The 72089-nt window shown below is 26.6% G+C and overlaps 3 protein-coding genes and 1 non-coding gene across 5 annotated transcripts; 2 read left to right on the plus strand and 2 right to left on the minus strand.

Moving 5' to 3' along the window:
• The first annotated feature begins 1243 nt into the window (after positions 1 to 1243).
• Positions 1244 to 21853, plus strand: LOC112595456 (forkhead box protein D5-C-like). The gene is made up of 5 exons (XM_025340683.1): positions 1244 to 1696; positions 9958 to 10022; positions 12372 to 12680; positions 18306 to 18755; positions 20804 to 21853. Exons 3-5 carry the CDS (start codon positions 12372 to 12374, stop codon positions 21320 to 21322), a joined length of 1278 nt encoding a protein of 425 aa, XP_025196468.1. The 5' UTR covers positions 1244 to 1696; positions 9958 to 10022; the 3' UTR covers positions 21323 to 21853.
• Positions 21854 to 24043: 2190 nt separating this feature from the next.
• On the minus strand, positions 24044 to 27090 carry LOC112595424 (eukaryotic translation initiation factor 3 subunit I-like). Its single transcript, XM_025340625.1, has 6 exons — positions 26742 to 27090; positions 26416 to 26662; positions 26204 to 26353; positions 25424 to 25551; positions 24403 to 24603; positions 24044 to 24340 (listed from the first exon to the last, which is right to left on the minus strand). The coding sequence occupies exons 1-6, from the start codon at positions 26742 to 26744 to the stop codon at positions 24092 to 24094; spliced, it is 978 nt and encodes a 325-aa protein (XP_025196410.1). The 5' UTR covers positions 26745 to 27090; the 3' UTR covers positions 24044 to 24091.
• A 536-nt stretch (positions 27091 to 27626) lies between these two features.
• LOC112595552 lies at positions 27627 to 27748 on the minus strand. The gene has a single exon (XR_003114727.1). It is a non-coding gene; the product is annotated as a U5 spliceosomal RNA (small nuclear RNA).
• Positions 27749 to 36836: 9088 nt separating this feature from the next.
• LOC112595411 (lateral signaling target protein 2 homolog) lies at positions 36837 to 69914 on the plus strand. 2 transcript variants are annotated; one of them, XM_025340607.1, is made up of 9 exons: positions 37052 to 37159; positions 57413 to 57532; positions 58033 to 58135; positions 58198 to 58325; positions 58442 to 58631; positions 61477 to 61672; positions 63499 to 63716; positions 64548 to 64805; positions 68770 to 69914. In XM_025340607.1, exons 1-9 carry the CDS (start codon positions 37052 to 37054, stop codon positions 69720 to 69722), a joined length of 2274 nt encoding a protein of 757 aa, XP_025196392.1. In that variant the 3' UTR covers positions 69723 to 69914. The 2 variants fall into 2 exon arrangements, with proteins under 2 accessions (XP_025196393.1, XP_025196392.1); XM_025340608.1 differs by lacking the exon at positions 64548 to 64805 and having other exon boundaries at positions 36837 to 37159.
• The last annotated feature ends 2175 nt before the right edge of the window (positions 69915 to 72089 follow it).

Genomic DNA, 72089 nt, shown 5'->3' on the forward strand with positions numbered 1-72089 from the left:
ATACACACGCTACATATATACGTGTGTGTTTGTGTGTTTATTACAGCATAAAGTTGGTGTTTGCAAGATCGTGTGTGTGTGTGTGTGTGTGTGTGTGTGTGTGTGTGTGTGTGTGTGTGTGTGTGTGTGTGTGTGTGTGTGTATGTGTGTGCGGGTGTGCGCGCCGCGTGTGTACACTATGTGTACATGTAATGTTTGTTTGTTTATTTTTCGTGTACAGAACCGAGGAATTTCGCGGTGGTGAGCGGTGTCGATCGTCGGGCGTTGGGGGGGGCTCGCTCGGCGGCGCGCCGGTTGGGTGGCCGCGGTCCGGAGGGGGTTGGTTGGCGTGAGGGGGTATGGAGGAGCAGGCGGCGACGGCGGCGGCCGAGCGAGAGGGTACCCCAAACACAACTCATATTTAAATAAACAAACCTTCCACCGCCGCCACCTCGCCGCGGTGCAGACCAATTGTACGCTGGGGCCCCGGCACATGACCCCACCCACCCGCAGTCGCCTTTCCGCCGGCTCTTCCGCCGCCCGCGTTTCGACCGCTCCCCCCCGCCGCCCGTCAACTGTGTCATCAACAATTCCATTTTCAAAGTGTTTACTTTGGACTAATGTTCCTCCGGTAGTGGTGCCTCGCCGCCACCAGTGTTGTGCGTGTGTGTGTGTGTGTATGTGTGTATGTGTGTCTGTGTGCGTGTGCGTGTGTAGAGTAGTGTGTTGTTAATGTCGGTAAGAAGACAGAGCCGGTCGGTCGTGTGTATTGGTGGTGCGCTCACAGTGATAATAATATTATAAATCTTCTCGCGTCTTTCACACTCTCTTACCGTCGCTCGGTACCCGCGGACCTCGATCCGAATTGAGCACGCGAGCACGTATTTTTTATTTTTTTTTTTTTTTTTCATCGACAGTTCTAATATCGTTGTACATAACATTAAGTACAACACATTACAATAGACTGTTATTGTATTATACACGCGCAGACCCAGCCGAGGGTACCCTGCCCGTAGAAAATAATATAATTTTACAAAACTGTTGTAATTTTCTGTTTACACGGTTTTTTTCGACTCGCGTGCTCCAGTCGCAATATTACGTCATCGTGTCATATTAATAATATAATATTATAACACACGATACATAATAGCCTCGTCGCCATACGTTTATAATAAATTATTTTATTGTATCATTATACGAGTTCAACATATTAATAAAAATACATATCGTTTTATACGATAAACATTTTTTTACGCGTATCGCTCTCGTTTTTTTTTTTTTTTTTTCTATTATATTAATCGTTTATATCCGTCTATAAAAATATTCACACACATACGACGGCTGTCCGGCGAATCGAACAACAATTATTATTATTGTTGCGACGCGTACGCTCGCGCATGTGACTCGCACGCTTGCACCGGTTCGCGCGCCGCAATCACAATCGCACCAGTGTACCGGCGCTACCGTACCAACACACGCGACCGCTACCGTGCAATACACTCGCGCGTACCACGGCGGCAGTCGTAGCGTATCGCCTTGCCGTCGCATTACACCGGTGTGTCTGCGAGCCCTCGTGTCAATCGAACCGGCGACGGTTGTTCCGGCGGGTTTTTCGCGAGACCGTATTGATACGATACGCAACGACATACGCCGGTTGTCGGCCGCCGTCGCCACCGCCACCCGGGTTGTGTGCCCGCGCAAAATTTCGAACCTCCCGGTAAGTGCGAATTCAAATAATAATAATATAATAATTATAATAATAACGACAACAACAGGTTTATACCAGAATATTACGTAGTCTTATACGGTGTGTGATGCGCGTGTTGAGCATGCGTGGTTCACGTAATATGTGTAGTTAAATGCGTCGTCTGCTGTCGTGCAATGTCCAAAAAGCCGAATTCGGCTCAATTTTGAAAATTTTCCGACACGTCGTGGTTAGCGAATGATACTAAAATTACAAAGGCCAATCACAATACGATAAATGCCGCACACGACACGACAGTTGACGTATATATATGTATATATATATATAGCTACAGTGAATTCCAGGTTTTACTTTAAATTAATCGTCTTTACGACCACCGCAGTCATGCGGAATATTATACACGTGAGGTATAATTCTAATTTACGCGTGGTATCGACATCAGTAGCTTTTTTCATTTTTGTTCACTTCGACAATTAGTTCTTCGACAGTAAATTATTATTGTACAGATACGATTTTCGTTTTATTTTATTCCCGCGAAAACGTGCTCTTTGACGACACATCTTAAAATAACGCGCCCGTATATGTTTTCCGCGTATAATAATATTTTTTACCCAGCTACATAAATGTAATAATACTCAGTGGTGATGCTGTGCACTTGTTCCTCGTCTTCCACGACTTCGGTGAACGCTATTATTATTATTCGAGGAAATTCCACTAACGAATTTTAATAAATTCGTGACGCCCGTTATTTTAGTTAATAACCGCGGCTTACCTTCTCGTGTAAATGTGTATAAACATTGAAAAATATTTGTCCTAACCCAGGCGAGGGAATAATTGATTATTATTATTAAAAAAACGAAATTAAGCAGTTTCTATTTTTTTGTACGTAGGTTTATATCTATAATATGATAATAAATTACTATACTCTTATATCTTAGGAACATTTTTGTATTTTTGTTATAACCGTTTGTGATAGTTTTTTTTTTTTTTTTTAATGTAATTTGATTTATACGTTTTATTCGATCAAATCAACAAATTGTCTCTAAATCATTTTTTTTATTTTTATTTAGAACATTCGATGATTAATCTATATAATTAAGGTGTAAGTTTATAACCTTGACATTGTGTTAATAAATGTCTGCAAATTAATAAAGACGATGACGAAATATTGCTCACTCAAGTTTTTCTGATAAATATGCATTTTATAGGTGTATTGCATATTTAATAGTACCCATGTATATATACAAATTACCACATTATTTTATTTTAATATAATAATATATACTGCCTACTTAATGAGATAATAAGTTTAAAAAAATGTTTAAAAATTATTTATCAACGTTTTATTGATGACTTACTTTTGTAATTTTACACTTATAAATTTGATTTGAATTATAATATGTATATGTATAATTTATTAATCAAACAGTTATTATCAATTATATCTTAGTACTCTGCATGTACTTAATTAATTGTTTTTGTTTTTAAAGTAAACATATTTGTGTATTAATCTCGGTATTATTATACGTACTTACATAGTTACATACATCTAGGTATATAATAATATTTATAGAAATATATATAGAAATTTTTACTATAATATATGAATTTAGTGTTACTTTCAGTTAATTTCAATATTTTACATATTATAATATTGTAAATAATTAATGAACACGACTTAAAAATTGTCTCAAATAATTAAAAACTGAAAATTAAATAATTGAACCGTGTGATATTTAATGAATTTAATTTAATTCAGTTGTTCAGGATTTAGATTAACCAACGAGCGTATGGACATTTCGGGCAGGTCGTGTGTTTTGTAAACCTCGGTATTCTAAGAAGGTATAGTTTTAGAGGTAAAGATTTAAAATAATATAGTATGGTATAGAACATGGGTACTTTAACATTATTCAGCAAGTCACTTTTAATTGTTATCCATTTTTAAATGGTCCAATAAGATCTATGTGTTTAAACTTGCTCAATATAATGTTATACCCATGTATTTTTTATTTAATATTTAACTTTTGGCTAAGATAAAAGTATAGATCTCATTTATACCATTTTATGTATAATGAACGCCAAATTTTTTATTATAAGTGCATTATTTTTAATAACAAATAAAAATCAATATTCTACCTGATAAATACATTTTTTAGTGACCAATATTTATAAGCTATTAGAGAGTGCAGAATTGTTTTTACTTCTTATTTAGATGATTTGACTAAGTAAAATTATAATCGAATAACTTAAAGATATTTCAGAATAAGTGTACGCAGTATTTTAAATTAATTTATACAATAAAATATAAAAGTATGAAACATATCAGAGGACAGAGGTACTATTAATATTTAATAATACTTAATATTTAATTTTTATTAAAGTGATGATTGACACCTATATACTATACACATTAATAAATTATCTAAATTAAAATTGCATTTTATGAGTAATCGATAAAGATAAGAATGTATAATAAGATGTTATTATTACTGTATGACGTTTTGAATTTAAGGCCTAGGAAATAATTGAGATTTAACTCTATAATACATTTATAATGTATAATTAGGTACCTACTTGCATACATTGTCTTTCGTATCTGATTAATTAAAATTTTGAATTTCACATAATCCTTAAATTGTATCAAGCAATTTTATAATCTAGACTATGCGTAAAATGTGCGCACGTTTTTTCGAGTGTCTTCAATGTCATGTAAACGAATTTGCTCTTGGTGATAAGATAATGAACAAATAATAATATTGAATATTGATAAAGAAATTGAAAGTATTATAACTTATACATACATAGTTACAATATAATTTTAAATTATTATACCTACATTCTATTAAATTTGGATAACATGAAATATATATATATATATATATTGGAATTCATTTAACTTAGACACTTAATGTAATTGTCATAATTACCTAATATCTTTTGATACAAATAATGATTTAAAGTTAAAAATTCCAAAACTATGTACCTATACGTTTTAGAACACCTAAAAATATTGTATGACCGTTTCATAATTTTAAAAACTAAAGGTGTTAAGCCTTCCTATTAGTTATGTTATTTTTATGTTAATTATTATAAGTAAAATTATGTAAGTATGTATGAGTATAAATTTCAAATGATATTTAACAACTAAAAAATAGATAAATGTTTGCAATAAACTACAGTAAAAATACTTGTATAGTTATAATTTTTATATTACGTAAAATTAATCGTTAACTGCAACTGTAATTTTTATAATTTTCATTAAATACAATTTGACAATCCTTATAAGTTATAAGGATTAGTATAATTCGATTATTGTGTACTATATAGGAATATTTTATAATTTATTGTCCAATTATACAAGGTAGTAATAAATAGTATAGTATGCTATAAATGAAATGTGTAAATTATACATTTTTAATAAAAAAATCTGTAATAATATGTGTTTGTTATATAATTAAAAATTATTTTATTAAATGTACATTAAAAAAAAAAAAAAAAAAAAAATTAACAAATAAAATATTTATCGTATACCTATATTATTAGAATTAAAATTTTAATTAGGATATTCATTATATATATTTATATATATATATATGTATATACATGATGTATATGTGATATATTTGTATGGTAAAATGTACACCACTATATACACTCAACACGTTTACATATTTATATAGCGTGAGTGTGCAGTACAAATATGCGTCTCCTTATTTTAGTTTTTATTATTTGATTTGATATTTTATATTTAGTCTGAAAAAACGTGTAAAATATAATATCTAATTGTACGAAACATAGATTATGATATACAATTTAATCGTTTTAATATTAACTTTAATTGTTATCTTAATTTTTTAATTAATTTTCAATACATTTCTTAAAATCTACATTATGACATATTATTATAGATAAGAAGTAACTATATACGTAATCTTCTAGCGAATAATATATAAGTTGTTTCCACGACCTCTAAACCCGCTTACTGAGTACTGATTTAAATTCGGTAATGGGCTTTATCAGCTAAAATTATATATTATTATATTTATTTGTTTGTTTAACAAACACAAAATATTAACACAAATTATAAACTTAAACTAAGAAATAAAACACAAGTTTTAAAGGTGTTAACATTTTTCTTTTTTACAAACATTTTCAACGTAAATTATTTCCTCACATTTAAAAACCTTTTAAAGTTTCATAATAATTTTTGCGTTTAAAATAATATAAATTTATAATTCTTAAAATGGTTAAACATGAAGGTATTATATCTATATATTTTTTCATCAAATAGAAAATATGAAATAATTTATGTTTTATTTTATTAAATTTTTATTTTGGTTTAGATCTAAATACTACTAAATAATTCGTTTAAAGTAGGTAATAGGTATAGGTATGTATCAAAAACAAAATTGTATCTCATCTAGGTTAAACAGTTTTAAAATTACAGTTAATAATTTTCTCCAATGTACATGTACTATAAATTAAAAAAAAAATGATGTATTTAAATGTATTTAGACGTTGTAGAATAAGTTAAAACCAGTAACCTTATAGCTGCAAACATTATACCTATTCGATTAATCGTAAAAAAATTTTTAATTATGTAATTTAATTTTAATATTACCATTAATTTTTTTGCAATCCTTATTCTTTACTATTATTATATAATTTATAATCTTCTTATATATTTTGAAGGTTTTTTAATTTTCCAAATATAAGAACAAGAATAAAATAATTTATACTGTGTTGTGTAGTATCGTGTATACACATAATATATTAGTTAATGTATAATTATTTTTATGTGAGTATATTCAGTTTATTTTCTATTTTTAAATACATAATATAATTTAAGCTTATTTTTATGACGTAAAACAGTTGTGTGTATTATTAGTTATTAATTATTACAGAATTCTCTGATCAAATAAACAGGTAAAAAAAAACTAAGCCAATAAATGCTCAATTAAGCTCTGAGTTATGATTTTTTTAAGTACAATATTTTATTGGATAATTATAAAATAGTATAAGTATGTATTTGTATATCTGTGGTCTAAACTATTGCTTATAATCATTTAACATCTACAATTTCACCCAACATACCTATATATATATATATATATATATATAGGTATTATTTTTTATATAATTAAATATTTAACACATATTATGTATAAATATAGAGTTTATCTATATTTACTCTTAATACTATTTCACATTATCATTTTTTTATATTTAAGTCTTTATTTTCCAAAGTAATTAATTATTCAACTTAAGAATATGTTAAAATTGCATATAAAATATTTTGTTTTAAAGCATATTAACGTCTTATATGTGTTTATATATGGTGCTGGATATATATACCTATTTTTGTTAAAGATTTATTACAGTTTTTCTTATAAAACACTTACTATATCTAAATAAAAATCATTGTTTATAATTTATCATATTTAATTTTTGTGTTAGGTTCCCATTGGCCATTTAAATTTTCAAAAGTATTTATTATAGAAGTTAAAAAAATGTTTTAAAGAAACATGTGCTCTTGACATTATATGAACTTTATAACTTAAATATTATTGTTTATATTATTTTTTGTTTATTTTATCCGGGGTAAAAATAACTTGTATAAAAAATATTTTACTTGTGAACTAGACGTTTATGTGGTATTTGTATATCAAACTCATAATTACAACCATAACACTTTTTTCTAACAACGTCTTTTTTTAGTTATAATAAAAACAAAAATCTAACTTTTATTAATAAAAATAAATATCTTTTGAGCAGATGATATTTAAAAATAATAACATGTTTGATTTAAAACTGTATTGACTAATTTAAATGTCTTAAAATATAAATAGACAAATTAACAATTTATATTAGTATTATACGAACAAAATCACTATAGTTAAAAATGCAATAATAGTAGTATGTACAACATGTATAGTACTAATATGCTATAATAAGCAATCGATATAAACTATCACAAATTGTACTAACTATTATTATAGCACTATTATATTTAACGTCTATTATACGTTTGTACTAAGTTTATATTGTTGATATTATGTTACATTATACTATTTAATACTATTACAAATTTATTTACATTAAGCGCAACAAAAAATATCAACTGAAATTTTTTTAGACAGTGCTCTGTAGACAACCATTCATTTTAAATGTGTTTCGTTGTTATGTTTAATAATTAATTTAATAATAATATATTAAATACAGAGTATGTGCTTTGTGGTTATATGTAAATAATAATTTCAATACAAATCAGTCAATAAATCTATATAACTATATAAGCATTTGAATAAATATATAAAAATTAGATTCTTTCTTGTATTTGTATATACGAGTATAATGTTAAATAGCATTAGAAAAGTTAATGACCTCTGTCGATGAGCTTAAAATTAATAATAGTAATAAAAAATTAAAAAAACATGAAATCAATAATTTAAAAACTTTAAAATAATTCGTTTAAATTGTTATTTTTAATATGACATATAAATTATAATATTTATTATTCCATAAAGAAAAAATATAATCTCAAGTATTTAGGACATTTATGCATATTATGTATATTTATTAACTATTTCAATAAAATACAGATTAATTCATGTTAACATAATCGCTCTGTATAGTGTATTAGTGTATATACAATATTATATATAGCCATAGTACATAGACGTGTTATATGTGTAAGTGTTTGTCAATATGTATTCACATTTGTATATTTTATAGGTATAATATTAATATACAATCTACAATATTTATTTATAATTCGTCATTATACAAGTGTTTCAAGTTTCACTGTCCGACTTTTTTTACGTGTTAAAAATGTAATGATTAATACAATTTTAAATTTACATCATGATCGTAAAAAAAAATCTAATTACCACCTACACGGTTTGCATTGGAGTGATCCAGACTTTTGGTTAAAGTTCGTGCTTATGCTTCATCGAGGTAATACTTAATACTTAATATTTTCAAAAGAACTCAACCCGGAAGGTCTAATATTTTATAATATATAATATTATATTGATAACAATAGTTTGAAAATGTATCAAAATTATTTTATTGTAGTTATCACTCATACACACAAAACACTGTTGTAATATTATTCGAAAAACAATAATTATTTTTGAAAACTTGGATATAATAATAATAATATTAATAAAAATTTATCACCAGTTACCACTTATAAAACTAATAATAATAATTAATAAATAATATACCTACTGCCTAAAGCCCTAAAATGTGCTTATATTCTCTTATCGATTGTATTCATCAGAATATTATGTTGACAATTGTTATTTACATATCGTCATATCGAATAACTATCGGTGTGCACCTATACATATAGCATATATATATATATTATATTATTATATACACACATCACACACCTGTGGGATATACCGGTGGAGAGACCTGGAATCAACGATTCGAGTATACATATTGTATTATTATATCCTATCTAAAAACATATTATTCATTGTTTTTTTTTCCTAATATGTATTATTTTTATGCCAATAGCGTTCGAATTTTTAACCACAAAATTATTAATAAAAACACAACGCACTGCCAATATATATATAGTGATCGTTACTTTTGATTATTGTTTTACAAATAGGTTCGGCGATTTTGGTACGCGATCGAATGTTTTCGAATAAATTGTTTATGAAAAAACATAAATAATTATATTATTTATTATTATTTCATGTGGTCGAGCGTGTGTTATTTTTTATTATTATTATTTTTTTATTCACAAATGCATCAACGGCACATTTGTCAACAGCGTCTGTCTTTTATCGCGTAATGAAAAATATTAAACAATAACAATTATTTCCTCTGAGGGGGAGAGAGGAGGACACAGCACACACGGCTACTGTGTAAATCGTTATCGTGAATAGATTAAATAACAATTTATTACGTTTGTCGTATGTAGTACTAAAAAAAAAAATAATAATAATAATAATAGTAATAATAATAAAATAAAATAAAACACCACGTCTATATAACGACTATAAATTGGATATTGCACTGGTGTTATTATGAATTATTGTTACTATAATAATAATTAATATTGATGAAAAGTCATATATGGTTTTAATAAAAGGCATATAGCATTAATTTCATTTTGTATATTTTCCTTTACAGTTTGTTATTGAAAAATATATAACAAACGAAATATAAAAAACTACAAAACAATACACAAAAACAATGTTACTGTATTACATCAAATACTACAATAGATACCTATTTTAATTTATTTTCAGAATAGCCGGGTCCTACAAGTGCTTGACCAATCGGACGGCATCTTGGAGATTGCAGTTTGATATCGGTAAGTTTCGATGTTATATTTTTTTTAACGGATAGACACAGATATCATAAAATTAAAAGATTTTTAATTAAAAAGAATATATATGATTTTGTTTCTAAAGTCAATATAGGTAGTCTTTTTTTCTCTTACACTCTTTTTAATTTTTATCGTCTCTCTCGCATAAACGTGCATGTTTTCTTATAGTTTAAATAAGACGAGACCGCGTCAACCAACAGCAAATGTGTTTAATCCGTTTTACAGCGATACGTATTTCAACAACCTAAAAATGCTCAATACATTGTTTGTTTCCACTAAATATTAGTATTGGATTAGGTATGCAGCATAAACAATAAATATTAACAGTTTAAAAGAAAACAACTTAACGTAACCATATCTTATCTGTAACAAGGCGGGGTAAACTTGACAACTGATTGATGACAACCCAAACCTTTTTGTTGTGTAATGTTTATAAAATTTTAATGAAATCATACCATTTATTTCGCCACCTAGCACTTAGCTATTACACGCGTAGGTACCTATATGCATTAAATAGTTGAAGAAAAAACAAGTAACCGAGTTTTAACATATTTATTTATTTCAATGTAAGTTGTATCATACTAACCATATAAACTATTATAGCTCAAGTATGTGGTAAACTTTCCGCTTTTAAAATCATTTACCTCGAGAGTAATCTTAATCATTATAATATTAAAAAACACTCAAATATATTTATATAAATATATATATATATATATATATATGTGGAAATTATTTCGATAAATATTGAATTAATGTTATTGTGTGGTAAAATATTAGTTCTTAATCATTATTATACTTGTTATTTTTCAAAATAAAATGTAAGATCATATAACTTTGTTAATATTTTATCGCATTTTAGAATCTGATTGGAACAATAATAGATGTAATGATTTTACAATGTATTTTTCTTTTTACGTCTAAAAGATACTAACATTTTACATATCAGAAACAGTGTTTCAATCTACAATATTTTTCCTAGTAAAAATTGGATCTATGATACGAAAATACAAGTTTAGATATATTCATAAACCGTAATTGATAATCTTTGCAATTAGGTGATAGGTATGTTTTTCAATGTATATTTTTGTTTCGTTATCATTATTCTCTGCTTAAAACTGTCCAATAAAATATCCTTACCATTGAATATTGACCAATGGGAGAATCCATGCAGAACACATTATTATTATATTGGATGTCGATTAATATGTATATTATATAGGTACTCGTTCAGATTTATATTTTATTTACTCATTTTAAGGACAGTTATTCAATTTCCAATACATGAAGTAATAAATACTAATAATAACAATAGTGAATATAAAATAATAATCGATTAATAAGAAAACTTTAACAAGTTAAGTACATGACGGTACAGTAATATACGCGAACAAATAAAATAATAGAAGAAAAACAATGTATGTACATTGTACGTTGTATACCTATAAGTAAAAATATAGTCAATGGAAAATAACCATATTATGGATGAATAATATATATATATATATATTACCGTTAATATTATGCTATATAATATTAACAATACAATTTCAAATTTAAATACAAATAAAAGATGGATAATAGCTCACAATTAAATAGATTATTAACATCAAGATCATTGCCGCGTGACATTGAAATATTGATGAGGAATTATTACACGTGATTTTGATGGGAAATTATGAATATAAAATAGATAATAATTATTGCGACTATTGTGGTCAGTGAATTTATAAAAACTATCAGACTTAATAGAAAAAATTCTTCAATTTCACATTACTCAATAATTTGAAGAGAAAATAATATTGTAGGCAGTGGCGTAGCCAAGGGGGGGCAGTGAGCCATGCTCTCCCCACCATTGGCTGTATCAACGTATTTACATATTTATGTAGTTTATTTTATACGTTTGAAAAATACATAACATAGATAAGTTGATATAATTTTATATTTGTTTTTTTTTTTAATTTTTGAGTTATGTTTTGTTTTTTTTTTTTTGAGAGTAGTTCAAAGTATTTTTGCTTATCTTATATTTTGACTTTGGCCCTTCCCCATTTTAAAATGTTGACTACTCCACTGATTTTAGGCACTTTTTCTACGCGATTTTAAAAAGATTTTTATTTTATAAAGAATCCATTTCAATGATGTAATTATGCGTAACGTTACGGTTTTGAACCGTCATTTTTTGCGCTGCAGTAGTCGTCGTACACGGTGATATATATTGTAATTTTTGTTGATCAAAACAGCAGTCGGTCGTTCACGTCCGACGACTGCGCAATAACGCCGATAAACCCGAACGACGCACGATAATACTGACATCGCCGTTTATGATTGTTGCAGATGAACCGCGGGGGCCAGCCCCATTCGCCGGAACAGCTAAGCCGTACCGCAGCCGCAGTGGACAGTATGAAGAACGAAGAGCCGACCATGCCGAGTCATCACCAGCAGCGGAACATGTTGGCCGAGGCGATAGCGTCGTTGCCGCCCGTGCCGCAGAACCTGTCAGCAATCGCCCTGTTCCACCAGCTGCCCATACTGTACCAGCAGCACTACCAGCACATGTTGCACTCTCGTATCCTGCCTTTCCTGCAGGAATCGCTGAGGTTGCAGAGTTCCGTAAACTTTGCGGACAAGCCACAGATGCCGGCGGTAATAGTCTATAACAATATTATAACGTGTTATTGTTAGCCGACCCACGCACGGTACTAACTTCAGTTTTACGTGATATTATTTTAAAGTTTAAAAACGGTGTGGCACCAAACCATCCATCTCGTACCCGCACCGTCCTGCCAGCTTTTCCACCAGTCTATCGTATTTCGCCATCGCAATAGGTTTCGTTATAAAAACTCCAACACCGACCGAATCATCGAAAATCTCTCTCCGTCGTCTCGATTAACGGCCGTCTCAAAAGTAGCTGATACCTACTCAATTAGTACCTACTGCATAGTACTGGTATGCGACTGATAAACAAACGAATTCTGTCCTGAAGGATACTATCAATACGGATCACTTCCCTCGTAATGTGTTCTTCTAGTATCTCATGTATTGCGTATGTAGTTATCCTATTTACTATATAAATGTGTTTAAAATACAGATTCTAACTTCTTTTAAGTAAAACAATTTTTAAAAATGAAACGTTTTTCCTATCGATTTCTGTGATTTTGATAATAATGCACGTATTAGAATAAATATAAATACATAATAATTATAGTAGTATATTTATGGAAAAGTTTTCATACTAATGATTTTTTAGACTTTATTAATTAACAATTTTCAAAAATAAAACAAAATTGTTTTTTTTATTGATACATATAGTCAAGTAGCGGTGGAATTAAATTTTTTAAGAAGGATAATGATTTTAATTTATATTCACACGAGAAAATCGTTGTATTTTCCGAAATTATTCAGACCGATTTTATAGTTAGAGATAAAATACTTTTTATTTTTATACAGAATTTATTGATGTAAACATTATAAACTTATGTTCATTAATCCTCACCTATAATTAAGATGTATTAATTAATGATAGAACTTTTAAGACTTTATTGATGCATATATAACAATTAGAGTGGGTCCACGTCCACTTGATCATAACGTGTTGAGCCCATCATACGTATTTATTGATATTTAAGATAATTATTATAAATGATATTTTTTTTTAGTAAGATAACTAATCCTATAGGTAGTAATTAGTAATAAATCCTTTTAATATTACACTATAAAAAACTTAATAGTTAATAATATCTATCATGTTGTAATATTACAATAACAATTTTGTTTTTTTAATTGAATATATATTTTGTTTACAATATTTAAAGTATAAATAACTAAACTAAAAGCAGCATAAAACAGATAGGCAAGCGGGTACCGCTGTGCTGTACATTAAGACGTGTCAAGTGGATCGTTATTATTATGGGTGTATTAATTTTAAATTCAATGTATTATTGTATACGAAAAACGATTTTGAGCGAAAGCGACCTGTCAGCCTACGTCAAGTATATTTCGTGATACGTTTTTTTGATATAGCTATTAAAATCATTTAATTTACTTTTAGTATTATAGTAGGTTGATAAAATTTTTTACAAATATATTGCATTTATTATATTATATAAGTATTTAATTATTATAATAATATATATTTATACCATGTTGTATTATCAACATATAAAACTCAAAAATTCTGTAAATAATTTAACACAGTAAAAATAGATGCATAGTATAAATAGATAATAATATCTTAGATAAAAAAATCAAATATGTCACATAGCATATAATAAAATTTCAAATAAGATAATAAACGTAAGAATTTTAAGTACTCATGAATAATATTTTCAAATTATAACAAAATAATTAACATAGTTATTTATCTTTAAATAAGTAATTTTATCCAAATTTTATCCTGTAATTTAAATGAAAATTTAAACATTTGGTGAAAATTTTAAGTACCCGTAGTTATTGAATTACACCAAAAAAAAACAAAATCAATTTTATAAAAAGTTTAATTTACGTATAAGTACCCGTTTTCCTTTATTATGATAATTATTTTTTTTTTTTTTAACTTCTCTAAAATATAAACTAGTCTAGTATATAACGAGAAATCACCCCTATTTTTTAATATCAAAGAATTTTATTCACTACTTTTTGTGTACACATAGACACAAAGAAAAAACACACTCATCATTATAAAATCAATACATTCATCACTCTACTCAGAATCTAAAGTACGGAGTTAATTGAACACATTGTACAATATAATTATATTGGTGGAGATAAAATCGTTTCATAAATAATTCATATTCTACATATAATTATAACTATTTATTTCAAACGTTTTATTTATGAGTTATTGGTCCTACTCAATACGTAGATTTTAGAATATGCTGACAATTTATATGTTTTCAACGATTTGGAACCTTTTACTTTTATTTAATAAATTATATTAGACTCTCCGCGGTATACGATGTATTATGTATTGGCTTTACAATTATGTATATATTTATTTATTTTTATAGCCTTCGTAAGCAGTACAAATTCTTATACATTCAATTTTATAGGTGGTTTTTGGTAGAAAATTGAATTTTTACTTTGGAAAAAATAACAAAACCTAGATCTTGAAAAAATCAAATTTGTTTTTTGTTCTAATTCAAAAATGAAAAACTGTAGAGTTTTGAAACATTTAACAATAAAAAAGAATTACTTTCATTTATATACTTTTATACTTATTTTTTATTAATATCCAGCAACGACAGATAATTCAGCTAGTTTTCAATATATTTATAGGCTAAATTAAAGCTATTTTTAAGTAGGTATTAGAAATCTTAAAATGTTTAAATTTTTTCCTTTAATTATTAAAAGTTTATTTAAATCTTAAAAAATTAAAAATGTAATACATTTTACATAAGTTTTTAATATAGCAGCGTTTTATTATGTTTTAAATTAATCGTCATAATTTATTTTTAAATGTAATTAAAGTTTGAATTATGAAAAATTGTCAAATTTACGAAAATTTGCAAATTATTTTGTAGCTAAAAATTCATTTCATTTTCAAGTTTAATAGTTAAAAATTTTAAATGTTTAATAAATGTTTCTCATAAATTCATAACCTATAGATTGTTTCTTTAAAAACATAGTTTGTTTTTGTAGACATTTCCATTTCACGTTTTGATGAAATTTTAAAATTTAAACAAAATATAATGATTTTAGATGTTTATTTTTGAATTTAAAAAAATATTATTTGTAAGCTTGAAACATTTTACTACTACGTAGGTATATTGTTATTTACTATAGGTACACAATAAAATTTCCAAAAAAAATTAGATTTATTTTATATGCTATTTTTATACCGCATTAACCTATTTACATCGTTTTACTGTACATCTGTATTGATTTAAGTTAATAACAGCTATTAATATTATATAAAATAATATTTTTATAACTACTACCTATGTAGAACATGCTGTGATTTTTCGTTAAAAAGCAGTTCAATCTACCATATTACTAAAAGAAAAATAAATTATTAATAGCAATATAAAAAATACGTAATAAAATATCCTTTTAGGACTAACTGACAATGATTTATCATTGAATTAAAATTTAATACATTTATTACAATTAGTATTCAATAGCACACTGATATCTACTATACAGCTAAGCAATTTCCAGTGGCGAATTTGATAGGGACGATGGTAACGATTGCCACTCTCCTATGGCCCAAGTCGTTGATTTGCAAACACAACAAAATTACAAAAATTGAAAAAAAAATGGTTATCAATATATTATTAGTATAATTATCAAACTAGATAAAAATTATACATTTATCGATTGTTTCCACGATTTACAATATAAACCTTAAATCGTGATTGTGACGATTTGTGAGGTTGCACTATCATTAGTCGTGCTAATATTATTTAATTAATAGAAGATATTACTGTAATATTATCACAGGTTAACAAGTAAATAAATTAACGATATACCGTATACAGTGATAGTGTGATGTATTTACAGTTGGTACTGAGGACCAACTATATTTAGATTTTTCAGTTATTGCAATTTTAAAAATATTTTTACTGAGCTTTACAACAAATAGCTATAAAAATTTTGAATAAATTATCAAAGTTTATTTAAAAGTAACTTATTTATTATTATACAAAAATCATAAATTAAATTTTCTTAAAATTTTTTCTTGTTCATACTAATTAAATATTTTCATCTGTTTTTAAAAAGGTTTAGATAATATAGTTGACATGACATATAACTTATATATACTCGAATTTTTCATTTATTTTATGTATGTAAATTTAAAAAAAAATAACTTAAATCTAAAATGGGGCAAAAAAGACTAAGTAGCATGGTTTCATGAGCATAGATCACTAAATATAAATATTGATCGAATAACCGATAAATTTTCACAAATAAAAAAAAGTAATTTTGATTTCAAAATGTATTAAATATTATTTTACTGTTGTTTGAGTAATATTATTTTACTTGCTTTTCCTAAGAGTTTAAAAGATATAAGTATAAAAAGAATCAATACGTATGTAGTTAAGAGCATAAGCATATTTATTAAAAAAAAAATTTCTTATAAAGTGTATAATACTCGTAAATTTAGTATTCCCTTCCCCTATAGAAATAAAAAAAATACGCTACTGGTAACTTCCCAGATTTTTAAAGATTTATTACATTAAAACCGAATTATCTAAAAATCGATTTCGAACTTTTTCGTACTACAAATCCCATATATTATGTTAAACGTTTATAAGATGCTTAGAACACAAAAGTTCTGTGGCATTGTTGCAGTACAAAACTAAAAACTGTCTTGTTCATTCGCATAATTTTACTGCAGGCCTAGTATCTCACATTTATAACAAAAACATATTATAGTTTATTATCAACAATTAATTTTCAACGTCATTCCTTAAATGTTGACGACCAAAAGACGTAAGCACATTTTCTTTTACTAATGATAATGGCTGCAGAGCTCGACGTCTGTGCCCTTTACGCGATATGAGACAACTACAGAGTACTCTTGAAAATCTCTAATTCACGACACTATATTTAATAACAACGATACTCGCGTTATAAAAATCTCGCATCTCGCATCGAAAACCGCGATATGTATACCTACATTTTAAATAGGCGCACCACGCACGTGATAGGAAAAGATATGACTTTTCAGGGTTTCGACCGTTTTGACCGTTCTAAATAAACTATTTCGGTATAGCAACAAAATAGAGAGTAGGAAAACTACGTGCGTACATTTCGCGCGGTTAAAATTATATATTTATATGGTTTTTATTAATAGAGAATATCTGAATATGATTTCATATCTGTCCGATTCATTTATTCCATCGCAGTTTTACAAATGAATTAGAACAGTTCGAATATCATTCCGCGTGGCTGTATGCACACTATATACTATCTTGTTAATTATTGTATACTTAACAAACATATTTATGTTAAAAAAAAAAAAAAAACCATCGCTATAATTGTATGCTGTACGCGATAAATTATATTATATAACATTTAAACGCATGTTTGATGATCCGATCTGTTCTAATTAATCGCTATTGATGCGTATATTTATAATTACACGCGTATTATATTATAATATACAATTTGATCCTGAAATCGTAATTTTTTTTTTTTAATCGCTACCGCCTTCTGCCGACCAACAACACATAAATCGTCGACACGCGCGTACATCAGTGCCTAAAAAACGCAATCGTTACGTAACGAGTACCTAAAACAATGACGATAACGACGATTTGTTCGCAGGTGCCGGCCATCAGCCTGTTCGCGGATCAACCCTCCGAGCAGAACGCGGCGGCCGCGGCCGCGGTTGCGGCCGCTGACATGGCGGCCGTCGGGTGCAACGAGAAGCCGCCGTACTCGTACATAGCGCTCATCGCCATGGCCATCACGTCCACTCCCAACCAGCGGATGACGCTCAGCGAGATTTACAACTACATTACGGACAAGTTCCCGTACTACCGGCGCAACAGACAGGGCTGGCAGAACTCGATCAGGCACAACCTGAGCCTGAACGACTGTTTCATCAAGATCCCGAGAGGCCGGACCGGCATGGACGACAACATAGGCGGCGGCAAGGGCAGCTACTGGACGCTGGACCCGGTGGCCGCGGCCGACATGTTCGAGCGGGGCAACTACAGGCGGAGGCGGATGCGCCGGCACAGGCCGTACCAGCAGCAAAACCACCACCAGACGGTAAGCCCCGTCTTCGATAGTTGTTCTGACGGTCACGAGAAAAATGTTACCAGTTAAAATTAAGTCCATCAAAATGAAACATGTCTAATAAATCGAAACATAATAAAAATTTTATTTTAATGCGCTGCTAAGTAAATCTCAGCACCACAACTTTTTGATTGCCTATTTTTAATTTATCTCAGTGGGTTTACTTAAACCTGTCTCGTTTAGATATAGACAAGTAGTACAATCAAAATTCATAAATATCACTATCTGATCATTATTAACATTTCCCATTTTATTATAAATATAAAACAACGTTGCACCAGAAACTAAAATTTCTGTAGTACGACACACTGCGTGTACGTAGAGTACGAAATGCTAAGTGTTTAATACGAAATTAATAAGTGTATAAAATGGCCTAACTATTTTATACAGGTATCGTGGACAGTTAGCGTTTCGTCTGGGGATTTCTGAGGTTTGCTGATTTCGACTTTTGTCAGTAATATATTATGTGTGTAGTAACTGTGTTAACTATACATGTATAAATTAATAACGCAATATATATTATTCATTATTCATAAAAAAAACTTTGAATAATTCATGCTTACGCGCATGGTTTAAACTTTAAATAGATTTTACTATTTTAGAGGATGTGGGGACAAAGCTCCCCACAGTAATGCAAAGTTTAATGTTAATTGTGTAGTACGAAAAAACGGATATTTTAGTATTTGCATTGCACAGTGCAAAAAAAAAAATAGGCCAACTAAATAGGCAGGTGCCAAGTTGGTACTAGGTATACGCTATGTTATGTTATCATGGTTAATATAGATTCTATATTATTATCTATGTAGGTATGTAATATGAATTATTATAGTATGCGTGCGTGTGTACAACTATTGTAACTTGTAACAAACAAGTTGTCCGTCATTGCGATTTATGTTACATAGATACCTACTTATTTTCTATGAAAATAACATACCTGATAGACGGCTATCTTTTATTTAATACTGTAAGACCATCTACAATTCGAAATATTACAGAGTCCAAAAATATGTTATGTTAGTACCGATTGAATCAATTTTATAACGCATACCCGTTTCTAATTCAATAAATATTTTTATCAATTATGCCTAAAAAAGGACGAAATTATTATCGTCATTACCTAGGAAATATCACTAAATGTATAGTTTGCAGAAATGAATAGGCATAATGTCATTTCCTAGATCCCAGTAAATATCGCATACACTTTAATTTTATCAGAAATGTCATTATTGACCGATCATTAGCGTTAATTTCTTAATTTATGTTTTTAATGATTGCATAAATATATGTATATACCGACGACTCGCGACTGCAATATTATTTTACTAAACAAATTTAAATGGTATGGCGTATAACTGTATTTATAACAAAAATAGTTAACACATCGTAAATATATATATATATATATTATACAATAATACTTTATTTTTTAAACCTCAGTGGGTGTCGCGATATGCAATGCGTTTCTATACATAATATATATTTTACTCGTATAATGTATTCGGGCGATTTATTTGTTTTCAATTTGTGAAAATATCACTTTAATTTAATTTTAATTCAGTAAATAGGTACTCATTGAAAATAATAGTTGAAAGGTAGGCGAATTTATGACTTGGGATTTTTTTACGAATAAATAGAAATTATTATTTTGAAATAATTTTGATTCGACTTTTTTTCGTTTTTCGAAAAATTAGAAGTCTAACAAAAAAAAAAAAGATTAGATCATAATAAATAAAATTATTCAGGGCAAACAATTCAAACGGACCCTCCGATAAGGGATGGCGCATGAAATAAGGACGTTTCAATTCGTGTTTATTTTTTTGACATGCCATTTGGATGCACCCATTCGTGTACAATACCTTTGACAAATCTGTCATGTGTATTTATGGTTCATTACCATAAATACATCTCTACCCATCAATAATTTTAATATACGCGTCATTGTAACTCGTGTGCGCAACCGTTCAGTGTGGTATAATTTAATGATGATCTGTCTCCGTGTTTTTCATATGGCGCCCGCGCAGAACCAACAGGACATCAAGTCGCTGCTGCAGCAACAGCAACAGCAGCCGCTGGCCAGTCCTCACCACCATCACCACCACCACTTCGCGGTGTACCCGGAGTTCCAGTTGACCGGCAGGAACGCCGTGGCCGCCGCGGCCGAGTCGCTGGCGGACAAGCAGCACGCCGTGGCCGCCGTCGCGGACACGGTGTCGTCGCACAACCTGGCGTTCCACATCGAGAACCTGATACAGAAGAAGCACCGCGGCGCCGAGATGTCTCAGGAAGAGATCGTGTCGTCCAGTGGCGTGCACAACAACAACAACGATCTGCAGCAGTACGCGGCCGGCGACGACCACCAAAACCATCTCCACCACCACCACAACCACCACCTCCAACAGCAGCAGCAGCAGCAACAACAGCAGCAGCACGACGACCATCACCGCCAACAGCACGCCGTCGAGTCCAAGCCCAAGTTGATCATCATCAACGACGAGGACGACAGCAACGTCAGCGGCGGCAGTGGCGGCAGACGCTGCTAAGAAGACGCCGCCGCAGACGTCGCGCGCGCACGCGAACCAACGACGATCGTCTCTATAACAATAATATATTATATCATATCACTGTGACGCGTCGTCAAGTCGATTGCGGCGTCGTGCTCTGCAGGTGACGTGTGACGTAGATGCGAGTGCACTGAGCTGTCGTGCGCCGCACTACGTCAAGTCGCGGGTGTGCGATGTGGTATTGCACACGCGTACCGAATACTTACCTATCGTGGTTACCGAGTAACGAGTAATGTAATATAACATAATATGTCCATATTTTACTTCAGCGCGCGAAAAACATGTCCGACGGATCGTGCGTGTGTGCGTGTGTGTGTGTGTGTATGTGTGTGAGGTATGTGTGTGTGTGTGTGTGTGTGTGTGTGTGTGTTTGTCGTACGGTTTGCGTTTTTCGCGGCGCGGTAGGAAACGCTGCGTATCAGCGTATCGCCCGAACGAGAGTATTAATTTCATTTTTGAAAATATAAAACTTGTACATACCTACTACCTACCTATACATGATTATTATTATTATTATTATTATTACTATTATTATTATTATTATTATTATTACTATTAATATATATTATTATTACTATATCATTATTATTATAACTAATGTGCTATGAATCGTTTGCTGGTTATTTTTTTTCACTTTTCAATGCGACCAAATGTTTGTATCGTATTGCATTATTGTCTATAAACCGTAGACTACTACTACCTATACACGGCTACTATAAAATAACTGCGTTTGATATTTAGGTAAACAATGTTCACTCGCAATTTTCAACTATCTAACAATATATTGTTTAATTTACATAATTGAAGTCGTATGCGCAAGAATAGGGGTGGCGCTTAGCGGTTTTAAACCTTGTACACACATTCAAGTACACGAAGTGCCGACCTACCTACCTACCTACCTATTCGATTTGCAGGTTTAATATTTAATATTTGGTTATAATTATTTTATAAAACTTTCTTATTTCCAAGACAACTTACTATAACCCGTCCAGCTCGTATTGGCACTAGACAACTGTCACGGCTTAAAAATTAAAACAAAACAGTGGTCTGAAAACTACACTATATTGAACACGTCATTATCACAGACTGAGATAGAGAGCGAGGTTATGATACTGTTTTCAAAAATAGTAACCGTTAGAGCAGAGCCCCAAAATAAATTGGCGGATTTTACCTATATGTATTTCTTTAGTTTTTACTCAATATTCAACATAGTAGAGGGCGGGAAATTCTTTTTCATAAATTATTACATTTACCAACATTATTAAAATTAAGGTATAATATCTTAATTATTCTTTCATTAATTTCACTTATCTAGTATAAATAAATATATAATAAATAATAACAATAACTATAAAGAAAAATATCATCTGTTTTGTCATATTTTTTAGTTATTTTTAATTTTATTGGAAATAAAAAGTTTTTGGCAAAACACAGATAGATAGGTAATTATGCTATTCTTGATAACATTTTCATAATACCTTAATTTAAATTTATAATAATGTAACCATAATCAGTTATCATATGCATCAAATACAAAGAGGTTTATACTATAGGTACATATTAAAAAATGTAGATATCTATTTATATGAAAAATTGTAGATGTTGTTGTGGTCTTTCTTAATAATATATTATTGTTGGAAAAATACCTAGATGAATACTGCTGTAAATTATAAAGCATATGTACTTTTTTTGGATTTTATTTGTCTATACAATTAGTATGGAATTATAAAATACAACATGTGCATAAATTATACATGGGTATAATTTTCTACTTATTCATTACTCAGCTTTCTTTAAAAAAATTGATAATAATGACAACAATATAATAAATGTACAACATACCCTTTTGAATTATCTATACAATACATAAATACTTTTATCTGTAAAATGTAATTTAATAATGGGAAACATTCTGTTCATTCTTAATTTATTTTACACATAAAACTAAAAATATATCTCAGATGTAGTCGATGTAGAGATGTAGGTATCTTATACAGACATACCCAGAAGTACAAAATCTATAAATAACTAAGATTTAACAAATTTATTTGAATAGGTAATAATTATTAATTACTCAATATTCAGATATTTTTTTTAAAAAATATATAGTTAACTGCTACAAGTCTTGAAATAAAATAGTAAGTATGCCTAAAACTCTAAAATAAAAATATATATTATTTTTAAAATATTCTTTAGTAAAACAAAAAAGCAACTTTTTTAAATTGGTTTTTGATTTTTTATTTATTTTATTTTATTTTAAAATTTAGTATAAATGTAATGTATACTCTGTACAGATTTATGCAATTAGTATATTATGTTATAAAGGAAAATGAAAAACATGAATTGAAGGTATCAGTACATAATTCAGAGGCTATTTGATAAATAGAAAATTAAATAAATAACTGGCTTAATTTGTGCCAATTCATTACAGAATAAAAAATATCAGTAAATTTTATTGAACATGAATTACTGAATGTAAATTTAGTATGTTACAAATTTGTTAGATGAAGACAACCAATTCTGTTAACGTTTAAAAAGTTTTTTTTTTTAATAAGCTTACTTAAAAATTGGAAATTTTAAGTATGATAAAATACATAATTGATAAATAAAATATAAGCCTAGGATTTATCAAATGTTAAGACCCAACAACATAGACAAGTTGTGATAAGATAAATTTAAAATAATACATTTTGTTAGATATTTAATTTAATTATTTTTTATTATTGAAACTGACACTTAAATAAATTATCAATAATCAAATTTAAATTCTTTATAAGACGGATCAAATGATTGTACTCTAATGAAACCATCCTCTCCACCGGTACTAAAACTTTCACCATCTGGATGGAAAGCTAGTGAATTTATTGGACCGAAATGACCTTTTACTCTTGCGAATTCTTCTTCAAAAATAACATGAAAGAATCTAGCATCAAATTTGCCTGCTTGTGCTGCTGTTGTTGTTACATCCATAGCATCTTGACCACCACCCAATACCACCTTAAGAGAAAAAAAAAACAATATTGAAAAATTTTAATGTAAAATATGAACTATTAACTAACATGATCATATATTGGTGAAAGTGAAGCACTATTGACAGGACGTTCAGTGACATAAACTTTGTGAACTGACAAATTGTCTATATCAAATAACTTTGAGGTTTTGTCCTTTGATGCAGTAACAAACATAGTACCTTGTCGGTTCTTTTGCATGTCGTTGATTGATCCTTGATGGTCTTTAACAGTTTCTATACTTTTTCCAGTCTAAAATAAACATAAACATAATGTATAAGATATACATAGGAAAATCTCAATAATTTGAACACCTCTAATTTTATTTTGTCATTTAAAGTTCAATAAGTTATAAATGTTATAATATTACAGTGGAGCCTCATTTAACAAATCTCTATGTAAAGAAATAATTTATGGAACTAAGAAATTTTCATTCAAAAACGCTTTTGTTTTAATTATTGCGGTGTTATTTTTTACAACAAATTTAAAAACTATAGTTATTTATTTTTTAAATTACATAGTTGTCAATTAAATAAATGAGAGTATGCAATCATACTTTGTTAAATTGTATTACCTTAGATTATTGTTATTCAATTTTTGATATGCAACAGATGATCTATCAATAATAAAATAAGTTGTGGATTTTAGCACATAAAAAATTTACTAGATGATATCTTAAAGTCATTAAATAAGAGCAAACATTTTTATAGTTAAAAAGGTACAAAAGTTGTCCAATAGGACATCAGTTAGTTTTTTAGTAACAAAGAATAAAAAAATTATTTACAAATGTACTTGATATAATTTAAATGTATTAATTTTTTTTTAATTTATTTATTTATATTATACACATATTTGCAGAAATTGTACATATATATTATTTCTATTTAACAAACTTTTTTCAAAAAACTTTTTTGTTAAATAGGGATTCCACTGTAGTTAAAAAAAAAAAATTGATAAATAAATATATTGAATATTCAGTATATTGATATTTCCCTAAAGATTCTAGTTATTACGACACAACTGTATATTATCTGATATATAATTTAATTTGTTTTCTATGAATTATACACACTCTCAAATCCCATTGAGTAATAGCACCATTTTCATGTCCAGTAATGATTGTATGGTCCAATGTACCCCAAATTAAAGAAGTGACTTTGGAATTTGGTACAGTCATTTTTAATATTGGTGCACTGCTTTCTATAACATAAATGTTTAAAATATTAAATATATATTATATTTATTTAATAAATATGTTTAAAGAAGATGAAGATAGTATTTAGAAAATATAATAAAATTTAATATTAATTATTTTCAACTTAAAAGAAATATGATATATAAATTATCTACAAATAGGGAGATAACAACTTGAATAAATTAAAAGAAAAATTAACTGAAAATATAAATAATAATTTTTTCTTAAATAGGTACTATAAATTATTTATTATAATATGAGTCTTATACTTGTTTAAAATGTATACGTTCATTACATACTCAAAAAATATTCAAAATTAGACTTTTAAAAGACATTTCACTTCTCTAGTGTTTAAAATTATTTTATTCGTGTTAAACTATAAGCCATCTAAATCTAAAATAATACATTGCTATATAATAGTATCTATACTTAACTTATGTCTTACAAAATACATTAATCCTATATGTAACTTATACTTAATTTTTTTTAATTATAATAATAAATTATCAAATTAGTTACAGTAAATCCTTAATTTTCTTGCTTGATATTCAAAATAAAAACTTTTAATTTAATTTTTATAATTTATTATTTTCAAATATTTAAAGTTTAATCGATAAAAACAATAACTAAATAAATATAACAAACCATATAACTTACTAAAAGATTCATCATCTCGAGCATCAACTATAAAAATTTCACATTCTTGTTTCATAGCCTGATCTGTTGAATAGCTGGCGAGATCAGCTGAATAGCTGAATGAGCATGTACGAACAGCTGAATTACTACTAATATTACCAATTTCCACACCTACATATAATTTTAAAATTATTAACTTTAAAGTTATAAAATAAAAATTTCATTATCATTACCAGTTGCAACATCCCAAAGTCTTAAGGTGTTATCAGCAGCTCCGGACAAAAACTTTGTTGTTTTCCAATCAACGTCAATACACCACACAGCTCCAGTATGACCAATGTACGTACCAAGACGTTCCCCGTTCAATGAATACCATACGTTTGGGGTTACATCCTTAGCAGACGAGAACAATAAATCACCTTCTCTGTTGTATTTAATTTGAGTAATGGCACGCTCGTGCCCTTGTAACATTAAAGGTTTCTGTATAACAATTTCAAAATAACATAAGGACAAATATTTAAAATAAATGTATTGAAAACATACTCAAGCAATAACTCACCATGGTAAACAGTTGAAGAGAATTTTTATATTTTTATTAAAAAAATGTATAACAGTAAAGCCGGATTCACAGCTACTTCGCCGTCGCCTGTCGTGTGGTGTCCAAAAGTCGAGCACGTCCCAACTCAGGAAATGTCCCGGTAGATCATGGTTAGTAAATGATACCATGATTGTAACGGCCAATCAGAATATGATAAAAGGCACGCGACACGAAGCTGTGAACCCGACTTAAATAATTATAAGCTCACAGACACATGTATACGTATTGAGGAATGGCTGTTGAAGAAAATTAAAATATTCAAGCTTCAATATGGCTTATAGGTGAGAACCGGAAAATCACGCGATACCGCGTCAGAATATGATAAGCCGCGAATAAAACAGTTTCACCAATACATAGACTATAAAATATAAATTTTAATACCAGCTGACACTGATCATAACTATACATGTTAATACGTGTTAAAATATTGTGTCGAAGAGGTGTGTGACAACTTCGTGATCACTGGTCAACACTTTCCAACCGGCAGCTATACTCGTCAGTTCTTTACTCATCATTTAATACAAATATAGTAACAATTTAACGGCTAACTAAAAACTTCGATTTTTAATTTCCATCAAAAATATAGAAGTAAACCACACAATATTGTCAAATTGTGTACCGGATTAATTTTTTACTACTCATTAACTGCGAGTAACTTTTAATTAAAACATACAGCAAATACAAGTCTAGACTAAAAAACTTTTAAAAATGTGACGCATAACATAATGGTTCACTAGACGCAATCAAGTTACTATTTGAAAAAAATATATGGGGTGTGTAGTTTACTTAAATGTCAGCATGAATACATAACATGGTTTTAAGTTATTTGAAATATTGAGCAATATGAGCCCGACCGAAATCAGGCAATTTAAAAAATTGTTTTTCTAGACTCCTTTGAGTGCTCCCCTCCACGGAAATCTTTAGTAAAAGGCGAAAGATTTTTTCGTTTTGAAAGGGAACCGGAGTTGTTTGACACAGGAGTTTGAAGAACTAAAGTAATGATTACAAGTTATACAACATTATGAGAATATTCGAAATATGGATTACAAAATCAGATTTTATTTGTTTTAAGTAATACTGTAATGTAGAAATAGATTACTTTTTTGTATTAAAAACATATATTTTATATACCAATATAAGTTGCTATTACTTTTATTAAGAAAATCATTGAGTTTTAAACAATATTATTCATTTTTTTTAAAGATAGAAAGATTTCACGCCATCTACCGGATTCAAAGTTAACTACTCTATCTTCAGACTACAACAAGTCTAATGTAATGTTGTTTTGGGCTACTTCAATCAGATCATACTGAGGAACTAAAAAGTACTTGCTCTTACATTAAATACTTATAATTTATGGTATAGCTATAGCTGACTGTTAGAATAGGTAATTATATTTACTATTTATAACAAAATATAGAAGTAATAATGTAGTTATTAATTAAACTCATTTATTGTATTATTATATTAGTAAGACATAAATTGTAGAATAAATTAGCAAAACTAATAACAAAATATTCAGAATAAAGTATTTATATGATACAATACAATTTCAATTTTTAAGTACATGCCATATGGCTATATAGACAATATTTATACAAATAGTGACTAAAATAGTAAAATATATGTAGGTAGGTACACTATATAATTGTATGTATAGTCCCTATTTCCTATCTAAATACGATATTAATTTATTTACTATTATAATTTTATTGAAATAAAGATATAATAACATCATTATTGATTGATTATTTTTTTGTTCTTTGAAATTGAAATTTAAAATTTTAACAAACAAAGTCAGGGACCAGAAAATTAAAAATAAGTTAAAACAAATATACCTACAAATATTAATAATAAAAACCGCTTACTTAACATCATGTCCATTTGCCATACATTTTAGACCGTTCAATATCGCACATATTTTTTCTATTGTTAAAACGGAAAATTTGGATGGTAGATAGAAAATTAAAAACCGCGTACTTACATTTAATTGACAATTATTAAAATTTAATTATTTATCATAAAAATAATTCAATACTTAATAAGATAAAACAAAGTATAATATTATATAGTAAATAATACTTTGATTGAAATCAATTTACATACTAGTTTTTTCAAATATTCTTTTAAATTAGTTTTATTACTTATGACTATGATTTCGATTTTAAGGATAACAATTTGTGAGTGCCAAACAATGCTTGATTATATCAGTACCTACTTAGGTTTAAAGTTAAGATAATTAAATATTTTGCTTTGATCATTATTTAAAATTTTTTACCATGGATTTAAATTATATTATTTTCTTTAGATACTCATATTATATTAATATTGTTGTTTAGAAACACTAATTTATTTGGGTCGTGTATACTTTATAGGTACTTTATACACATTGCGCAGTAATGCTACTAATCATTATTAGGTACTATTATTAGTACCTATTTAGTGTTATTTAGTGCGTATGTACTGTGCTAATGTATTCGGAATCCATAATGATAAACACGTCTTGCAATTTGTGGATACGAGTCACATACTCGCATAGCATAAAAATTTAAAGCTTACTCCAATGTATTATGTAGATACTTATAAAGTAAAACGATTAAATATTTCTAAAATGTTTATTTTATTGTATTCTACAATTGTAATAATCATATTATAATTATGAGTCTTAATTGAAAAATGACAATGAAAATTAATAGATTTAGTCGGTTTAAACTAAACCATTTAGTAACTATACCAAAATAAAGTTTTGATATGGATGTGTAATGAAAAATATTTACTTTTATAATATTTAAATAAAAATAAAAATATTATTTTAGAAAGTATAATTAATGTTTGAGTTATTTATTATCATTTGTATCTATTGGCTACTTAAGTATTCACAAAATATTATAGTTTTTTTGCTATATTTAAACAAGTAAGACACTTTTTATGAAAATAAAAACTGGTCAATCATGAAAATTGTATATTCATTTATACGTTAATAATTTGAATAACTACCTATTTTACATATTTCGTTATATTAACTTACCATAGATTTATAAAGTATAAACTGTGATTTATATATGTACGTATTACCTATTATTTATTTTAATCTATTATCAACTATAAATTCTATAAATGTTCATAATAATATTATATTATTTTAAAGTAAAGTAGGTAATATAAATTAATAAAATTATAAATTAAAACTACAATCGATTTTAGTCTTCTTATAAAAGTAGATACATAGGTATTTTAAAGTGCATAGTTACTTTGATCACATATATCAAGAAAAAATAATATTTTTTCTTACCTTATTAATATAAAGATATATGATATGCTTATTATTTTGTTTAATCAATTTACTACAGTTCAAAGAAAATATTTTTTCACAAAAAATTATTGTTATGTACAATCAAATTAGTTTTTTTTGTGGTATTACTTGTTTTTTTTATTTTTTTTTATCGTTTAGCTTTTAAACATAAATTCATATAAACATGAATCTTTTTTTCTTTTGTGATTGTATGTTCGTGCTTATTGATGATGTATCATTGTATCATTATAACTTTATCACTTACGTGTTTTTTTTCTAATAACATTTTATCATAACATATTTTATATTTTTATAATTTCTAAATAGAATTTCATATAAAATAGACGATTTGTAGATTATAGATTTTACTGCGCAATAAAATTTCAATACCTATCTATTTATAAACGATTTAAATATTATATTGTGTTTTATTACCTAGTATGCATATAATTATACCTTTGCATATATTTTTTTTATTTTTATTAAGTACCTATTAGCTTAAAAATATAATTTAACTATAAATCAAAGTTGGCAGTATTGTCGTTTCTAAATTAAAAGTTGTATGACGTGCATTGTTTGGGCTTAAAATGCATTTTTAAATACATACTGTTAAATAATTATGACTGAAGAACTCGCTCTGTTACCACTGTATGCGTATGTATGTAGTATTTAGATTTCGAGCGTAGGTAGATACTTCGTCTAGTGTCATTGACTAGGTCACAGTAATTATATGTATGTGTTAAATTTGAATTCACTAATAAGTTATTATTGTTTACGAAATAAAAATTCTGTGCAAATAACGAAATAGGTTGAATAGTAGGTATATTTTTATTCTTTAACGTTAGTTTATTTTCTTAATTCGATAGGCAAATTTAAATTAGATAATTGAATATCGACGTAGAGTATAAAATGCAAATGTGTTCATGATTCATTACCTATAACATTAATAAATATAAATTGTCTAGTCTTTTTATCAAAAAATATGTATCGTGATTTGTGTTAAAAATTATACTATGACTTTTATAAATACTTAATAACTGCTTAAATTTTTCGAGTCTTTCATGATTAATAATTTTTGAATAACAACAAAATATCTAAAACTGTTATCATTTGTGGAAAAAACGTTATTTTTGTTTAAATATTTCATGATAACTTCATAAACATTCAAACTTAAAACATTTATATAATAATTTGTTGTATATAATTAAATGTTTGATATTTTATAATCTTTGAAAGGAATTAGACCGTGATCTAATCTAGTAACCATTAACCTATCGAATGTTAATGGCAATTAGATACATCTAATCTAATGTAAAATAAAAAATGTAAACGTATGTCAATGTTGCATTAAAATATTTTTAATTCTAAATAAAATAGTATTACTATAAAACTATAAGATTTGTCCAATATAGATTATAGAAAAGTTTAAACATTAAATAGTAGGTACTTAAGATTTAAGACTTGAGTACATATTATTTTTAATTGTTGTAAGTTAAGCCGATGTTGCGTTCGAAGATTTAATCTTCAACTTCGAAAGTGATTTCTGGTAACAAATTACATTTTATTGATACTTTGAGGGTTCAAATTAGAAAGTGATGATTGAATTTAACAAGGAAAGAGGCAGCAAAAATGAAAAATAAAAAAAAAATTCAGAAGAACTTGAATATTTAGTATAACAACCAGTTTTCAACTAAATAAATTTAATATTTTTATTGAAGTTAAAAAATGCATAATTCCAGGTATTTGAATTTTTTTTTAAATATTTATGTTAACATTATCTTGATAATAAATAATATAATTTTCAAAATACTTTTGTTCTCTTTAAGCTATTAATAAGCATTTAAATTCATAGAATATTTTGTTTTTATTGGTTTTACGTTGATCAGCATTTTTTTTTTTATTTCATGATCATGAACCTATAATTTTTTATGTAAAACTATATTAAATAATTTTGACAAAAATTGAAAAATGAAATAAAAATAAGTTACTTTATTATGTATACTAATGTAAATATATGTATATTATAAAATATCTTTAAAATTAGAAATAGAAATCGACGAATTGTGTCCCCCTTTAGAATTGTTTTTGACGGTGTATTATTTAATTCAAATTTAAAACATCCATAAAAATGATCTAGTCAATGACGATATAAACTATTTAAACCTACCATACCTATATCAGAATTATTTCCATGGTATTTTTTTAATCTATATTGTTCTACAGTAGTTATAAAAATTAGAAACGAATTTAACAGTAATTTTTTGTATTGTACGAGAGTATTTATTTACATACCTGATACCTATTTAATATAAATAATAAATATTATGATTGTTTAAATGCATGGTTTTAATATATTAAATAGTGTAATACGCGTAAAATATGTAATTTTTGCCTGTGGTATTTACCTATATTGTTTATCGTATATAAAATGACTAATGTAAAATATGTATATTATTTCATTTTATGATTTAATCGTACCTTATTGTAGTGGTGTAGTTCGTAGGAAGTAGTAATACTGTATGGAGTTTTAAAACAATTATTTACAGCTCATGGTTGTAATTGTTATAAATTATAATTGTTATAAAAATATAAGCCTACTTGACACTTACGAGTACATATTCTTGTCAAAACATTAAATAATATTTATAGCAGGTGGATTATCGTGAATTTTTTTTTTAATGCTGTAGCAATAACAGATTTGTAAAAAATGTGGGACAGTCTTCTCAATTACATAATATACATATACATACATTAATATCTAATGAGCTACAAGTGCCTACAAGTAGGTTACCTATATTTGATTGACGCAAAATATTTTCTGGAAATGGCTTACTATATTATTTAATTATAAATTTAATAAAACTGAATAATTTTTAAATAATTAAGAAAAACTTATAAAAGCAGCAAAAAAGCATCCTATGAATAATTAGATGTTGATCCACTCGTCTCCTTCACTTAGAATATATTTTTTTTTTACTGTGACTTAAAGAACCTACTATAAATAAGATATTTAGTAGGTACTATTATAGTAGTGCTTAATGACAAGCTATACTTAATACATAATACCTGTTATACAATATAGCCTATTTAGAAAAAAACTAGTTCCTCAATTTTTTTTATAAGTATGTAGTTACTAGTAACTAGTTGGTACAAGTGTACAAGTAGATATATAGTGATATATATAATTTATTTAGAAATTAGAATGCATTTATCTATCATTTGGCATAAAATTATCAAGATAATGATGTAAAATAAGGTTTTAAAATTATATATTATGTTATTACTTTTGAGGACATAATACGAGGACATATTATTTAACTAAATTAACAAAACAATCTTAGAATGTATAAAAACAAAAAACTATCATAAATTATAATTTCCTAGTTAATTAATGCTACAAAAATCAGATATATAGGTAGGTATTTATTAATTAAAAAAATACTTTTTAAATAATATTGTGCGTGCATATACTAACAAAGTTTGAACAACTAGGTAAATAAATTATATATTTTTTTATTCGATCCTTAGCAAAATGTATATTTTTAATCTTTCAAATAAATATTAGTGTAGGTAGTACTCACAATAATTTATTTTGTATTTGAAAATGTTTTTCATAAATTATGCGAGTGTGAGATATATTTAAGCTTAAAAATAAAATGTTCAACATAGGAAAAATCGGAAAAAAAATTATTTTCTAACTATTGTATAATTATTTTTATTTGATTTAATTCAAATTGGACAAAACCGCATTAAACATTTATTTTTAATAAATAAAATTTGTAGTATAATCAATAATTTTAAATTATTTTTATTGTACAATAAAAACTATACTTGTTATTAGTATAAAAAAATACAGTATTCAAGTATTTTCGATTATTTACTGTTATCAAATATTGTTCTCATATTTTGTAATGCATAGTTAATTTTATCATTTGACAGCTAGTCATGTTTAAATTTAAATTGAATTAAGCATGAGATAAATTATTATTAATTTTTTATTAGGTACCTACTTTTACTAAGAAATTCCTTATATGATTGAAATTATTAAAAATATCTTTATATACTTCTACAAGAATTTCTCTTAGAAGCTTGGAAGTTGAAGTTTTCTTATTATACAGTTGTATTTTATTTTTATAAAAATATAATTTTATCAAAGTTTACAAAAGTAAATTATTCTTATTTTATTTAAATTTAAATTTTGAAAAATTATTTTTTCGTTGATAATTGCAATATTAATGATGTAAAATATATCAAGGCTTTTGATTTTAGTATTCCGACTAAAAATATCAATAATTTTAAATAAAGTTTTACATCATAAATACTTATTATAGTTATTGTACATGTATACTGCAGTGGCGTAACTTTAGTCAAATTGAGTTTCAGAGTGAATTTTAATGAAAAGGTCCTAATTTAATTTTTACGCATATCTTTGTAAACGAAATACTTGTTCGATTCTAACATATTTTATGATATCAAATGATTATATAAATTTTTTCTAATTAAAAAAAAAATAGTATTTAAATCTTATATAATGTTTAATTTTTACTAAGATATCATATATATACATACAAATTTTTATACTATTATTAACTATTGAATATTAGTTAGTACCTACCTATTACTTAAACTTATTAAAACAAATTTAATTTGTATTTCTTATGTAAAAAATTAATGTGTTAAATGTTTATTGATATAGGTATTTAAGTAATAGAAATCTAACTAATAAGCAATGACCAACCAAAGTTGAGAATCTACAATCTTGGTGGTTCGATTAAATAACTTATTTAAAAAAATATCTATCATATTATATTTATTAACTTACAAATAATAATATGTGAATATTTAAGTGTAATTAAGCATCAATTGATTCACATTGGTATAGTAAATTTGTGTGTATAACGAACCTTCAATTTTCATAATTTTTTTTTATTAGGATTCAAATGACTTCTGTTATGCACAAATTATATAATTGTATGTACTCAATTTGAATACCTACCTAATAAGGTTAGATAATAGATACAAATATTATGACGAATGAAGTGAGACATTTTTTTTGAGTTTACGATAGAACGTTTTTACCGTTGTCACCTTCCATTACGTAAAAAAGTCGAAGATCGTTGACAATATAAAACAGACACCCTCAACTTTATTTATGAATGCATGATCGACTGTACACTATTTATATAATTTGTAAACACATTAATGCTGATTCCAGATAGAAGGTAAAATATAAATTTATAATAAAGGTTACTTTATACTTAATACTTACTCGTATTTTTATATTTTTTTTGCACCGTGTCATTAATAATTTTACTTTATTACTATTAACGTATTGAACCGTATGTTAACTATGTTATGACTTATGACAGTTTTTTCATAATAAATCAAAATATTATAACAATGAAATTTGTAATCAAATATGGAAATATTATTGATTTAGCTAACTGGTAGCCTCAGTGATCAATACTTCCAGCCATAATCCTTCTAGAGATGTATTGTGCTACTACGGTTATGCATTCTAGTAATAGCATAATACCTATAAGAATTATTACAATAAAATATAGCAATGTAGTGTGTAGCTTATTAGCCAAGTAAAAATAATAGATGTATCATGGGCATTTGTTATTGTACATCAGGACGTTTTTTTCATGCAAATTTGAGTTCACATTGGTACTATCCATAATAATATATTTATATTATTATATAAATACTATAATAGTTTATGGGTCTAAGATATTTAAACTGCATTATGTTTGTGGTCATAGTACTATAGCAGTCATTGCATTGCAGTGACGTATAACGTATTTCACACGATAGGATGCTCGATAAAGAGTTAAAAGAATATTATTTTTTGTTTCTTATTTATGATGTAGACCTTCTACCTACACGTAATCGGTTATAAAGACGAATAATCGGCGTTTATTGCTAAATACTTATGCATATAGTTGTGGATTATGTTTATACCAAAATTGTAAAGAACTATTGTTCATATTAACTTTTTGCGATTTTAAGTATTTTAATCTATATTGTAAGTTTTAAATATTTACACTTTACAAACCTTAGTTTTTGTCTTTTGAGCATGGTTTATTATAATTGACGATCAAAAAAGATCTACATGACGTACAAGTAGTAGGTACATCTCAACACCCATTACCCAATCGTTCAGCATTTATTGCGGTTTGTACATATTATATCAATTCGCCATATTTATAGTCATTGTTAGTTGTTACGCACTTAAATCGACCGTGTACATAAATATAATATAATATGAGCTCGACGAGTGATATGCATGTATCGTATCATATTATACCAATACCAATCGTTTCCGGTTTCGTGAAACGAGTTGTAAAGTTGTGGCGCTCGTGTCGGATGCGGTTTTTATTTTCATACCAAGTTATTATTATTATAAATATCAATTAAATCGATGGGCGACGTCGCACCGCCGAGAAGCTACCGATGTCGTCACCACTGCCATAAGCGGTGGGAGTCAGGGAGACCAACGCCGCGGCCGTCTCGAACAGCTGATCATACGCACGCGCCGCAACCGTCGCTCGTGCGACCGTGGGCAGTCAGTCGTCGTCGTGCTGTATTGACGTTTGTGTCGGCGAGTGCGACCTCATCGAGTTCGCAACCGTTTATTATTCTCATTAGAAGACTGCAATAATAATCATTTTTATAACGTTTTAATCCTATACTTACCGTTTATTTTTTTTTTTACTTGTGGGGTTGCCTCATAATATTTTTATTTACTTGAACTATTTACATATTTTATTCTATTGGATACGGTTGCGTTTTTTTTTATCAGCTTTTTTAAATCATTCGATATTTTACTTACAAATATATCAACGACAACTGTTCGTTACACAGCGTTGATATCAACACGTTCCGGCGTCGACGAGAATTGGTTGTTCGCGTACACAGAGCATTTACATATTAATATACGACAACGACAGCGATTGGTTGTTATGTGCGACTGGCTATGAGTTCGCCAAAGTCGTCGGACAGGAAATCGGGTAGGAAACAGTCGTTTTCGCACCAACGATCCTCCAACGAGGACATTTATCAGCAAGACGAGTATGACACTCCGGTAAGTGAGATCGATTATTGATGTTATAATATTATTATTGTTGCACGTCAACAACGGCTTCTTTTAATGTAATATATTTCGGTAAATAACACATGTAGTGTAATTGTCGAGTTGTAGCTATAATATGGTTTATGTAAGTTATAAATGTGCGATGATTTTTCGAAGCGCGTGCAAACTGCAAAATATAGTCTGTTTATACATTATACTCGCGACGGTCGATAATCGTGACACGCCACAAAGCTGTCTATATATACATTTCAGGTGTAGATAAACCGTTGATAACTTATCAATTATTGTCATATTATGTTCTATAGGAATTGTTGCATTTGAGCCACAGCTGACGATTTCGATTCTTACCAAAATAATATTTCAATGACTAAAGTTCAGAGTTTCAGAGCTAACACAATAATAATACATATATTATAATATTACCAACTATTAAGTATTAAAGATATACACCTTAGCAGATGTTCGAAAAAGTGAACATTGTTATGCCATGTTTATCAATGCACTATACCTACCTACGTTAAATTGTTTTTACTTAATACCTATTATGTTATTCGAGTATTGAGGAATCAATAATAGATATCGTTCTACTAACATTGCTTTTCACCTGAATACATATTTGAAATATGGTATTACTAGTTATACGGTATTTTCGATCTTTCCTATTTAGAAAAATTAATATTTTTTAATACCGCGGGGGAAAGAAGTTTTTACAAAAAACATTGGATCAAACATTTTTTAGTTCTAAAGGTTGTTTTATATTAGTAGTTCTTAATCTTTCTACAATCGTGGTCTAGTATATAGCTTACTAAGTAGCTAGTTCTAAGGACCATTTATGCCCGCATGTGGTTAAAGCACTACACCAAAAATTAATTTTCCGAATATAATATGGACCGGTAAACTTTAAATTGAGGACAGACGTGTTATTACAGTAATTACCAAATCACGATATACCGTAATATTTTTAAATATCTGATAGCCGTAATTATTATCGGTTTACCGAAAATATAATTATAATAGCTAAAAACTTATAACTTATCGCAATGTTACCAGAATATAGAATGCTTAAAATAATTTCAAAATTTGTCATTATCTTAACATTGATTAATATGTTATTGTTTATTATTATTATTTATTATCAATATTAAAAAATCATAGTATACCTTAATACATTACTTAAAAAAAATTTCATTTATTACATGTAGACCTACATCCATATCATTTTATACATTTCTTATTATTTATGCTTTATTTTTTTTTTTTACAGCAGACTAAATAGAATGCTGCCTTAATATGTAGTCATGTAGAGTTTCAGTTTAATATAAGGGTGGTCTATGGGTCATTTTACATTTAGTATGCACCCTGTGTATGATGACTCATTGTCATGGTTTACAGTAGACGTAATACAAACATTACACACATAATTTTATACGTCAATAATTATATATTTATATTGCATATGTATGTGCATCTTAAATCAAACAATCAATATATAGGCTATAGTTTTATAAATAAGGTATTAGAATACAAAAAATTATATAGTATAATAAAATGTATTATCTTTCATTTACTGCAGTACTCGTGATAAATAAAGATTAGGTACTTAAATTAATATTATTCTTTTAAACAATTGTCAATTGTTGTAAATAATGTTATACAATAATAGATTTTATATTTATATACATACGTTATATTTTATTAGTACCATCTATAAATAGTAAAATTTATTAAAATAAGAAATTAATTAATTTTTTTATCTTAAGTAGTTTATTTTAGTATTATAGATATTGAATTCCTAGTTTTAGATGAGTAATTATTATGGGAACAAATAGATTTATAAAACGTATTTACTTAAAATTTAAAATAATAATTTTTATCTCTGATTTTGAAATATTGATATTTGATTATTTGTGTAGTATTAATTTATTGAGTAAGTGTAAATAAAAATTTTGTTAAAATGCATTTTAAACATTATAGCTTTGTTGACTGTAATATTATATATTTATATTTATATACCTATATATGTATATATACAATGCATACAATGTAGTTAAGTTTTAGATAATTTAATAATAAGATAGTTATTTTGTGTATGAAAAAGGTTGCATTAGGTATATTATAATGAGCAGTTTAATTACTAATTGTTATCATAGTGTAATGGCATCAGCAGACGTGAGTTCATTAAAAAACAAAAGTTGCAAAATAAATATTTTTGTCACCGTAACGTCTGTAACCATGTTAGTCATACTATTAAATATTGTCTAACTTTTTTTTTTGATAATCAGATACATTTTTTTTTGGCCTTATGACTAAATTTTTTATTAATGTATTTTAATTTTTAATGATTAATCAATTTGAGGTTATAATTGCATAATATATATTATAAATGTATTATTATCCATGACATTTAAAATTATCCAAATTGCTATTTCTGTTGTTAAAAATAATTCTTTCAAGGTCATTATATAACTAAAGTTTTAATTTAATTTTCTTTTATTTCTGAATTTATTTGATAGGTGTATAAAATATTTTACAAAAATGTATGTTGAATCATTGAAAATAATTGTATTATTATTTTAAATGTATTAAAAATACAATTATAAAAAGTAAATAAACTTGTAAAGGTTAATACATAATATGAAAATGAAGAGAAATGTACCTAATATTCAGTAGTCAAGACGATGGGCAGTCGTCATACCCACATGATTCATTGAATTGATACTGTAATTTATTTTCATAGCTAATATTTAGAAAAATATCAAACAGATTTTTTTATGTTTATATATTTTTTTTAAATAAGCTATAAGTATTTGATTAATTTTCAAAATTTTAAAATTTCAAATTCATATAACTTATTTTAATATAATTAAAAAAACTTCTATAAATGTTGTCTGTAGCATGAAGAATAAAAATAAAACAAAGATCTTTATTCTTCATGATCTGTAGTAAAAATAATCCGGTACGTAGATTTGATATGTTATTACGCGTGTATAAGCGAAGAGATATATACGGGCAATCTTGATATTTACAAGAAAACATATTATGCAAATTTGTTGTACAAAATATATGATTTATACCACGAATATTATTATCATGTATGTCTTTGAATAAATATGGAAAAAATTAAAGCAACAAAAAGATGACATTTATACTTTCAAAAATAAATTCAAAATCATTAAAATATTCGATTTTTCAAAAATAAAATTGTATTTTTTTATTGATACTTACATTTATTTTATAGTTTATTATTGAATAAATATTATCATACTATATTTTTTTTTGTAATTTATTTTAAATTTCATTAGCTATTTGTTATCACAGTTAATTTATATTTTTAATAGACTTGAAATGTAAACAATAATAAATTGTATATCTACGTTTTTTCTTTAAACAATAAATTGTAGTCTGTGATTCAATTATTGAGATTTAGAATATGATATTATAATCTTAGTTGAAAAATATAACAAAATAATATGAATAATATGTTCTTTTAGTTTCTAATAAAAACACTCTTAGAATCTAGAACTACTAGAACTTATAGTCCGATTTTTATGACATATGAGGAAATTTACTATTCTCCCTATTTTTTACGGTCAGTGTTTTACTTTCTATAAACAATAAAAGTATAAAACATATGTTTCTTACAAAAACTAAGACATTTTAATTATTTTATATTACGAAACATTGGTATTTTATATAGTTTAAATTGTTATTTAGGGTAGATATCGGTTTATTTATTATTATTATGAGTAGTTCTTATAAGACGTAACATACATTGTGTTATGTATTTTATCATTATTATTAATATACGGTGATTCTTAAGTAAACTTAAGAATTCTTAAATATAAGAAAATATTTAAAAATATTCGCTTTTACATATAATTTGAATTTTTATATAAAGTACATAATTTTAATTGAAATTATATTTTTATCTTTATAAAAGTTATAATTTTTAATTTTTTTAAACGACAACATGCATTGTAATTATCATATTCTAAAAAAAAATTTTTTCTTGAGAATTTCTAATCATAAAAATGAAATTTCAAACGAGTTAATTTGTTAAACGTATAATTTAAAATTTTAATGAGTACAGTAGTAGATCAACATTTTGTGTGGTGCATTAGTATTCCGCGATAGCCCACTCCACCATTTACTCATCCGTCAATACTTTTCTATATTATATAGTTTATAACTAATTTAATTTTTTCCGAATTTCGATTTTAGATTCTGAACATAGTTGATATAGCGGTCTGACCAAAGAAAGTGTTGATTTAACATTGATGCGTTTATTATATTTGTGTCTAAACTCTAAAGACATATTTTTTTTATTAGAAAAAATGCTCAGAGCATCAACTGCAAGAGTAGTTTCTGTTAGTAAATTGGATTTAGCTTCTTTTTTTTTTGTGGTTCAAAAATATCTTTAAGTACTTTTTAAAATAATTGAGTAAAAATAAAAAAAAATAGAAACATTTATAATAGTATTATTATTATACGATTATTTGGTAGTAATCTTGGTTTCTAAGAAGTTAAACCATCTTCACTCTTCGTTAACAATAATTTATCATTGAATTCATATTTAATACAATTTATAAACTTATATAGTGACTTACTCTATGAAAAGTTACATTTACACCTAACGTATAGCAGAGCGGTTACCCACTTGATTGATTTATTTTCATTGAAACTCTCTCTCAAAAAAAAAAAAAAAATATTTTGTTTCAAAACTTTAATGAAACTAATACTGAGTTTTTATTGTTAAAAATATAAGATTAAAAAAATATTTTATTAAGATTATTAAAATAGTTTATTAAGTTCTTGAACAATAATTATTTAAAAATTGTTATATATCTACTTATAAGTCATAATTGGATTTATTCCAAATTTCCAAATACTGAACATATGTATGGTTAATATTAAATGTTATATATGCTCTTTAAATTATAGTTTATTCATAAAGAGAACGTTTAACTGAAAGATTCGATGAATACATTATGTATCTTAATTTGTCATGTTATTATGTTTTATGTAATTAAAAGTAAATCCTAACAATGCATTTTTGATCTGTAGACTAATTTTTTATAAATTAATGTGCATGTATATAAGGTAGTTAATTATTTATTAAACGAGTTAATTTATGAAATGTTAATTACTAGGCTTATGTATAATACAGTGTATATCTCGATATATATTAAGTTAAATAAGCACTGTAATATTCATCACTTATATCAATCAACCCTTATCCTTTTTCAATCTATGTATACAATTTATTGGTATATCAAAACTAGATATTTGTACATTATACATCTATGATTCTATTTAACACAACATAATATCATTGTAATGATATTACGATTTTATGGACATTGATGTGACGTATATATTATTCTCCATTTTGAGTTTATATGATTATCGTATTATGTGTTTAAAATTTATAAAATATAATAAATATAGGTTCATCTGAAAATTAATAAAATGAACTCATAAAACCATAGGTCTGTAGTTAATATTATATGATAAAATACTATAATTTACAAACAGAGAGCTGTTGAATACTGAGAAACCTTGATTTGTTCATTTTCGGTTCTGTTTGTGGGAAAATTAAGTTCTTTTAGTCAATTGGTAAAATGACACACCCATATGTATTTATTTATATTTTGTATGTGCTTTCACTTACTGTCATCTGACGATCGTCTCTAACACGCAATTGACGAAGCAATTAACAATATGCCAAGGACTTGGATGGATTTTTGCCATTGTTGTACTGGATTGTTTTCTTATATCTTATAGTGCTAAATGCTGTGTAATTGATGATTTATTATTTTTTTCACGCTGAGTGCTTCTCATCTATGTTTGTTGTAGTATTTTGAAAATCTAAGTAATTTTTTGCCAATGGGAAAATTAAAAACGATATAAAAAAAATTATAAATGAATATTATAATGATACAATTGATAGAAATTAAAATATAAATTTTTTACCATTACATTTTCAAAATATTAACTTTTAGCCATTTAGACCGTCAATATTGACTTATATATTATATTATATACTTGTTAAATATTATTATTAATTATCGAGTTAATAAAATATAATGAAACATAGACTAACTTTAAAAATAACATCTGTTTGCCATCTATTTGTAAACCTCCTTCGCTCAAAATTGTCATTACTTATTTCGTAGATTATGATTTATTAATGAATTGAAGTTGAACACATTCGATATTGTGACCTACTTAATGACAATGTACACTTAAAACCTACCATTCAGCAAGTGTAAAATTATACTGATTTTTATGTGTGGAAAATATGTTTTCGTAAATTAAAGTATGAATATATTAATTAAGTACCTACTAGCTATTACTACTTAAAAAATTATCTCACGTTAGTCTATTACAACTAATAAAACATTGCATGAGAAGCTGCATTATCTCATAAAGTCATATTGTATTATCTTAAAATAAGTTAAATAAAGTTTTAATAACTCATTTATTGTGGGTAATTATTTTTTCTAAAATTTTGAAATATTAAAAAGAATTCTACATTTATACGTATTATCCTTCAATATAAAAAAAAGTTTACAATCAAAGACATGAGTCTTATAATATATATTTTATAGTTAGCTACCAAATGCTTTTGGAAAAACATATAATTCTCAGAATAAAGAGTTTTTTTTTATTGTTGGAGCTTTGAAATGAGTAATATAACTATTTAATAATTACATATTATTACGGTATTATTTAATGTTTAAAAATGGGTAGTATTATTAGTATTATATTATGTATTAATATTAAGTAGGCAAGTTAACACAATATCGCTTTTTAGTATTTTTTTTTTTTTTAGAATTTATCTAGTATTATATTTGGGGTTATAAGTCCTTTAATTTGATAGTTTGTATGTGATTTTGAATATTTTATTTAATTTGTTTGTAATACGCTTTAATTATGTATTACGACTAGAAAGATTACAAGATTATTTTGATTATTATTCATATGAAAACAAATTATACGTAAAAAAGAGCTTAGGATATAGTTTAAAGAGTTTTAGATTGATGACGTTGAATATACATAATTAATGTTTTGAAATTTTCGTAAAACCTAATAATTGGTTACTGTGTTCCAAATTTATTTTTTAAAAAGTTCATGTATTAATAGTTTAGTTGTTAAGTTGTTTTTTTAATTAAAAGCAAAGGTCGGGTTTGTGTTGTGTATCATATTATATGGTTTAGGATTCATTTATTTTCATGTCCTACTTCTTGTTTAATTTTTTAAAATAGATGAGAAATTTAAGTAATAAGTGTCGAGGTCGTTACTATTAGCTTATATGGTTTTATCGGCAAAGTCATCAATAAATGTAGTAGGTACTATAGATAGTCAAGTAGAAAGAATTGACTAGATATGAAGATAACAAAAAATGAGCAGTGACTGATGACTTAATCATGACATTTTAAAATATAAATATAAATATATTATTATTTATCTACTTGTAGTGAATTTTTAGATATTTAAATATATTAGTTAAAAAACTAATTATTTATACTTGTATTTAAAATAAAATCTCTAAAATATTCAGTAGCTTGTATAATTGTAGTGTTTTTTATGACAGTAAGTAATGTAATTATTATAGTATCTATATAACATTTAATATTTAAATTATTTTACTATTGTATTATTGTTTATTATATTACTTTTAATTATAAATTATGAGTAATAGTTTATTATATTATCATAATTAATGAAAATAGATCATTTTCATTGTTAACATTGAAATAAAATAAAATAATAATAACAATGTACAACAACTTAACCTTTAGAAATCTAAATTAAATAATTAATAGGTGCGTTTTTTATCTACTATTATTATACATAATAAGTGGATCAATTATAAAACATAATTATAACATATTAATTCAAGGAATACTCGTATATTCTTAGTTTTAAAATAGAAATATTATATATATATATAAGCGGTAATGATGGTATGTATTTTGAATTTTCACATATCACTGACATTATGACTAAACTACTAAATGATAATATTTTAGCTATTTTTTTTTTAAATTTTATTTTGTTTTGATTAAATAAAACGGATAGAGTATAGTTATATTTGTATCTATCTATATATTATATATACAATGACTTGTCCTGAGTGGTTCATCATCGCCTAACCGGAACCCTTGAAGCAACTAGTATGAAATTTGAACAGTAGTTTTATTTCATGATGTAGACGCCTAAGAAAGGATTTTTCAAAATTCAATCTCTACAGGGGTTAAAAGGGTTAAAAACTACATACGGGCGAAGTCAGGTTATTCAGCTAGTTTATTATAAGTGTAGAATTAAAATTATTACTAAATATTATAGCCATGTGTTCAAAACAATCAAAACTATTAATTTCTTTTGACATTTTTACTTTCCTATTTAAAAACTTTTTAATATTTGTTTTAACAAATTCTAATTTCTTAGTTTTAATAATTGATCAAATATTACTATAATTTATCAGGCAAAATTTAATATAACCTTTAGAAATAATGGATAGCGATTTTTGATTTCATCGTGACGATGATAATTATTTTAAATTAAGCATCTATGGTTATTTTTAATGAATTTTTTGTTGAATGATAATTATTTTACAGCCTGAATAGTATTTATGGAGTAAAATGTTTAATTAAATGACTTAGATTATCGATAGTAATAATTGTATCTTAACAACGGTTACCGGAATTTTTCTCGAATATAATATTTCCTGAATTTAGCTATGTAAATTTTTTGTTACTTTTATATTTTTAGTATTGCAAGTTTAGTATAATATTATATTTTATAATATTTAATTTTACAATTTTTTTATGTATATACTTACAAGTACTTTCTTTATAATTTTAAAAATTCTTCACGTAGGTATATAATTGTATATTTTATTATACTTTATAAATTCATAGATTTCTCAACGAACTTGTTCATTGAGACCCACTATCTTCCAAATAAATAAATAAAATTAACTTCTCTGGGTGTAATTTTAATAAATAATAATTTTTATTAACTAAAATCGTTTTTTAAGAACAATATTAGGTGCTCAAGAAATATGTCATTCAAAAAAAAATATACCTTATAGAAAAAAATGTCGTTCGGCAATTTCAATACGAAAAGAAAATGCCAGTTTAGTTATATTACAATTTAATTTAAATTGACATTTTATTTTTCAAATTATTATTTTTTTTATTTATTATTTAATTTATAATATTATAAAATAGGTTAATAATGCTCATTTAGATTTTGAACGTGGTGACTAACTTATTAATTAAAACTTAAATTATTATTGAAAGTTATTACAATTTATTGTTAATAATTGAAAATTAAATGTTGTTAATCTATAACTATTGTACAATAGTTTCAATATTATTAATATTCAACGAATTAACTTTAACTAAACATAAAACATTTGTAAAAAAATATATTTTTTGCAATTTTTATGTAGAATATATTTTACATCATATTATTAGAGTTTACTAAAAATGATAGACAGCGTGAACATTATTATTATATTGCAGTGTGGTTCATAACTATATCAGCTTAAAGCGATATATCACCTTGTAGTGAATAATAATAAATTATATATATATATCATACTCTTTATTTAAAGACTATAACGAAAATTTGTGAAGCTTAGTTTTTTTAGTAATGTTTTAGCCTTCAATTTTGTTTACATTTATTTAGTACTATCATAGAAAATGTTTAAAATGCAATGAAAATATTTGGTTAAGGTCATAATAAATGTGTATTCATTACTTTTATGTGCTCGGATTATTGTGAAAGAAACAGCATAATGTGTAATACTATACTATTATTTATCTATATATATATATATTCACCACATACATAATATATGTATAATATATTTTTTATTAAATATGAAACAATACATATTAATTAAATAATATCAAAACATTTTCACAAATAAAAAATATATTTGGGTTGTTCGTTTGCAACGTAAAATTAAGTTTACTATTTGACATTTTAAAAATATTTTTAGGTATATTTTCTAAATTTACACTCTTCTATCATTTTTATCATGAATATTTTAATAGTATCATTTCAACTTTCTAGTGTTGATACTTGTACAGCTACAAAATAAAACAATATTAATATTTAGAATTTTTTAATAGCATACAGACATGCAGTCAATACATCGCAATCATTTAAAGATCGTACATAAATGTTTTTAATTAAATTATTTTAAAGTTACTACCTACATTATAGTTATAGGGTAATTTTTATTTGGGCATAATTTAGTTTAATATTTAGATTTAAAAATATTTGATATCGATATAATGTATTTAACGTTCCTAATAAGAATATTGTTTGTTAATTTAATATTGGAATATTATTATTATTTGATACTAAAAAATTGTTTTGTATATCCACTAAGAAATTTTAAAAATTTGTTATAAATTATAAAATTGTTGATGATAATAATAATTTTATATATGTATTATATTTTATCTTATAATGCTATTCAATTTGTATTATTTTATTAACTATTATTATTGTTAATAACTCGGGTTTAATTTTTAAATTTTTTTTGAGTAATAAATTTTTGTGTAGGGTTCAATTTACAGTCAATTAAAAAATTGTTTGATTTGTTAAATAGCAGTACAAATAACAATAAAATTATGTTTTTATAATCGCTGCGTATCGGTACCAAGGAAACGGTTTATTAAACACCACAGCTATGCCGTTATCACAGGGTAATTTTGCATAATAATATACAGGCGTAATTATAAACGTCGTAGAAATTGAAATTTAACACTTTCTCTTCCGCGGTGGCTGACCGTGGCGAGTGTGACACTACCTACTATATTTATACACATATAGCAATTAAAATATAAATACAATTATATGCATGTGACATTCATGTATGATGTACGTGCTATCAATGGCGTAACTAGAGGGGTGTTTTGGATGTTTAAATACCTCATCCAGTAGTATTTATGCATAAAATGTATTATATATTTATATGCCTACATGATTCAGATGTCTACAAAGTATATTATCAAATGATTCTAATTTACATTTGATATTAGTTAGAGGACTACTATGGAAAGGCCTCTATTTTATTATGATATTGAAATTCCTCCTTAAAAAAATCAAGCTACTGCAGTAACCGCATGGGTATACTGCATTACTGCAGTAGTATAAATTATGTTTGTTATTTAATAAAATTAATGACTTATTTTATTAAAATGACGCGTTTTTCGGACCGAAATACTGGGTTGTGTGTATTATTGTATATTAATAATGGTATTATAGATTATAATGATACGATTTCTGCAACTTTCTGGTATGTTTAAATTTAGACTATACTACGATATTGGCGCCACACCAAAATGTGCCATGGAACCGCTTAACATTTGTAATAATAATCTCGATCCCATCATCATAAATTGATATAATGTGTAATTATTATAAATTTAGACTATAGGTAATCTAACGTAAAAAAAAAAATTATTGTGATTTATCATCGTGTTACCCGCTGTATAAGAATTATTATTAGCATTAATATATATAATATTAAGGTATATTACACGAGCTCACATGATGAATATTTATTATCTTTACGTGTTGTCACCCGTTGTTTATTGGCTCTATTACTGTAGTTTATATAGTAGAAATAATAATAATGATCATGTGCACAGTTGTGGTTATGATATATTGTAAATTTATTTGCGATTTATCAGTTATGTGTATTATTTTGAATACGGAATGATATTGAAAGCTTGTAGCAGGTATGCGTTTTGTTTTCGGTGATAGTTTTCACCAAACCACAAAAACACGCGTAATACATAGACCTATTATAATATCCTTTTGGTTATAATAAAATACAATTACGTAGAGTATAGCAAAATGTAGTCGTTTAAAACTGTAATCAACTTTCAACTCTTTCAAGACGTCTAAAACAAATAAACTTATTACATTTAATAATCAGTTTGTTCAAATGCTTTTCAATATTTTCCTATTTTTGTACACACATTTTAAACCATTCAGATGTATCATCTACATGTGCAAGTAAATAGTATAAATAGTATATACAATAATACATATACAAGGCACGTCCAGAAGTAAGAGTACTCGATTTTTCTATTTCATGTTTTTCATATTATATATTTTATTGACCGAAAGAATAAACACATTATTTGTTTACACACAACATATGATATTTTTTTCTTATGTTATGATGTATAAGAGGTATGTGAATCTATATCTTTATACAAGACCGTAAGTTATATTTTGGATTTTCAAGATATTGAAGATAATAGGATATAGAAAATTAATTTTTGATGTTCAAATTTGCTTTATCAGATAAATTAAAATTTTGTATTTTTTTCAAAATACAGAAAACAATCTTACTTTTTTTAAGTAAAAATTCTTTAATAACCTAATTTATTTCATTAAGGTCAACCCATTTAGTATTAATAAATACTATTAACTTAACCTAATAAATTAATAAAATAATTTATAATTTTATAATGTTATAACGTCTTATTAGTAATTTGTAAATATAACATATAGTTGAAAAAAAAGGGTAATTTAAATTGGGGAACATTTATGATATCTCCTTCTTCCCGTAAATATATTAATGTAATAGTATGTTATAATTATAGTTAAGTTATAACTAAATTTATTTATAAATTTGACTTTGATTAATTAACTAAACTAACAAGTTCAAAGATAAATTTTTGTAAAATAAATTTTGGTACCAACATTTTGTCTTAATAATTTGTTCATTAAATTAAGTTTCATTATCTTTACTGTAATACGAATGAAAAATATTTATTTTGCTAACCTTATTCAAAACGATTTATTATAATACTATATTATATTGACTATATATCAATGTATTTATATTACTAACAAGAAGCATGCTATCTGCAAAGTATTTATGTTATTATATATTTTTGTTTTGTTGTATCAAATGTTTATTAAAAAAGATGAACTTTGTACCCACACCCGTATTAAATTATGCAATGTATTTCGATTAAATGTTAAAGTATTTTTTTTTAAAATTAATTTATTGATAATTTTGTTGTATGCAATCTATAATAAAATATGCAGCATACAATATATGTATACCTACCTATTACAGTATTACATATTTTAGCTGTATAAATTGATTTTGCTATTTAAGATAAACAAATATAAACGGCATTATATAGGATATATCTCAAGTTTGGTGTAAGTATTTATCTTAATTCACAGCAAAATCAGCGTTGGTGTTATTCATTTTGTGAACTAAGTTTACTGAAATAAACCATAGCCTGTCGGTAATTGAATAAAGAACTTGGTATATTTTCAAACGTAGTTCAAACTACTCTCAAAGCTTTTCTAATTCCTTAATTAGAACAATCTCTGAAACTTTTATACAGATCTGTTGAGTTTATGTATATAACTAACATGTGTTAATTTATAAATAATATATAAGATTTTATTATAGTAATATATCCACCTAGGTACCTACTTATTTATTCACATTGACATTTGTAGGGAAAGTACAATAGAATTTAACCTTCACCAATATATAATATAATAATATTATTATTAGGCATTATTATGTTCAATGTCCGGTTGTATATATTTTCACCATACGTCGGAACTAACTCTTTAAAAAAAAATATACATATATATATATATATATATATATATGTATGTACGCACACTTCAGTGACCATGTCGAGTATAATATAAATATAAATTGTATTATAATATAATAAATATCAGAAGTGATTGTTTCACCGACCACGTCCGAAAATCCGTAATTATTGTTTTCCTTATGCAGACTGTTGTGAACCGTTTTATATTGTTTGCTAAATACACATGTACGCACCCAGAGGATGCGTGTGTCTTCGTTCAAATATATAGGACGTGGATTACACATTTATACGTCGTCTATTATATTATTATAAGCGATTTACCCGTCGACCGCCCGTCGCGATGAGTTGACGATCATTCTTTGGTTTATATAATATTTTAATTGTTGAATAATTTTCTCACGCACGGTCTAATGCGCAAATTTTTTTTTAACGTCACCCTGCTGCTGTCGAGGTCATAAAATGTCTATTATTATTTGATCAAATATCTGTGTTGTTGTTTAAAATAACCTTAATACTTAATGCATTCTACTGATTATTAATAGGGAATCATCTAAAATGAACAAATTCATAATTGGTTTAATTTATTATGAACCCATTATTTATGAACCGTCCATAAGTGCATTAATTTTAAATATTATTATACATGATTACAACGTATAGTAAATGATTAATGCTAAATTATAATATACCTATGTACTGTAATAACGAGTATAGTATTGTTATTCTTTCATCTTCGTTCAAATTCCTACAAATATTGATATACAATTGACAATAACATAAATAACATAGGTCATAGCCTATGACTCATAGGTAATACTACTAATACTATAGACTGTATTATAATTTTTTTTTTTTATTCTTTTATTTGATATTTTTGTACAGAGAAAATAATAGTTTTTGTATAACAAAATTATATATTTTTTCTAATAACTTAACTTTGGTTTTAATTATTATAACTCAACGATTACAGCTATATTATAAATTATGATTTATTATACAGATGTAAAAATGATACGTAGCTTTAAATATGAGTTTTATTTTTTATGTAGTAGTGCAATTAGTTATTGTATTTTATTATTGTTGACTAATGTATAGTAACAGTAATAATAATAATAATAATAATAGTGCATTTATTTTATATGTAATATCACAGAATAAATAAAATATTTAAGCAAATTAATCTTTTTAATATATTAGTTAATATTGATGTTAATGATTTAGTTATACAAAACATACTTGTACGCACTACACATCATATTAATAAATTAAGGTTTGAAATAAAATTAGATTAAACATTAAATAAAAGCATAAAATAACTAAAAAATTAGTATAAAATAATTAAAATTTTTAAGACTTGGGTTATGATTTACGAGTCATGGTGAAAATGTTCAGGAATACTTGTGTTAGTTTTGTTTACCAAATAAAGTAATTTTGAGTATAAATATCTCACTTCAATCTAAGATATTAAAAACAAGAAAAATTAGACTAGTCTTAAGTTAGATATTGAAGTGTTGGAATTAAAAACATCAGATTTTTTTTACAAAACTGCCATAGTTATTACCAAAAGTTTTTATTGAAAGTAATAATTAATTACTTATTAATGATATATTGATATGTTTTCAATATAATTTTGTCATAACTTGATAATGTTTCATAAAAATTTATAGTAATATAAAAGTAAGACATCTGAGAAAATATTAAGCCGTAATAAGTATAATGTTCTATATTTTTGCGTAGTTTTTCTTGATAATTTTAAATATTTGAATCGAGTAAATATAAAAAATGTACACAAATTTACTAATTGAATTAATAATTAATTTATTAATTTGATAAATCAATAGAAATATAATCTCTTTCTGTTTTTTATTTCAATATATTAAATGCAATATAGTATATACATTACTATTAATTAGTAATTACCTATTATAATAATATTTCGTTTTATTGAAATCTAAATATAATATTTGAATAAATATACACCTATTTAATATTTAAAAAAAAAAAAAAAAAAATGTTTTTTTGATTATTCTATTGTATTATAAAAAATTGAATACATATTTTTTAAGCATTAACGCTTAATCAACAAGCTGAATATTAATAGCTTGATTTTCAATAGTAAAAACCTTAAAATGTACTGGATTCTATACAATATAAAAGAAGACGTGTTTTGTAATTCAATTTTGTCTCGGCTCAAATGTTAAAAACCTGTATGTATGTACGAGGTCAATCAGAGCCAACTGTCTCAAATAAAAGCGTATTGTAGAGTAATTTCCGAGTTGGAGGGGAAGTAACACAATGTTGTTGTTATGATTTATAATTTAAATCTAACGAATAAGCTCGTTTTTCATGATAACTTATTATATTATTATAAATATATATATATATAACATATACAATATATACATATATAAGTATATTACATGTGCGTAGTGTGTATTGTATGTATTATGTAGGTAGATCCTGGCAAAGGCCATCGGGCCATATGAAGGTGAAATTTAAATAAATTATATTTCTTTTTAGAGTACTTAATAACGGAATTTACGTCATTTAGTGCATGTATATGTACGTATGAGTAAAATGATATTATGCTATTTATATTTTGTAGAAACAAAACAATTATTTTAATATTTATTCTAATTTTATACTTAGAATATAATATTTAGTTAAATTGTTTTTAGGATTATTATTTTCGTCTTTGAAAAAAAAAAGTTATAAAAATGTTTAAACTAATTTTTTGTAAGTAAAAAGTATTTAAAATATATAATTTTTATTTTGATAAATTTACAATACTATTAAGCAGTTTTTTTATTTATAATTATTCAGTGGCCGTCCGATGGTTTTCAGGGCCCGGTGTAGAATTTTGCGGGGCCCCATATATATATTTATTTACTAATTATTTTTAAATATCTGTATTTATTTATTTTTTCTTAGGGACTTACTTTATTTTTTTTATAATTTTGTACTGTCATCGATCGTCATCGAAGATAAACAATTTTACAAATGCATGCGTGTAACTGTATAGCTATTATATATAATTCGCGTACTGCTAGAATAATATTATTATGTTTATTTATAGATCATATAAATAAACATATTGTATTCATATTACATAATTTGTAGGCCCCCCAAAAGCGCGGGGCCCGATGCCGTCGTACCACTTCCTCTCCCTAGGGCCGGCACTGTAATTATAACATTATAATAAATAATATTAAAATATTATTTTAAATTTATAGATTTATTATTATGTAAATATATAATACATATATGCATTAATGATATTGAATAAGTTAATTAATTATTCAAAATAATGTAGGTATTCATTATTTACATAATGTATTTAATATTTTTAAACATACATTAAGTTTATATATTTATTAGTTAGTCCTTAAAATAATATTGATAATAATATAATTTTGATAAAATATGTTTATTTACAAAAACCAGTCGTTGAAATAAAATTTCGATTTTTATTTTATTTTTAATTTAACTATATATTGATATGTAGTCATACTGGCTATTTTCAGTTCTTGTTTGTTGTGCCAATTATTATTTTTAAAAGTGAAAGATTCTTGAAATCCTCCAAATACTCGGCTTACCTTAAACGAAGTTACAGAGGTCGAAACACTCGAAACTTTCAAAACGTAAAATATTTAATTTTCTTCCGAAATTTTTTTTGTTTAATATTAAAATGCATTATCATAATATATTTGTGTTGTTTTATTCATTTGTGTATAATTAATTGTATAGTGTTTTGCTGCCAACGCTGAAATAGGTGATGAGAGAAAACTAAGTGTACGTATTTGGAGAATCCAGTTTGATGTCATAATATTTTTTTTCTTGTTATGCCTATAACCCTAAAAATTATTACTTACGTGTGAAACACCGTTGTGTTAAATGTGTGGGAATATTATGTCTATAATCATATATTCGATTATTTTATAAAAATATTTGAATTTACTTTCGCCGTCAAAGTTATTATTTTCAATGACTAGTTTTAGTTTAATAATTATTGTTGTGGTGTAACTTTTATCTATACCGTTTTGGGAGTTCTGCATAGTAATATTCGTAATAATTAAACATATGTTATTAAAAGCTAATAAGTAATGAATAAGACTGTATATTTATTGTTTAATACATTCCCACAATTTTTTTTCGTTACTTTGTAGAAGTATTCTTCATCAAGTTTGTTTAAAATTTGTCACACTATTTAACTTTTTCTAACATTCCTATACTATAATATTTTCATTTTTTAACAACAGATAATTCATAAAGTTTTTAAACAGTCCGCCAATTGCGATTAAAAGTTTTTTTTATACTTAAATCCTTTAATAATTTAACTTTTATTTTAAAAATAAATTATTTTTAAATTGTTGTTATCAATAACAATTTTTGATGAATAATAATTTTGATAGAAAAATATTACGTTATATGCTTTTACCATGTTGAAAACATCATAAAAAGTACTATAAAAGTTAAAATAAATTATAAAATTATATAGAACAATAACGACAATCTTAATTTTAAGTATTTTTGATAGATATTTTGTTTAAAATATTTTCATTTTTTTTTTTTTATCAATACTTTCTACTTTATTTTTTAATTTTTTAATTGATTAAATACATTTTAAAAATATTTTAAAATACTCATGTTAGTATATTTAAATATTTTAAGTATATTTTGCTAATTTTTGAAGTATTAGTGCTAGCATAATTTGCAATAAATCTAATGCATTAAATTTACGTCTATTTAATAATTAATGTAGGTATTTACTACTTATAGTTTAAATTTTATATTAACGTTACTTTAACGATATTATATAAATATTAATAAAGTTAATAATTTGAAATTTGAAATTAAGTGCTTTATGCTCATAGAATACTAATGCAACTTTTTATTTTACAAAAAGTACATTCCACCGCCATAAGTACCTATATTTTTTCACTGCATTTAAAAATTAATAATAAATTCACGTATGACATTGTGCGTAGAAATTTACAGTTTAATATTTATATATATGTATATACAGTTTCCCAATTCAATAGTCATCATAATTGTATATTATATATAGGTATAGTATTAAAAAAAGTGATTAATTTATTTCAATTACATATTTATTTTATAAAAAATAAAACTGATCATATTATTTTTATATTTTTAATGTAGTAAAGAGAGTTTAAATTATACCAATCGATCATATAATTTAATGTTTATAAATATTGGTTAAATTTGTTTTTCTTAAATTCTGATTCTTAATAATATACTTTATTCATTTCAAAATAATAAATATTATAGATTTGTGATTATTTTACAAGTTTTTTACAGTTGTTTGTTCAAACTTTAAACTCCGACTATTGATAAATGTATATTAAGTCATATAACTAAATGCATAACTTATTTATGTATTTAATCATATAAACTGATATTAATTATTTTTGATTAGAATTGTATTATTTAGTGACAAGGGGATTTTTTTAATGCCAAATAGATACATTAAAACATACAGTTGTCTGTTTACACTCGCACAACAAAAATAATGTAAGTACTGACGGTACATTGAAAATATAATAAATTAAAATCCTCCTTTGAAATATATATAACGTATATATTAAGTTTTAAAGTAAAACAATATGTCGTTAATTATAAATTTATAAATTTTTATAAAATATTCATTATAACTTAGGGTTTTTTACATGACATTGAACAAATTCGGTTATGGTTTTTTTTTTTTTTTGTTTATTATATTTAATACAAATAGTATTTGCTATCTAGTATTTACGTATATATTAAAATATTAAATAGCATGAGTTGTATGGTTTAATATACTACTACCGCGATCGAATAAAACGCTCCATTGCTCACGTCGTGTTTTAACACAATCTATCTCTTACGAGAATCTGCTTATATTTAAGGTACTCTTAAATAATGTATTATTATTATTTATTATTAAGTAATATTATTATGTGTATAGTGAAATAAAATCATACTCATAATAGTTATGATAATGATGATGTAACATATCTATACCTCTCTATGTTTCGCTGTACTGTTACCGGAGGCGACTTCCTTTCAGGTCATCTTTCATATTGTAGAAAAACAAGTTTGGCCCTAGCTCCAAATGAAATCATCATAATTATAATCATACAGTGGTCACTAATTGATAGTAGTATACCATAAAGTGTACAAACTTTAATTGTACGAGTGTTGAACATATTTTTATCAAATCATGTATATTCGTCAAATATTTTGTATAATTTTTAAAACAAAATGTATTAATTGCACCATGATTTATTATGTATATATTTAAAAAATATTGTATTAGTGTTTACTCGTATATATTTTTATATGTATGTTATTAATAATTAAAACGGAATAAATACTTAAATACGTAATTTTATATAAAAAATGACATACCTTAATACATAATACGACATTTAACTGATATTCATTTAGATTTTTTAGACTGTATCTTGAATTTATATGTAAATTAATGTTAATATAAATATTATAGATACGATAAAAGCGGAATTCAATGACTGCATTTTTAAAATAAAAAATAATAATATTGAAAATGGAATATAAATGTATAATAAATAAATGATTTATGTTTTAGAATCAAATACTTGACCGCGTGAAATGTGATCATGTAACTGTTACAAAACCAGAAGAAGATCGACGGAGAAGGACCATAATTGTAGAGAAAAAAAATGGAAGTTATGGCTTCATGCTACAAGTAAATATTATTGAATACCTATATTTTTAGTACGAAATTCTGACTGTCTAGTATCTACCTTTCTAATAATTATTATTTTTAAAACAAAGTGTTGTTTTATAAAATGTAAAAATCTCTACTTTTTTTATCTAATCAATGAAAAAAATTTTTTTTAAATAACTATCTACTTATTTAAACGATCAATTATACATTTTTTAATATGTTGTTCAATACCGTAACTATTTCTCAGTAACTTATGTGTGACTATAACTTTAAATACCTATAGTTAATGTTTAATATATTATATTTTTCTATATTATCTTTAAGTTTTAAGAATTATATAGATAATGAATAAAGAGCTGGTACAAGTGGAGTATTTACCTTTTGTTTTTTTTATTAAACTGAAAGTCCAATAGTTGTTTATTCATGAGTTTATGACTTATATCTTGTATGTTTAAAATACTTTAAATTATTACAATAGATATAGGTATATAATAATGATTTTATTTATTTTTTTAAAGAGTTATGGCATTCATTATAAAAAAGAGCAAGAAATTGAAATGATAACATATGTGGATCATGTAGACTATGATGGGCCAGCATATAGAGCTGGGATGAGAGAAGGTAAATTGAATCAACTTTTCATAGATGAAATATCATAACTGACATTGTACGACCTGTTGTAGGCGATGTAATACTATCAATAAATGGCGTCGATATGGAAAAAGCTGATCATAAAGCATTGGTAAACTTTATAAAAAGCTGTGATTCACGAATGAGAATGGTAGTACTATTTGAAGACTGCGTGCGAAAAGTGAGAATTGGAATAATTTAATATATAATAATATAAATTAATTTCGATTTTACACAACATACCTAAATATTTTTATGTATACGAAATAAATGAAAAAATAATGCACTTTTTTATAGGTCGACTTACACATGAGATACATACAACTACAACGTACGCTTCAGGCCAAGGTTGAAGAACTAGAAAAGGTCGAAATTAAAGAGAGAGAGCTCATGGAAGGAAAATGGAAAACACACAGTTTGCCAGCAAGAAAAAAGTCTAGTCATTCTTCTAAGGACACTATCAACCAAAAAATATTGACTGAAAACGGTAATTATACAATACGATATATCTATAAGAACTAAAGGAAACGTGCCTCTACTTACTGTATTTTTTTACCACGCTATTTTTATAACTAATAAGTTACCCACATATTAGGGTTATATGTTTTTTTATTTTATTACATTCAATTAGTTTTTTAAAATTTACTTTCGTATAGAAAATAAAATTATAATCTTTTATATTATTATAATAATTATTACGTGAGGTGATTTATTTTTATACGGCTTTATTTGAAGTTTTACCGAATCGATTTGCATGATTTTTTTTTTTTTTTTGAATAATTTAAGTGTTAAAATGAGCCATTTATTGAGAAGATTACAAATAATTAATTAATTAAGTAGTTTTAACGTTACCGCATTACGTGTTGTAAAAGTAACATGCGTTTTCGTATGTAAATGTATACGTAAACGTCATATTCATGGGTTATTACTTATTGTGAACGTAATACTGCTACATCAACTGCTGTCATTGACATGGCTTTTTTTTTTATCTATTATAAAATATAAACGTTGAACGAAAATTTTACGAAATAGTCGTTGACGGTGGCGCGACAGCTGTTGCCTACCGTTGGCATTGGTTTTAATATTCACTAGCTGTGAATTTGTGATTTCACGGTCATCTAGAATTTTAACTTTAAATATTAAAAATACAGTGCAAATAAGTGTTATATAAGTATAGCTTAAAAGTAATCGATATTAATTTTATTTTAGTTCATTTTCTTAGTATTTTAATGCGAAAGTTAAACTAGTGCTTATAGTAATAATTGCAATTGGTTGTGGGTCCGAGCATAGCTCGTATTTAAACCGGAACTATGATGTGATATCTCAACCTGACTAGAAATTGTAATTTTTAACAGTCCGATTACCATTAAATATTTTTGATATACTGCTATGCTATATGTACCAAATAATAATAAATTGATACAAAGATAATATTTCCTCTATTAAACTTTTAATGATATGTATATTCAATATATTTTATGTACAGTTAACAGATCACTGATATTCTTAAAGCCTTACTATATAGTAAGATATTTTACAATAACATAAAACAAACTTTTCGCGTCCCAGATAACTACATTTAACTTCATTTATGCATGTTATTTACATTTTGAGATTTCGGACATGAATAACCTACTAATATGGAATGACGCATAATTTACTGTGATTTATGGCTGATATAGGTAACAAAATAGTTTTAAAGTATTTTATGTTTTCGCCGATAACGTGCCACGCGTTACGTTATTATTAATAATTTTGAGTTGTTAACCAATTTTTTAGAGAAATAATAATCATTCTTTTTATTAAAAATACAACTCAAATATTTATACTAGTTTTTTTCTTATATTTTGTGTAATAGTTTTACCTGTTAATTAATTATTTATGTATGACTTAATAATATTTTGACTTATGTAATTAACTTATTTATTGTAGTTTGTATATATATTTATTGAAAAGAATACTTTTAAATTTTTCAGCATAATATTAGTCTGTATTTTTCCCTGTGTATATAACTTACACACAACAATGATAATAAGAAGCCTGAAAATAGAAATCTTAAAGTAAGGCAATAATCAAATTTGATGAAACACCTATGTTGAGGACTTTATTCTATAATATTTAAGTAATATAAAAAGCGAGAAAATGAATAATTAGAATTGATATTTGTTTTATCATTATTATTAAGTATATATTTTTGTAACAACTATTTTATGACAAAGTAGTGGAGGTACTATAAGAGGAATTTTATTTACTCTATTATTTTCATGATTTTTATCAATTGAACTTATTGTTCAACTTCTCTAAAAGAAGGTCTAATAAAAAATTGTATCAAAAAAGAAAATAATTTTCTTTTATACATTTTAAAAATATAATACAATTTAAAAAATTTAAAATTAGTTTATTTATAAATGTTTGGAGTAAATTTATTAGACATAAAATAGTATATGATTAATCAATAAATAAAAAAAAACAGAAATTTCTTTAAATAATATTATAACACATTAAAATATATTAGCTTCAATTGTATTTTAATATAAAACAATTTATATTTATTTACCTGATATCAGATACATTACTTATGAACTTCGTATTATTCTTCATAAAAATAATTGTATTTCATATGAGAACTTTAGTTATAATAAATGTATGTTTTACTTTTTTTTCTTTATCCAATTTTTTTAAATATGAATCTATCTTTATCATAAATCACAAGGCAATATTCGGGTCCATCGAAATTTAAAATGTTCACTAACGAAATATTCAGGCATTTATTTTTTTCAGGACTCGCTGACTGACTACATTTTGACAGCAGTTAGACTGTATCATAGTATTTTATAATGATTATTATTATGCATTTTCATAAAAAAATTGTTTATAAAAATCAAAATAATTAAAATAGTTAAATATAAGAGATTTTCTAAAAATAGTATGTAAAATTAAATTCAAATATGTATTGTTTCAAATAATATTTAACATATCAGTAACCCACACGTTCCAGCTTAATTTTGATTTAAAAATTAAAAAGTTTATGTATTCGGAATATTAATTGGAATCAATAAAAATTGGCATACAAATTCAAATTTTTGGCTTTACGTTGTTAAATTTCATATATTAATTCAAAAAATTAATCATTAAGCAGGTAAATTATATTTTCATCATATTCAAAAACCTTAAAACAAAATTTTTAAATTTTTTTTAAAATTAATTTTATTAATATCTATGTTAAAAATTTGAATTGCTATACTGAATTTAATGACCTTGATAAGGTCTGTCCATATTTTTATTATTTTCATTTTTTAACAGACACTGATTTAATGATTAACAATTTACAGGTGAAAGTTCTATGTCTAGGCCTACATTATCGACTGAAGACGTGGCCAAAGCACAGCCAATTTATGTGCCCAAACAAAATTTTATGTTGGCTTATCGACCACATCATTTTATTGATCAGCACGGACGTTCCTATTACTTGCATCAGCCTGCCACTGCCATAATTAATGGAGATTCAAGTTACGTCGGTTGGCAAAGGTACTTACAATTGTGTATTATATACAATCCAATCCATTATAGATCATTGACATATTTAGTGAACTTAAGTAATTTAAGAACTGTCATTTCCATCCCATATATAAAATTTTGCTGCGATGTTAGGATTGGTAAAAATAAATTATTTTTTATTTTAAAATTTAAATAACAGTTAACTTTATGGTAAGCAATTAGTACCAATAAAATCTAACTATGATTTGTACATATAAGAATATACTCATACAAAAGTTTACTAAAAATAAAAAAATAAAACACTAATTATTATTAATTATTAATACTTAACTACCGAAACTACCGACCTACTTAGTACTTACTATTATGCTAATTTTAATAATATAATATTAACTAGAATTCTTGAAAATATGTTAATACAAGTAGACTAAAATATTATACCTTAAGTGTGTAATATTTGTTTTTATGTTTATTACACTAATTAACTATTTAAGGAATCAAAATAAAAGTAAATTCATTACTTTCACCCGTGTTAACGGTTAATGTTACAGTTGTTATTCATAGTGTGAAAAAAATCATTAACTATGTATCCTTATTACTATATATTTATTTAAGGAATAGAAGAACCTATAATTACTAAAATTATTCAAAGAATATCATGTTATTTAGTCGTAATTTAAAATTAACTTTAAATGTTAATTTTTTAAAAGATATACAGTCATGCAGATATATAGATCATCAATATAATTACAAATATTATAAATACAAATTATTTCGATAATTTGTGGTATACATTTCTATAGTCATCAAATTTGATTTATTTGATAATTCAAGTAATATCATAAATAATTTTAAAATTTTCAATTGTACTTTATTAAAAAAAAAGGGTTACGTTGTTATTTAAAAAAAAGCTACGTAAAATTATAGGTCACATACTTATATAGTTATATACACCGAAAATCATTTTAATAACTTATGGGTATTATCCATTAAACAAGGCATGTGGTAGTGTGATAAATGTAGATCCGTTATTTGCTGGTCAAACACTCTACCAAAAAACTTAAATTGAGTTGGAGTCTAGTGTCATTTTCCGTTTTGCTCGGGCTATTTTTGCTGCAATTAACTTTTTATACAGTACAAAATATATTTGTAAGTATTGACAATCAATAATGTTCTAATGACTCTATCGTTTCACTATTATAGTAAGTATTGTCTTCAGACTGACTTAACATAATACCACGATAATTCATCTCCAGATTTGAAAATTAATTACATTTCGATTTCTACATGTTTGAGATAAATAATAATCGTGTTTTTATTTTTAATATTATAATTTTTATGTAAATATAATATGATGTATAAATAGTAACATATATACAGTTGCTTGTACGATCGTTATTTTTTTCTATGGCTTTTATATATTCACCGGTGTGAGAGTATTTGAAATTCCCTGTGACGTATAGGTGAAATAACCATGCGTCCCATTTTAAACTGGATAATCTCGTTTTCGGTCTCTATTTTCACAGTTTGATTTCCAGGATACTCAAATCTCCCATTTTCTAAATGTGAGCTAAAAATAACAAAAAATATTTTTATCATTAAACAATTTTTACTATATCTATGTACACAATTGTGGGGAAAATTGTATTTATTTGAGCATGTATGGTGGACTGGAAAAGAAAACCGAGAATAAAAAAAAATAATAACACTATATAATATTTCTACTGTTACTTTATTTTCCTCATTTTAACCTAAAATATATTTTTTAGTCAACCTTTAAAATACAACCTGTATGCTATATGTATCAATTATCAATGCACACATACTAATCGTAATCGTGTATCATGTATTTTCAGCAATCGTTCGAATAACAGCAGCAAAAACTGCGACCAACAGGAAAACTGGGCGCCACCGGATCAACCGGTCCAGCAGAGGAGACGATCACATTACGTAGTTGAAGTCAGCCGACGGTGCAGCACGTCGTCAGATGTACCTAATCGTTCACAGCAACAGCAGCCTCACTGCAAACAGCACAACTTTACTAGCAGAGCATCGCAACGGTCTTCATCACAAGGTAAATATTGGATACCTATACTAGTTACATTATAAAATGTACATACGCGTCTATATACGTAATATAATACGTATGTATTAAAATTAATGCTTTATTTCTAATGTTAAAATCACAATTAATTCACGTCGTCAGAATAAAAATTACCGTGGAAATATATTACTCATTTACAAATTGCATTTATAATTATAAATTATATTGACGTGCGCAATATGTTTTTTTACGGAAAGGCTATAGAAGCAATATTATACCCCATAGGATATTCTATCCTTTAGTATACTTGAAAACATTTTTGGATTAAATCTAATAATATATACCCTTCTTTACAAACATCCCAAATTGTGTTTTTGCGTGGCAATAATAATATAATATTATGACAATAATTACGTATGCGCTGCGTTACAATAACGGTTTTCAGGTAATGTACCTAATTATAGTAGAGCTTGCACAACTGGAAAACCATAGTAAGCAATAATTTACCTGAAACGTTCTAAAAAAACAATTTATTTTTGCCAATTCGTCATACTTAGTAATTGCTGCATATTTTTGCTTTCATTGGTTTTCGAGTTTAAGAGTCCTACTGCGGTCACTGCGCAAATGCGTAACACGTGGCGTTATTTATGTATTCATTTATAATATTAATAATTGCTTTGGAGCCGCTTTGCACCTTTACACTCGCTCATTCCTCATATTTATACACTTAAATATACAACACGGCAAGCGGTGGTATGTTAAATTTCTTCTTCTTCTTTTTTGTCTCGGTCTTTGTCTTCTTCTCTTTCTTCTTCTTCCGTTTTTGTTTGTTTGTTGTTTCCTATATGCTTTCCGGTGTAGGCGATAACTGTCCACGATGGGGTTGTATACGTACTGGTGGCGGATCGTCCGGTCGGCGTAGGAATGACGGAGGACACGATGCCGACAACGACGACGACGACGACGATGAAGACGACGACGGAGGCAGCGTGGAGGCGTACGATCTGGCGACGGACGGCGGGGCGGCGTGCTGCCCAGGATCGCAGTGCGTGCCCACCAGGAGACATCGGCGCAGACGCAAATCGTCGTCGGCTCGTGGCGGCCGCGACAAAAGCCCAGGCAAGCTACGATTGCTGCTCCAGCAGCCCCAGGGGCCTCGATGTTGGCCGCGTTGCTTTGCGCTGTGGTTTGGTGGATGCCGACTTAGTGATTTTTGTTGTGGTCGATGTCGTCACACTCGCACTTGAAATAGTTTACACGATAATAAAATACGCATGCAACGATCACACGAATACGCATTGTCGTCGTTATAAGCTAAGATTGCTACTTTTTGCTACGTTACACAGTTAGCGGTGTTGTAGACAGTATAATATGATATAGTAATTTTTTAGTATTGTATAGTAAATAGTACGAAAAAAAAATATCGTTGTTATCGCAGTAGATAGCCCTAAAGTATATAATATACCGCACACGCGCCTTCTGCCCACCCGCACCACTTTTTTTTACTCTCAAATCTGCACGTTTATATGCCTATACTATTGATAATATTACTATTACATGTAGGTTTTTAGTATTTGTTGTTGTTTTATATTTACCTATATAGATAATATTTTTTCACATTTTTCTGTTTTTTTTTTTCATGTTGTTTTTGTTTTCTTGAATATATTTTACTAGGATCGCATTCACATCATGTTATATAGATAATAATATTGTAAGCATGCTATATATATATATGTGTATATTGTATGTACCTATAAATATATATATACGCGCATATGTATACGCATACATTAAAAGTATCATTTTTCATTTTACATGTTTTCAAGGTTTTATTTTTGAGTTTTTGTTATTGTTTTTTTTTCCAGTTATAGGCAGACTGTAGGGTAGACTTTTTTATGTTTCTCGATTTCGTCACACGCACATTTCTAATGTTTCTAATGTTCCAATAATTTTAATAATATTATATACTATATAGTACCTATTAAATTATTATTATTAGGCTTATACACAAGAACTAGTACTTAAATTTATTTTAACGTTTTATGCACCTATCCAGTAAAAAACTGAAATCACTATTAAATTTTCACCGTCAGAGAATAATATATATATATAATATAACAAATTATATTTTATTAATGCTGTCATGGACTTGTATAATACTATTATATTATTTATACTACATTTGACCGAATTAATATTTTTATTGTTTTTTTTTTTTTTTATTTGTGTATTTTATAATTATTTTGTTATATCACTTTTTTATGTATATCATTTACGCGTGTTACGGGTTCATCATTGTAAACACGTTGTACATTTGTTTTCTCGTGTGAGAAATATATTATTATTTTATCCATTCAAAATAAATTACCATATTATCATAATGTATAATGATAGATATTAAACGCATGGGTTAATACGTTTATTTATTATTTTTTTAGCCTTGTCTTGCATGTCAGTAGAGTTGACGGTTTATGTAGTACACTAACAGTAACGTAGCCAGGGTTTTAATTTTGGGGGCTGATAATTATTGTTTCATAAAGGAGGCTGAACTAGAACCACTCATTAGTTTGGTATGACGCTGATGCCGTAGGTATACAATATTTTAGATTTTCGCAATTTACAGTTTTAATACATATTATTATTACGTCCTACGTAATATATACGTTCATAGAATACTGAAAAATGTCAACTTCCGCCCTCCTTTTCGTGCTGGTCACGCTGCAGACTAAGAAACTTGTAACGTTTATGTTTATATATATATATGTATTTGTTATACTTGTGAATTATTTCATCGGAATGCCGGAATTAAAAATTAATGACCACCTGCAATCCATGTTTAAAAAGAAATATAACTCCAAAATCATCAACTACGTACATAAAGCTGCACTTTGTCACGCGAAACATGGGAATTTGCAACATGCATTTTTAATTAGCATATAAAAGGCAAATAAAAATATTGTTTTCATGTGCCAAACACATGACATGGTGGCGGTTACTATGGTGGATATTTTTAAACATTTGTTTGTTCGCTTATGCAGATTCTAGCTTGTAGAGCCAAATCACTTTGGTATAAAAGTGTTGGCTACCTTTAGCCAACAATTTATGATATTCGCATGTCGCGTATATCGGTTCATTGACATCAAAACAGGATTCGTTCCTATTATTTTATTAAAATTTAACTTGAAATATGTTTGCATGTACCGGGTACATTGTACCCAAGTAATTGACGTATATAGTGATAAAATATGACAATGGTTAAATAAAAATAAGCTTAATAGATTATGATAATTTAAAAATCTCACTAAAAATCTTCTATTATAATTTTTAAATCAAAAACTTCGATTTATTTTATGAGTTTAACGATTTTAAACTGTTTCTATATGAATAATGAACCGTATTCGTGTAAAATAGTTAGTATATTATACTATATTTATACTATATTATTTATATTATTTACAGTTTTATGTATTGTGGAATGAGAGATAGCTTAACTATTCATTAGAAAAACTTGAACTAAAATTTTTAGTCTGATTTTTTTTTACAAGAGAAGTGCATCACTTTTTATGATTGACTTAATGATAATTTTATTTAATGACGACACAATAACTGATAACAAACATTTTTAATTCAATATTACATTACACCATTATTGTCTACACATTTCAATATATTTCCAAAAGATTTTTCTATTTTTGTAATTATTATTTTTACAAAATTCAGTATTCAGATTGATAAAAAAAACAACATGATTCAAATTTGTTTACATATTTTTAATCATTTTTAAAGTTTTTACTTTTTTTGAATATTTCTTCATTTATATCTTATTCCAAATCAAAATATTTTTTAGCGTACTTTTTAACATAAATATTGAACTTTTAATGTTAATTAGTTATAATAAGTATTTAATGTTTCGATTTGTGGAGAGAACCAATACTTATGATTAAGAGGACCCCGTGCCAATTTATAAGCTTCTCCACTCACCTTAACTTCAATTATAAAAATATTCTTCTCAACAGTATAAAATTATATATGTATGTTATCATTTATAAAAGTGCAAAACTTAAAAACTGATGATTTAAAATTTTAAAAAATATCTTTATTTTTTATGTTGGTTTGCATTTATATCAAATTATATAAATAAAATGTTTAAAAAAAAGTTAAAACTTTAGGAAGAAATTTGAATTAATAATTTCTTATGTACCTTTCGTAACCAAAAGCACATAATAGAAATATTTATAGAGTGGATCACTAAGTAAGCTCATCCTCATTTTTTCTTCAATAGGGCAATCATTCAAAATTAAATTATTGGAATTTTTAAATCCGCTTAAAAATCATATTTCAAAATGTTTAAGATTGTTTTTATTTCTTGATAGAGTGTCATTTAGCTGTAAAAACTTCTGTTTTTCAAATAAGATCCTCTTTTATACTGTAAATTATGTAGTCGATAATCTTTTAAAGCATTCTTAAGTGGGTTACTAATTAATTTTCCCAGTAGTTAAAATGTTTACACTAAAGACAATTGTCCTTAAAAATACATCCTCAAAAATATTAAATAGATGAAACATTGGATCTAGTATTTATTATACTTTGGCTATTTTAAAAAAAATTAAATTTTGACAGATTAATATCAATGATTACAATTTTCAAATGATCATAGCCTTCACGACTTTTAAACCAATTATCACGGATTTCGAAAAATTATCTACTAAATAATTGACATTAGTAAAAGAGGGTTGTTATTTGAAAACAAAAGCTTACATTTCTACAGGACACTACTCGAGTGGTAAAAAGTATCTCAAGAATTTGAAAATATGCAATATTTAGTAAGTATGATTGAAATTTCAATTATCGAATTTTAAATAACTGCATTGTTAAAGAAAAAAACTAGACGAGCTTGCTCAGTGAAGCAAAACCATATTTACAAGTATATACACATCATAATACTACTCATATGACGTTATTTCATCATCATTGATGTCGCTACATTATTGTTGTTATACATGTGTATATATATATATTTATTGTCATATACGACACGTTTATAATCGAAACAATCGACATTGTGTGTTGTGTGTGTTCGCAGACTGCAAATCGGAAGGTTCGTACTGCCGGAAAGGACACGAAAAGCGACGAAACTCGACCCGGAACGACGTGTCCGACGAACACATGTCGCTGCAGCATGCGGCCGGTGGTAACCACGGTTACACTAACCTGGTTAACGACCGGTACGCGTCGGACGAGCGGATGTGCCAGAGCACGTCGATCGGCGGCGGCCGACCGTCGCAGAACAGCCTGACCGAGAACAGCCCGGCGTCGTACACGACGTCGCTGAGCACGGACACGCTGTACTGGGACGACGACCCGATGGCCGCCGGTCAGCAGACGTTGTCGGCCGCTTCGCGACAGCACTCGGTCAAGTCGCAGTCGTCGTCGACGTACCGGCGGGACAACTGCGCCGTCAAACCGGTCAAGTCGTGGGACAACTTGACCACCAAGGCGTTCGGTGGTTACGGGTTCGGCTACGAGTATTTGGACCGCGACCAGATCGTCAACAACAACAACAACAACGGTGGCGGCGGTGGTTCCGGACAACATCACATGGTGTACCTGCAGCTGAAGAACGTGAAGGGCGGACAGAAACACCACGGCGGCCACCATCACCACCATCATCATCATCATCACCAACACTCGCAGCAGCACCACAACAATCACAATCAACAGCGCTCCAACCACAACGGCGGCGGCGGCGGCGGCGGCCACCATCACCACCGCCACAACGCCGATGGCCGGATCCGTCACCCGACCAAGTCCACGGAGGCGCTGCTCTCATTACCTCCGCAGTATCCGATCGCGGCCATCGAGTCGTCGACCAGCTGCGAGTACTTGGACGCGTGTTCGTCGCAGTCGTCGTTGGCGGCCGGTGGAGGTTATTTCGCGGGCTACGTCAGGAACGACAAGGCCAGTCAGACGGACTGCCGGAGATACTCGGCACAGCATCAGCAGCAGTTGCCGCCGGCCGAGGTGACGAGGCTCTGATGAGAATCTCTAATAGCGCAAATTTTATCAAAACATTTTTTTTTTAAAACGATTTTTTCGTTCTCTACCGCGTCGAGTCAACGCGCGTTTGTTCTTCTCGGGTTTTTTAACGCGACGAGAAATTTTATTATAAACAAATATTAGGTACCTACTATTCCGCCATTATATGATTTTTTTTTTTTTGTTTCTTGTGCGTACTGTACTCAAATTATATTTACGAATAGCATTATTATTATTATTATTATTATTATCATACTATATATATATACAATCTTTTCAGATTTATCTCTAGTCAATATTATAATATTATACTATTACTATCGGCCCAGTCTTAAGCTACGCGTCCGTTATTATTAATCATATTATTATTATATATTATATATTATATATATTATATATTCTAATATCTTAGACTTTAAAACATAATATATAGTGTATCTCATGTAATATTATATAATTTATGTTTGAATTTTATCTATACCGTGAAATAGTGGACCTCTTCGTCGGTTTAAGAGGCGCGCGTGTTATTGTAATAACATCTATTCGTCGTCGCCGCAACGGTCGGATTGGATGTCGCGTACAAATGATCATACAAACTTAAATAATTTACTTGTAATATCATTGTGTGCGAGACGGACGAAATCGTTTCCAGTTGGTTTTCCGCCACAGCCGTCAAGCTATAGGCATGTTTTACTCGTGACCACTGGTTGTTAATATATTTATCGATGTCCGCTTCGGGATATGTTCTTCTAAACAATCTCGTTCGAAATAAATGCAATAACGTCTTTATTTCACGATCTGGACAAACATCATAATATTTATGTGCTATCCAAAATCACTTTTTCGATAATAGATGTTAATAAAATATATTTTCTCTTATGAGCTATACATTGTACCCAGACATATCGCATTCATCAAACAAATTGATAGTAATATACCTACGTTTTTAATGTATTCGTTTGTTTGGTTTCGGTATTTGTTTTTTTAATCGTGGAAAATTATACATTAGTTCCGAACCAGGTCCACTGTTTCACGTGTTATTTTTATTTTTTTTTATCTGAGTGTGAGTATATAATAATTATTTGCTTTTATAAATCGTATAATTTTCTTTTTTAATAATCAAATTCATCAATTGTACTTTTATATTGGAATATACATTACCTACATCAATAAATAAATGTAAAAGAAAAAATCCAAAACAAAAGAACACAAAGAATTTTATAGACTATTATACTGTTTGTAAGTTGTTTGAAACTATAATATAAAATAAATAATATATAATATTATGTAGTATTTAATGTGTTGGATAGGTATATATGAAAATATAGTTAGATAATGTCGCCCACGATAATGACCAACAGTATCAGAGAACATAATTTTATCGTTTACATAAATAACATTTTATTCGGGTATTGTTAAAATTTTGAATGATTCCCACTTCGTTTGAAGATATAGAACGTCATGAGTATGAAATATTTTTTAATAAATATGAAATGAATTAATGGATAACTGTAATTAGAGTAAATGTAGGTACCCTACTCGTACGAATATGTATCCTTATTATTCACCATCACCAATGATTAGAATATATAGCCTTAGATAGGACATTTAAGAAAGGTGTTAAAGAAAATACTATAAATAGGTAGACAACATTTTAGAGTTATTTAATGATACCCACTTTTATGCTAAAAATTGGCAACTATAGGTGTCAAGGTATAATAAATTGTCGTCGATTAAAATTAATTGACGTAGATATAGACTATAAGTCATGATTGAATCGTAAATCGTCAAGTCAAATACTCTACCATGTTAAACATTTGAAGATTACTCATGGAAAATGTGATGGAAAACATTGTTAATTAATTTTAAATGGCGTATAAAATCAGTGATGGCGACAGGGTTTAAAATTTTCAATTATATCCGTTATTATAGTGATGTTAATACATACTTTTTTCTACAAAATGTGAATGTTTCTTTCTCTTGTCTACATAAAATGACAGCATATTTCTCGCTAGCGCAATACCTAATATTGACGGTTTTTAAAATTTTAATCCATAAATGTTGAAATTCCTGCGAATTGTAGATAATTCCGTTAATATTTTTTCCGGTTCGTTTAAAGTTTAAACCGTCATTAATCAGGGTGAATCGGACGGCTCGAGTAACAATAATTTATTTGGTAAATTATTATTGTCAATAGTATCCCAAACGATACAATCAGATGTATCTCAAACTGCGTGTAATAAGTAATAATACCTACATCCAACTGTTTTAGTTACTTATAAGATAACAATCGACATCCAAAACTCAGCAGTTGAACGAGTAAGAGATCATTATTAGTTTATTATACTAGGCAGTGTATATTCCCGT

This window comes from Melanaphis sacchari, unplaced genomic scaffold (genome assembly GCF_002803265.2).
Source record: "Melanaphis sacchari strain LSU unplaced genomic scaffold, SCAv2.0 Contig27_pilon_pilon, whole genome shotgun sequence".
NCBI classification, from domain to species: domain Eukaryota; kingdom Metazoa; phylum Arthropoda; class Insecta; order Hemiptera; family Aphididae; genus Melanaphis; species Melanaphis sacchari.

What these genes read in the sequence shown, in the direction of transcription:
- LOC112595456 (XM_025340683.1), top strand. Translation starts at nt 12,372, where the DNA reads ATGAACCGCGGGGGCCAGCCCCATTCGCCGGAACAGCTAAGCCGTACC. An exon ending in ACAAGCCACAGATGCCGGCG is followed by an intron (nt 12,681 to 18,305) that starts GTAATAGTCTAT and finishes ATTTGTTCGCAG; the next exon opens with GTGCCGGCCATCAGCCTGTT. An exon ending in AGCAAAACCACCACCAGACG is followed by an intron (nt 18,756 to 20,803) that starts GTAAGCCCCGTC and finishes GCGCCCGCGCAG; the next exon opens with AACCAACAGGACATCAAGTC.
- LOC112595424 (XM_025340625.1), bottom strand. An exon ending in TCGAGATGATGAATCTTTTA is followed by an intron (nt 25,552 to 26,203) that starts GTAAGTTATATG and finishes TTTATGTTATAG; the next exon opens with AAAGCAGTGCACCAATATTA. An exon ending in TTTCACCAATATATGATCAT is followed by an intron (nt 24,341 to 24,402) that starts GTTAGTTAATAG and finishes TTTTCTCTTAAG; the next exon opens with GTGGTATTGGGTGGTGGTCA.
- LOC112595411 (XM_025340607.1), top strand. Translation starts at nt 37,052, where the DNA reads ATGAGTTCGCCAAAGTCGTCGGACAGGAAATCGGGTAGGAAACAGTCG. An exon ending in TAGAGCTGGGATGAGAGAAG is followed by an intron (nt 58,136 to 58,197) that starts GTAAATTGAATC and finishes GACCTGTTGTAG; the next exon opens with GCGATGTAATACTATCAATA. An exon ending in CGGCCGCGACAAAAGCCCAG is followed by an intron (nt 64,806 to 68,769) that starts GCAAGCTACGAT and finishes GTGTGTTCGCAG; the next exon opens with ACTGCAAATCGGAAGGTTCG.